Below are 70526 nucleotides of genomic sequence, written 5' to 3'. Positions count from 1 at the left end.
AACCGTCGCAACTGTGCGACGTTCCACGGATTCGCAACGTCTTTTCCCGAAGTTGGGTTTTTGAGCCGATATGCTCCTCCTGGTATCACTCCAGTGATGATGTATGGTCCTTCCCATGGAGATTCGAGTTTCAAGGGTCTCTCTTGCTTCAACCGCAGTACCATATCTCCAACATTAAAGCTTCGACTGCGTATTCGTCGGCTGTGATAATTTCTCAACGCCTGCTGGTATACTGTTGTTCTTGCTAAAGCAATATCTCGAGCTTCGTCAAGGAGGTCCACAGCATCCTGCAGCGCGATGTTGGAAGAAGATTCTGTGTATGCTGTCACCCGAGGAGCTTCGAACCGAACATCGGCTGGCAGAACTGCTTCGGCTCCATGTACCAAGAAGAACGGGGTATATTGGGTCGACCTGTTAGGTGTAGTACGCAAACTCCAAAGTACAGATGGTAACTCCTTGACCCAGGCTCCGGCCGCACCCGTAAGGCGTTTCTTGAGGCCATCCCCTATTAGATCGTTGATCCTTTCCACCTGGCCGTTGGTCTGTGGGTGGGCCACTAATGCAAATTTCAGTTTGATTCCTCCATCGTCACAAAATTTTCGAAACTCTTTGGAGTCAAAGTTAGATCCATTGTCTATGACGATACTGTGAGGCATACCAAATCGACAAGTTATTCCCCTGAAGAACTGAACTGCTGTTTCGCCTTCTGGTTTCGAACAGGTACTGCCTCAATCCACTTGGTGAATTTGTCGACTGCGACCAATAAGTACGTATGCCCTCCAGGCGACGACCTCGGCAGTGGTCCAACTTGGTTGAGTCCCCACTGGGCGAAGGGCCACGCCAGAGGGATTGTCATCAGATCTGTCGCAGGGGCGTGCGGTTTTGGTGAGAAACATTGGCAGGGGTCGCACTTCATGACCAGATCTCGAGCATCCGATGCCGCCGTTGGCCAGTAAAATCCTGCCCTGAAGGCTTTCGCCACAAGGGCCCTTCTCCCCGCATGATGTCCGCAAGTTCCTTCGTGTATCTCGCGCAACAGTGCTTTTCCATCGTCAATGGCGATACACCTTTGAAAGATACCAGAGATGCTACGTTTGTAGAGTTCACCATTCACCACAACAAAGGCTTTCGACCGTCTGATGATTCGTCTTGCTTCCACCGGATCCTCTGGCAATTCTTGCTTCGTCAAGTATGCTAGGAACGGTTTGGTCCATAGTGGCTCGAGGAGGAGAACCTGTTCCGCAAATGTAGGTGGAGATTCTTCGGCAGCTTGTTGCAGGCTTGCCTCTGGTTCGTCAGCCAAGTTTTTGGGAGTGTCGACGCTTTTTCTTTTATCGACCGTTGGGTGATAACTTCGTAGAATACTCCATCTGGAATGGGGGAGCACATGGACCCGATGTTCGCCAGAGTGTCGGCTTCCTCGTTGCTGGCTCTGCCGATGTGTTTAAGCTCGCACCCTTCGAATTTGGCTTCCATATTTTGATACAACTGTCGGTAGGCGATCATGTTGTCACTGATCGCGTTGCATAGATTCTTCGACTGCTGTACCACCAGGTTTGAATCACCGTAAATTTCCAGGCGAGTCGCTCCGCATGCCTTTGCCATCTTCATTCCATGCAGCAGCGCTTCGTATTCTGCTTTATTGTTGGTTGGCAGGGAGAAATTCATACGTAGTATGTACTTCATCTTATCTCCCTGCAGCGACATTAGTATCACCCCTGCTCCTGCGCCTGTGCTCCGTTTCGATCCGTCGAAGTACATTGTCCACGACCCGACATGTCGGGTGCTGCTGGCGTCTGTGACTGGATCCAATCTGCCACGAAATCTGGGAGGATTTGGGATTTTATCGCCGTTCGATTGACATAAGTTATATCGTGCGGTGCTATTTCGATGGCCCATTGAGACACTCGACCCGTGGCCTCTGGGTTAGTCATTATGTTCTTCAATGGTGCTTCACTTACGACAATAATCGGATGCTCCGTGAAATAATGCCGTAGCTTGCGAGCAGACCTCCATACCGCATATGCCAGCTTCTGGTGATGAGGGTACCTCTGCTTCGCAGGCGTGAGTACTTCACTGAGATAGTAAACGGGTCTCTGCACACCGTGGACTCTCCCTGCTTCTTCCCGTTCGACGACTAGTACGCTGCTGAAGACTTGGGCTGTTGCTGCTATGTACATGAGCGAGTGTTTCTTTTCGCGTGGGGTTACGAGGATCGGGAGGTCGATAAGATTTTCTTCAGATTGTCGAATGATTCCTGCGCCTCATTTGTCCACTCGAATTTTTTGATTTTTTCATCAAGTTGTAGAAGGGCAAAGCTTTTTCTCCTAGTTTGGCAATGAATCGCTAAGCGCCGCCAATCGTCTCGCCAGATTGCTTGCACTTGGTGCAGATTCTTTGGCGGCTCCATGTTGAGAATAGCTTTGATCTTCAAAGGATTAGCTTCTATCCCTCTGGCTGATATGAAGTAGCCGAGTACTTGTCCCCCTGGCACCCCGAAGAAGCATTTCTTCGGGTTCAGCTTGATTTTGTATCTATCTAGGTTGTCGAAGGTTTCCCGCAAATCATCGATGAGAGTGGAGGCGTGCTTCGTCTTTACCACGATGTCGTCGATGTATACTTCGATGTTCCTCCCAATCTGTTCCCCAAGGCAGGCTTGCATGCACCGTTGATAAGTTGCTCCCGCATTTTTCAACCCGAAGGTCATGACGTTATAGCAGAAAATGCCGTGTGGGGTGATGAATGCAGTTAACTCCTGGTCTTCTTTCTTGAGCTTGATCTGATTATATCCGGAGTATGCATCGAGAAAGGAGAGACGATCGCATCCAGCTGTGGAATCGACTATCTAGTCAATGCGAGGCAGTGGAAAGTGGTCTTTCGGGCAATGCTTGTTGAGACTGGTGTAATCGATGCACATGCGAAGAGCGGTTGTGTCTTTCTTTGGCACCATGACGGGATTGTCCACCCACTCGGCTTCCTTGAGCTCCCGAATGAATCCCGCTTTACGGAGTCGACTAACTTCTTCGCCAATCGCTCTTCTCTTCGGCTCGGAAAATCGGCGCATTGACTGTTGTACTGGTTTGGCTGTTGGGTCAACATTGAGGGCGTGCTCAGCGAGTTCCCTAGGGATACCTGGCATGTCGGATGGTTCCCATGCAAATATCTCCCAGCGCTCATGGAGGAACTCGATGAGCACGCCTTCCTATGCGTCACTAAGGTCTGCCGACGTATTGACCGTTTTCTTCGGGTCAGTGGGGTGCACCTGCAGCTTCTTTGTTTCCTTCGCAGCGTCAAATTCGTCAGACCTTACGTTTCGATTGTCGGCTGGTGGCTGCGTATGATCCGTGACGGCGTCGACAGCGTTGAGTTCTTCCTTGACTCCGAACCTTGAGGCGATCTTCTGGAAATCTCTGTCGCAGTTGTCCGAGTGGGTGAAGCTTCCATGCACGGTTATTGGTGTCCCATTGTTGCCAGGCATCTTTAGTTTCAGATACGCATAATGAGGTACGGCCATAAACTTGGCAAACGCAGGTCTGCCGAGGATGGCGTGGTACTGAGATTCCGAGTCAACCACTTCAAACTCGATTTTTTTCCTTCCTGAAATTGCCAGGCGTGCCGAACACTACGTCTAGCGATGTTTTACCGAGAGAATAAGCGGGTCGAGTCGGTATAATGCCATGGAATCCTGTGTCGGACTCTCTTAGCATGTCGACTGTTAAACCCATTGCTTTCATCGTGTTGGCAAATAACAGGTTCAAACCACTTCCTCCATCCATGAATACTTTGCTCATATTGTACCCTCCGATCTGCACCTCAAGGACAAGGGTAGCATGACCTGGTCTTGGAACGGCTTTCGGGTGGTCTGCCCTGCTGAAGGAGATGCTCTGATCTGACCAGTCGATGAATTCGGGTGTATCAACCATAGAGACTTCCGCATACTTCACTTCTCGTGAGAATTTCTTGATCTCTCTCTTCGAAAAGTTGGTTTTATGTATCATATTGACCTGCCCACACGGTTCTGGGAACACCTCGGTTGATACATACTTATCTCCTCCTGCTGGCACGTATGGCTCCGGTACGCATGGTTCTGGCGGATAACCGTAAGATCCTGCCCTTCTCTCCATGCTGCGAACTCTTGACATGGCCTCGGCTCTGAGATCGTCGCAGAACTGCCGAATTTCCAGAAAATGTTGGTAGTTCCTTAACAAGTGGCTCGATTTCTCTCGACCGTCCTTCGGGTCGATGTAAGAGTGAAGGTAACACGGTGCCTCGAGCTGTTCCGTAGCCGATAGATACGGTGAGCGAGTGCGGCCCTTGATCGATTGCGTGCCTTGGCATCCTTGTTTGAGGTGATAAGGGTTGGCTGTTGTTCGTTCTTCCTCTTCGCGGCGTGAGTCTCTCCTCCTTTTCCTTCCTCGGCTGCCTTCTTGCATGTTCCTAGATGGGATTTCCAAGGTTGTTGCTGGAGTGACACCTTCCGAAACTGAGGTCCTTAGACCAGATGCGCTTGACCTAGGGAGGCGAAGGAAGCCCCCGGAGTCGATGACGAAGTGGACACCACCGAAAGTAGTATTCATGCCGCCGCGCGACTCTGCAGGGCTCAGGTGCGGCGCTTCGGAGTATGGCGCGAACTCGAAGGATCCGCAGCGGATTGAATCTCTTGGATCTGATGGCGTTGGTGACTCAAGTAAGAAAGCTGCAGATGTGACTAGTACTGCCGATGACCTATCTTGTGCCGACAGGGTTCCCACAGACGGCGCCAATTGTCGAGGGTACTCCTCGGCAATGCCCTCCGATTGGGGCTTAGGGTTGATGGAATCCTGCAAGCTGATACGAGACATCGGTTCACAAACAAGCGGGGAGAGCGATTTACCCAGGTTCGGGGCCCTCGATGAGGTAAAACCCTTACGTCCTGCCTGTCTGATCTTGATTATGATAATAATGGGTTACAATGGGGTGCCGAAAGGTTCGACTGAGATCTCGTCGAGAGGCTAAGTGTTGCGGCGACCTAGCTCTAGACTTCTGGTGGCTATGATTGCTAAGATTGATTGTGTCCCTCGGCAGCCTCTCTCCTGGCCTTTATATAGGTGGCCAGGTCTCAAGAGGTGTAACCGAGTACGACTAGGTTTACAGTAATTCTAACTCTAAGCTTTCCTTGTTCGGCTCCTTCCTTGTCTTGCTCGTCAAGGAATCCTTCTACTGTGCCATCCAAGCGGCCCGCCTTGCCATCGAATACCTTCATGGGCCTCCAGTTAGATCGTATAGGGTAGGGCAATATCGGTTACCCGAAGGGTAATGCCCACGTGAGCCGGTACATCTAGAAGATGGTGGCCATGCCATTCATGCCCCACGCTGTTGACTGGCGCTGCCTCTGTAGTTGCGGGAGAAGGATCCGGCGGGTTCATCCCCGCAACCACCGGATTTGGCGCGTCCGGTGTCGGAGCCACCGGATCAGGCCTCGCCGACGCCGTATCCGACGATTCGTCGCCTGCTTGGACCAAGAGGTCAATCTTTTTTGTGGTGGGTGGCTCGCGCCAAGCTGATGGGAGGTGTAGTAGGGGAGCGACGCGAGGGAAGGTGGCGCGGCGAGGGAGGGAAGGTGGCGCGGTGAGGGAGGGAAGATGGCGGGCGAGGGGAGTGCGGCGGCTACGCGAGGTCGGCGTCGGCGCGAGGAGCGGGTGAGCCCTGGCCAGGGTTTCGTGCAAGTCGAGTACGGGGTGGACATGTGGTTGTCGCTCCTCACACGATAGAGCAGTGCGGGTTGACGAAGGAAAAAAGTTGAGGGTTCTTTCGCAAAGTTGTTTGTCCGACTCTTTTTCCGGACCGGGGAGTAATAGTTTTTATTGATATTTCATTATTTTCTTATTATTTTAAGATCCTGTGTAGACAAGCATAAAAGGACGCGGTAGCGCAGTAAAATACAAAAATTCTATTGCTACTCAAAGATATCTTAGTGAAACAACGGTGTATAAACATGCTAAAGTGCACTCATCAGCGAGCTACCACACATAGTAGAAAACATGGCCTAGAGCTTATTTTTATGTGTGTTGCATACAATAATTAATGCATAGTGCGTATATGCGCTTGACCAAGCGGCTAAGTCAGCGCAACATTCTTAACAGAAACACGTTTATGTTAACAAGCTAGCTTCATCTCAGATTACTCATAGTAGGAGTACTTTGAGTAGTAACACAACTACATGCAATACCAATTAAGCATTTTGATGACATGACATGTTATTAATTGAGGAAAGAGAGCATTGCGGTAACTAGCTATGTTATTATAACACCACATTTCTCAAAACAAAATGAGTCTATGGCTTTGCATGAACTACACATATGTTACTACTCCTACCCACTATAGAGGTGATAATATAGAGTAGTAATGTGTACATTTTACTACTCTATAGCTATGACTAGTCTTCGATGTACCTCCTCTGATCCCGTAAAAAAGAAGGGTTGTGCTACCCGGCGGCGCTGCAAATTTATCAATCCGTGCGGCAGTTTTGGTGGGACCGGCCAACCGCTCATGCAACCCCGCGCGCACTGTATGCATGCAACTGACCAATACGCTGGCCTCGCATATAGCCGCGAAAAGCACTGCTTTCATATGCAAAATGCCAGCAGCTTGCAAAGAATGCGTGCACGTGAGAAAAGGCCCTCCGGTGCGTAGCTACCGGTTAGCTTAGTATTTCTTTTTTGCAGGGGCTAGCGTACTAAATCTATATACCTAATAATAAAGAAAATAAGATTTCCGCGGTTTGGTACGTTTGGTCCGTCCCACTTTTGTTTCGTCCGTCGCGTTAATCCCTCGATCTCTGCTTCAACTTCCAACAACTCTGTCCGTCGTCCCTACTAAGCCTGGCCCAATTACGTTTATGGCTCACAGCAAGGTAAATCATAACCGATTCTTAATCAACGCCGGAACCAGCACGAGCGAGATAAAAGCAGAGCATCGTCTCCCCCAAAACGCAAGCGCTTGCGCGCCTAGCGGTACCAGGCGACATCGCCGTCGATGGGCCTTAGACGGTCTCAAGCCCGGTGTTTGCATGAGGCGAAGCGAGCCATCATTAGCAGTAAGGAGTAAGGACCCTCCGCCCCTCCACTGCGTGCGTCGCCGGCCGCCTCCATGGGCACGAGCCAGGAATAGCCGTCGGGTCTCTTCACGCCGATTCCGGATCCCCCGGATCCGAGAAGAAGAAGTACAAGGATGAATAGAAGAGAGATTACGGGATTTTTTCTTCGTGTGGGAAGAGGCACCGGTGTCGAGGAACCAATCGCGGCCGCCGCTGGAATTGGCGTCGTTCTGCTGCTACAGGCTGAGTTGGTGCATGGCCGCTAGGAAGTTGGGGTCGAAGGTGTGGCCCGATGGTGACGAAGACCTGATGATCACAGGCAGCAGGTCGCATATTATGCATGAGGTGCGCGGTGGGTGCGAGGGTGCGCGGTGGGTCCGAGTAGAGGACGAGGACCATGGATGCAGGCACGAGAGGCGGGAGCAGCAGGAACAGGACGACGATATCCGCCAGATCGGGTGACCTCCATAGAGTGCGGCGGCCGCTTGATGCGGAACAACCTACTCTATTCTGTGCTCCTCAAGCAGCAGCCAACACGTACGAGTGGGCACGGTTGAAAGACTTGCCCATCGATCATCTGAGCAGAGCTATGCTCACGAAAGCAAAAATATGTGTTTCGCTTGCAACTGGCAAGTGCCTCACCTGTACATGTGCAGTCATACGACCTGATAGTTTTGCTGATTTCGTGAAGCCTCTTCTCAAATACTCCAGTTTTATCAGGCGCTGCGGCCACATCTCCACCTGAGGACGCTGACTTACCTTTTTGGACGCCGAATTTATTCGCTCATACGCCGACTGGCCATCTTCCACCTGAGGATGCTGACTTTATTCGTCGGAACGCCGACTCACTAAACGCTGTTCATCAGTGCTCCACCCTAGCTGCTTAGCTGCACATTCTGTTGTTGCCTATTTTTCTGATACTCTGTCAGCTGATTTCTTAAACCATGGTTGCAGTTTATGGTTGTGAATCACACCATTGCTAGGATAAGCATAAGGTGTTGATTGAAAAAACTGAAATTCAACTTACACGCAAGTTAGGAATGATTCCTGCTTGATCAAGGATTAGTTTTTTTTTTTGAATCATATCATTCGTGTGGACCAGTTCTAGAGAGGTAAGCTGCTGGTAACAACCTTTTGAAAAGCACTTTTATTTTCCCGGCAGTGGAATAGTATAAAGCATTATGTATTTCCCGTCTTCTTATGTCCAATAACTGAGAGATTACACCATATGCAGGAATGAAAAAACTGCACCAACCTGAGCAGATTGGACCTTCCAGGGAAGTTCGTGTGGATGTGTGCACCAGCTTGTTGTTTTGTAAGTATTTGTCAAAGATAGGCCTGAAATATGTTGTTCTCACATTGAATTGTTTATTCTGACATCATTAAATTGATGCCATGTGATTTTCACTGTTACATATTTTGATATTTATATTTTTTTGATTTTCGCTATTGCATGGTGTAAAAGATATATGTCAATAAACAATTTCATGTCATTCTGATTTAAAGATATGTAAGGTCATTCATTTTATTTAATGTGACGCCGTAGCAACACACGGGTTTTGTCCTAGTCTATATCTATATCTATACCTAATAATAAAGGAGCTAAGGTTTCTGCCAAAAAGTTTCGTCAACGCTTTTTTTGGACCGTTTTGCCCTCCCACAAAAACGCATAATACACCAAAATGCCATGACACCGGTTCATTTTTTGTTTTATTTTCTTTTTGGCTCCACCTATAACCTCCGAGCAGAGAACTGCTCCGCGCCCCGCTGGCGCCAGCGCCCCTCATGCGCGCCTCCCGCCGCCGGCCAGACCCCCGCCGACGTGCGGGCCGCAAGAGCGAGCACCCCCAATCAACAAATCAACCTCCACCGCCACCAAATCCAACGTCCCGCGACCAAGGCGACCTCCACCGATGTCAGATCAAAGATTCCAGCAACCAGATCGAAGCTCCCAGCGATCAGATTGACCACCTGGCGGACGAGCTCCATAGCAAGACATGCTACGAGCGCCACCTCGAGAAATAAGATCACACCAGGCCAATTCCTTGAGAAGTCAGATCGAATTGAATCTGTGTGTTGTGCCTCGCATGCGGCGGTGGGGTCTGGGCTGCGGCACCGAGCTCGAAACATGGCCGACTGCCAGTGATGGTCGTCGCCGGGTTGCAGCACCACCAGCGGGGTCCTGTTCTGCCATTAGTACATGCAGGGGGAATTGGCGGCTGAATCGAGCTGGCGCGAGGAGGACGGCGCTGGCGTAGAGAGGAGTGGAGGATGTAATGGGGAAGGACACCCATGCTGGCGATTTTCAGAGGACATGAGCGAGGATGAAGGGACGGTTGCTCTTCTTTATTGCTTCGGTGCGTTCGAGTTAAATTCCAAGGCAGATTAAGATATATTGATAGACATGGTTAATTTGAGGTAGAATTAGTGACCCCAGCTCCTTCCCGATGGGCGCTGGCCGCTTCTTGAGAAACGGCATCCCGACTAGATCCCTTAACACCAACCCAAAGGTATGTGCTTTAGCATCATGAATCAATTCAGTCATTCCCAGAAGTTCTATGTGAGGGGTTGATGCGAGTACCATATGAGATGTGCAACCTAGGAGTTGCAGGAACAACAACGAATTGATACTGCACTCGTCCGTAACGCCTTCAAAGGCTTCAAATCCAAAGAATTCAACATATTGTTGCAATTTCTCTGAAAGATTTAATCGGGAGCAATTGGTTTTCTTTTCCAATAAGCAAAGTCTAGCGGTGGAAGACTGGAGCGGTCGAGGACAACAAGACGTCAGACTTTGTTTTGTTCGAGGTAGTGGAAATTAGATTGGTGAAAGATTTATCATTTCAAAAAATGAAGTTTTCTTTTGCTACTCTCAATCATATGGAATACATTTTTATGCAAGGGCTGCAATGATGGAAGTTGTGTCAAGAGCCTCTAATTTGAAAAAGCATTTGGTTTAGTTGGAGGGTTAAGAAACACCGGAGCACCATTAGATCAACTTTGTTTTTCCACTATCATACAAAAAAAAAATGCATACTGCTTCCAAGGATTCTCGCAAGTATCATCGTTTCCGTAGCATATTATATTTCTTTTTAACTATCTTTTGCTTTTCTGTGGCAAAAAATTTATATTTGTTTTTGGTAGCAAGTGCAACATAGAATAGTTTGTTGTAATGTTTGAGTATTATTTTTTCCGATGCAACGCACGGGCAAACAAAAGGATGAACTAGGGCTAGGGTTATGCGGGTCTATTGATTTTGGGGCAAAACTATACTGACGTCATTGTGGCGGCCCTCACGAAAGTGTGGCAGAGGTCATCTGGTACAATTATGCCCGGGAAACAAGGTATATTCATTTTTCTTCCGCTGCAACGCGCGGGCATATTTCCTAGTACCTAATAATAAAGGAGCTAAGGTTTCTGCCAAAATTTTCGTCCAACATTATTTTGGACCGTTTTGCCCTCCCACCAAATCGCATAATACATCACAGTGACATTGTACCGGTTCGGTTCGGTAGTTTTATTTCTCTCCTACCGGAACGAACCCATACGCCACAATTCTTTTCCCCACCCAACCAAACCTTACCCTGGCGGCGGCGCCAGAGCCCAGATGGAGGGCGAAAGCTACAACCGCACACCAAGGATGACGACGGCGCGTCGGCAGGTGATTCCGTGTGTGCAGCCCTGGTCCTCCCCGCGCGCGCACACGCCTCCGAGCGCCGCCACCGCCTGGGCCTCTTCCGCCCGAAATCAGTGGGATTCCTAGCGCCACCGGCTCGGGCGTGCGCTGGGCTTGGCTGGACGGCACGGTCAGTGGTCGACGGGGAACAACCAAACACGGCCATGGATGTGGCGGCTGGCACTCGCAGGCTTGGCCACGGCACAAAGCCGCGCGTGAAGGAGATCGAAGGTGGGTCCGGAGATCTCGAAACAGTGCCAGAGGGCAGCGGCGGTAGAGACGGAGACCGGCGGGAGAGCTTAGGGGCGAAGCACAAGAGCGAGGTGAACGAATAGAGACGCTGCCGCCAAGTAGTCTATAGGGATGCAGAGGTGTGGCCGATTTCGATTCAGTGATGAATGACGGGGATCCGGAGGAGAATACCAGAGAAGTGCGTCGAAGATTTCTTCTGGCTATCGGTTTCCTATTGACATCCAGGATCTACTTTTTTTTTTTCAACGATCCACGATGATTGACCTGGGACAGTGCGGTCTTCATCAGTCAAGAAGACAAGCATCCACATGCCAGAGCTTGGGAGTGGTATACTGGTACGTAACATGCATCTGGTATGGCTAATTGAAATCAAAGACCATGTCAAAGAATCCTGCAATCTTCTTAACCAAACCATTTATCGGCAAGTATTTCTTATGGCTAAGCTGCATTGTATGTCTCTCTGTCCACTGGCTTCGCTTGGCTTGGCGGGGGTCTCTCCAATCATCAAGTGAATTGACATCTTATCAGCAGCAAATACTTGGATCGTGACCTGTAGAAGGCCAGCACCTACATACACTTGGCTTGATTGGTTGAGCAACGACATATACTGACTTTCGCATACAAGGAGGGCATGTTTTTTCAAGGATTTCTTCAGTCAATCATCTCTGTCGACATCTTTCAGACTCTATAACCAAATAGAAAAGTTACAGTAATTGATGCAAACAATTTGTTTATGCTTGAATTTATTTATACTTCTTCCACAAGAATTTTTTAACTGATTTTATTTTTTATTAGGGGGTCTATAGATCGTTCGTATTTTTCTAGCAGTGCCATCACTTTCTATGTTGCCGCCGAAGCGACCACGAGGGGGTAACCATGGCGATCCAAAGGTCATCGGGGAGGCAGCTGATGGCGGCACGAAGAGTAGCTACTCTGAGTACTAGCTCGATGTCATGTTGGCGGACCTCACACAAGTTCTCAGTGCCACGATGCTGGTAAAGATCATTGGTGGAGCAATCTTGTTTGGGCGGAAAATATGCACATTTTACTCACCCGGTGCAACGCACAGTCACTTTTGCTAGTAGCAAAAAAAGGGTACACACAACAGTTGTAGTATTTCTACTACATTGTTACTGTTTTGTATATATTATTTAATAACAACTATCATATTAATTACATTTTGGCTGCCAGTCAAAAAATGAGTTCCTAGTTGCCAGGTTAATTTTACATAATTGCTATGCATGGTATCTAAGTTAATTACATTTGGTTTCCAGCCAAACTAGTGCCTAACTGCTTAATTCCTAGGTTAATTTTATCTAATTGCCAAATTTGCAATGCATGATTATCAAGTTAATTGCATTTATAGTTGCAAGCCAAAATTAGTGACCAACTGCCAGGTTAATTTCACATAGTGGCCAAATTTGCAATGCATGATTATCAAGTTAATTGCATTTCTGGTTTGCAAGCCAGAATTAGTGACTAACTGCCAGGTTAATTTCACACGTTGGCCAAATTTGCAATGCATGATTATCAAGTTAATTGCATTTGTTGCAAGCCAAAATTAGTGACTAACTGCCAGGTTAATTTCACACGGTGGCCAAATTTGTAGTGCATGATTGCCAATTTAATTTCAGAAAAAGAGCAATGCATCACTGGTCCTCCACAAAAATCGAAACTGACACACATATGACCAGAAACTTACTCACATAATTTGGCTCACATGCATCTGTAAAACGAATCGAAACCTATGGAGAAGAGGAAAAACTCGGGCGACTAACACACGGGATGCCGGAAATAGTAACGGACCGTGCGCCTCTGTGTGCTCATCGACAACGGCCACCCTGCCGTATGCTCGTCGGCGGTGCATCCCAGGCGGAGACGATGCTGCGCTAGGAGGTGGTTCGGTGGAGCCTCGCTGCGCTGCACCTCCCACTTCCGCTTCCTTGTCAGCGGCGGCTTGGTGAAGCCCTCGCTGCGCCGTGCATCCTCCAACTCGTCGATGGCGGTGGAACCCTCTTGGTGCCTCGCCTCCTCCATGTTCGTCGTCGCAGCTCGAGGACAGCGACCTGGCAGAGCCACCTCTCCTCCTCTTCCTCCATCGCCGTAGGCGGCCTGGTGGAGCCCTCGCTGCGCCGCGCCTCCTCCTCGTTCGTCGGGTGCGGTGGAGCTCTCCTTGCTCGTCGACGGCGGCTCGAGGACGACAACCAGGTGGAGCCGTCCGTGCGCCGAGCCTCCTCCTGGCACGACGGCGGGGGTGGCTCGAGGACGATGATAGCTCGAGGACGACAACCTCGGCGGAGCCGTCCATGCACCGAGCCTCCGCATGGCTCGACGGCGGCAGCTCGAGGACGACAACCTCGGTGGAGCCGTCCGTGCGCCGGGCCTCCTCCTGGCTCGACAGCGTCGTTTTTCAATCTCCTCGGCGTGGAGCTCCTTGATCTGCCTCATGGCATGGCGCCCGCGGTGAGAGAGAAGGGGGATTGTGTGGTCACAACCTCACGGGATAAGGATAAGATGAAACAGGAGGAGACCTGCAGGTGGGGTTGCGCGACGCGTTCTATACGGACGCGGTGACATTTCTCTAATCGTGATGAACCGCCGCACACGGGACCAAAACGTGTGGCGCTTCTCCGTATATTTTCCCAAAAAAGAATACTCACAATCCGTAATAAGTGTACAATCCATAATAAATATCGAGGTTTAAATTAGAAAGAAAGATTACAAGTCCTAATGAGTAGAAAAACGATTAAGCTTGGCACCCACCGATTCAATCGTAGCCTTTGCTCCACAAACCCATCTGGCATCTGCAGCCTACAAGGCTGGACTGACACTGACCGCCACATGCCCCCTTTCCCTTAACTAGTCGTTAGAGCAGACACGTAGGCTACACCCCACGCCCCTGCGTCCCAACGTTCGGAAAACTGCCAGCAACGGTGGCCCTATGCCATGCTGTATACATCTCACTCTGAGCCTAGCCTTTCTGTCCTGGTTCGAACGTTAAGCCGGACACAAGGAATCAAACCCAACGGCTAGTAGAAAAAATTGCAACGATAAAAACAAATCAACCTCCAGCTGTCTTGCAGCATATTACGAGAAACAAAGATATTGCCCGTGCGCCTATAAATACCTCATCCCCTCAGCCTTCCGCCTCACCACTCTCATCTTGCATCTCACTCACTCACGCCGACAGACATTCTTCTCATAGCACCACTCCACTCTCAGCGCGTCTTTGCCTTATCCAGCTCCACCTCTTAGCCTCATCTCCGCGCGTCTTCCCGAGCACCACCAGCCTAGCACCAATGGCCCGTCTCGCCGCCGTCTCCGTGCTCGTTGCCCTGCTCGCCGCTGCCGTTGTGGTCACGGCGCAGGCACCGGCCGCGTCCCCGAAGATGGTCCCCATGCCCGCGCCGCCAACCAAGAAACCCACTCCAGCTCCGTCGCCATTGGCCTCCCCGCCGGCTCCATTTGCGGGGACACCAGCCTCCTCCCCGAGCTGGCCTGGGCCCCGCAGGCGCGGGCTTCGACGCGTTCTCCCCCGCAGCCGGCGGTCTCTTGACCCCGGCCACCGCCCCCGCTGCCTCGGAGAAGAGCGCCGCTGGTGCCGTCCACGCCGCGGCCAGCTTCGTCGCCGTCTCCGGGGCGCTGGTGGCTGCCGCTGTCCTGTTCTAGATGGCTAGCCTCTAGATGTAGCTTGGTTTTGTTGTCGCTGCTCTGCTCTTGCGCTGCTGGTGTTGATATTTTGTACTACTCTGTTCCATTTGAGATTCGTTAATTTAATTATTAATTCGAGGCTGAGAAGTTTATGTATTGTGAATTTGAGCTCATTCGTTTTTCTATAACCAGATTGCGTTGCTATATATGTCTTCCTTCTGATTATACATCTCTTAATGAAGAATTTACACGCCCAAGGACTCGTAAATAATCTGTTACAACCACGCATTGTTGAATGAATCTGTACTTCCAAGGTACCGCATTTACTTCCGCTCACGCTTGGCATGGTCAACAATCGGTTCTATCATTGCCTTCACTTCCTCTTCGATTTCATCGACCTGCGCCAGCAATTAGTTTGTTAAAAGAAGAATTCATGTAGTACTAACTCGCACAGAAGTTCATGACACTGCTGGCCCGAGCTGATAATGTCGTTCATGCAGTATTCTGCCGTTGCTACGCTCACTACTCTTCCAACAAAGGGGAAAAGCACCGTTGCGTAAATAAGCTTGCAAGAAATGATTGCTCTTGGGGACTACCTTGTGGATGATGTCTTGAGCAAGACGAGCCTCCTCCGCCACTTCATGGGACGCGTGCTCAACAAGCACCGCCGCATGCCTCAGCCTTCCGTCCTCAGGCAGCTGCCTGGACACCTCCGCCGACACTTTCTCCGCTGCGACTGCCACATCCTCGACCACCTCCGCTGCTGTCTCCGCCATGTCCTTCACCATTTCCACCTCACCTGAAAGAAAGCAAGCAACCCATCAATCTATCAATCGTGTATTGGCCATCCATTCACTCCATATTGCTTACTGCTATTTAACTAGTACTTACTTTGGATTCGCAGAAACGAAGCCCATTTCGAGTGCACGAACGGCGCCGTGGCAGCAACAACTGAACCAATCGCCAATCTTGCCCTGATAAAATGAAGAGAAAGAAACAGAGTTAGTATTTCAAGTGCAAAGCCGCAATCTAACACCTACAGGCTACACCAACAGAAGTCACAGGAGTGACTGACTCCACTCCACGTGAGCTGGTCAATTACCAGGCAAAGTACGGCAGTGGAGCTCGATCTCCACCCTCCTGAGGTCGACCCAGAGATGCTGGTCGTGCTGCGTCACCTGTGCTGATAATGCTGCTACTGCTGGAGCCCCTGTTTTCTCTGAACCGTGTCACAAAGTCCTCATTTGCTCCACGCCGCCGGCCGGAGATTGCGAACGATCGCCGCGAGTCCAACACCGGGGCAAGCCGGAGATCGCCTCCGCCGTGGCGGCGGATCATCTGCCTGCCTCGGCAGAGCAACGCCAACGACTTGACGAGAGACGACGACATGTCCGCCGGCGAGGTACGACGCTGAATGTTCGCAGCGCATCGAGCATTGCATATAAGTAGGCTGGGTGCAGTCTTTCTTTTTTCTGATATCGTTAGCTTGCAAGGCATGTCCAACCGAGCAGCGTGCACGGCAGCGGATGAACGCCTTCACATCATATGCATCGCTTGCAAGCGTCGTGTGACCGGTTAAGCTGCCCAAGCTAGCTCATCAATGGCTGCGCCGAAAGCGTCAAGGAATGGGCAAACACGACGGTGCCCATCGCTGCACATGTATAGTGTCCATCATCTTGCCTAAACCTGAGCTAGGATTTCACACCTTTTTTTTTGGTAGATTACAGATTTCGCAACTTTTATTCATAAGTTTTCTTCGTGTCTTTCGAAACATTTATTTTGTGTCCAGTACAGGAGCTTGTTGCAAACTCGGTGATATTAGGTCTCTCTTTTTTTCAAAATGGGGAAAGATATTAGGTCTCTCTAATTCAAGGGCGTGCACATGTCTATGCCGATGGATTATTCCTGATATCCATCATTTTTATAGGAGGATCTTTATGCCGATCTTTTTGGATGTGGGATTGGCAGTTTTCCAATAAGCTATCTAGGCACTCTGATACATTATAGGAGGCTCACTTTGGTGGAATGGAAAATAATCGAGGAAATATTACAGAAACGGCTAAGTAGTTGGAAAGAAAAATTGCTATCTCTAAGTGAAAGATTAGTTCTCATAAACTTGGTACTCAGGAACATGGTAGTGTATATGATTTCTTTCTTCCAACAGTTTTGGATAGATTATTTCCGGTCCAGGTTCCTTTGGCAGGGAGATATCGAGAAGAAAAAATACCCGTTGACTAAATTGAGTATTCTTTGCCGCCCCAAAGATCAAGGAGGATTTGGTGTTCATGATCTTGAAGTTAAGAACAAGGCCATGCTAGAAAAATGGATGGCCAGGTTGTTAAGTGAGGATGGCGTATAGCAAAAATTGTTGCGTAGAAAGTATATCGGCTGAAAAGCGGTCTCTCGGGTTAATTGGAAATCTGGAGATTCTCATTTTTGGGTCATGGCAACTAAAAAATAATTTTTCCCACATGGCTCTTTCTCCATTAGGGATGGATCCGAGATAAAGTTTTGGGACGACAAATGATTGGGAACAACCACACCTCGAGAACAATATCCAACTTTGTATAATATTGTACGTCATAAAGGTGGCACCTTACGCAAGGTGATGGAAACATCCCCACCTTCTATGACGTTTAGGCGGCATCTTATTGGACCACGGTTGACTTCTTGGAATGAACTGCTAAAATGATTAGCTTCTGTCCATTTGGTATATGGGCCCGATGAATTTCGCTGGGAACTTACCAAGAATGGTGACGCGGTGAAACGATATGTACTTAATCAAGAGGAGCCATTTAGTAACGAAGAAAGAGAGGCACTAGAACAATTTTATCTCAACAACCACCACAATTGCAATTGCATATTCCACCTCATAATCTAGGAGTTTTACCACCACCTAAAGAGGATCCTAGCTTTTAATTGAAACTTTTGCCTGAAGATATGAAATATGCATTCTTTGATGATAAAAATATATATCATGCTATTATTAGTGCTAATCTTTCAGGAGGTAAAGAAACAAAATTACTTGAAATATTGCGTGCTCATAGGCCGGCTATTGGCTTAAAGGTATAAGTCCAGCTTTATGCATGCATAAGATTAATTTGAAAGAAGATGCAAATCCCGTTGTTGATTACCAACACCGTCTTCATCCAAAAGTGAAAGAAGTGATAAGAAAAGAGGTAATTAAAATCATTGAAACCGGTATTATTTATCCTATAGCTGACAGTAAATGGGTAAGTCATGTTCATTGTGTGCCTAAGAAAGTTGGAATCACTGTGGTTCCGAATGAAGAAAATAAACTTATAGCTCAGCGTACTATTACTGGTTATAGAATGTGCATTAATTTTAGAAAATTAAATACACTTACTCGTAAATATCATTATCCTTTGCCATTTATTGATCAAACGCTAGAAAGATTATCTAAGCATTCACATTTTTGCTATCTCGATGGTTATTCAGGTTTCTCTCAGATTCATGTGCACAAAGATGATCAAGAAAAGAATACTTTTACTTGTCCCTTTGGTATTTTTGCTTATAGTAGAATGCCATTTGGTTTATGCAATGCTAGCTCCTACTACTTTTTAAAGATGCATGAATGCTATATTGGCTGATTATATTGAAAAAATTATGGAAGTATTTATGGATGATTTTTCTGTGCATGGTACCTCTTTCGATAATTGGGAGAAGTGCCATTTTATGGTGACAGAAGGTGTAGTCCTTGGGCATTGAGTTTCAGGAAGACGCATAGAAGTGGACCGCGTGAAGATAGAAGCTATAGAGAAGCTACCATGCCCACATGATATTAAAGATATAAGAAGTTTCCTTGGGCATGCTGGTTTTATAGAAGATTCATTAAAGGCTTTTCTAAAATATCAAATCCTCTTACTAATCTTTTGCAAAAGGATGCTCTTTTAATGATGGTTGTGTGGAGTCTTTTCAATGTTTTAAAGAATGCTTTGATAAGTGATCCTATAATTCAACCGCCTAATTGGAATTTATCTTTTGAGATTATGCGGTAGGTGTTGTGTTAGGACAAATAGTTGACAAGAAGCTTAATGTTATATATTTGCTAGTAAAAATCTTGATGGCGCCCAAAGAAACTATGCTACTACTGAAAAAGAATTTTTGGTTGTGATATTTACATGTGATAATTTTAGATCTTATATTGTGGATTCTAAAGTTATAGTACACTCTAATCATTCTTCTATTAAATATCTTATGAATAAGAAAGATGCTAATCCTAGACTTATTAGATGGGTTTTGTCACTTCAAGAATTTGATTAGCATATTGTGGATATGAAAGGTGAGGATAATCATGTAGCTAATCATTTTTATCTAGAATGGAAAATATATACCTACAAACCCCACTCCTGTTAATGATAGCTTTGCTAATGAACAACTTGCAAACATTAATGTGTCAAGTGCTAGAATACATTCTCCATGGTTTGCTGATTATGTTAATTTTATTGTTGAAAAATTTATACCACCTCACTTTACTTATCAACAAAGAAAGAAATTCTTTTATGATCTTAGACATTATTTCTAGGATGATCCATTTGTTTATAAGAAGAGTGTAGATAGTATTATTAGGTGTTGTGTACCTGAGTTTGAACAGAAACGTATTATTAAAGATTGCCATGATAGTCCTTATGGAGGCCACCATGCGGGAGACCACACAGCTGTAAAGGTATTACAATCTGGTTTTTATTTGCCTACTTTATTTAAAGATTGTGCTACTTATGTTAAAACTTGTGATAAATACCAACGTGTGGGAAATGATACATTGCAAACTTTTCTATAATTTTTGATGCTCCATGCTTGATTTACACCAATTTCTATATGTTTTGTTTACACTTCGTGGCACTTTTATGCTTTTTCCGGAACTAACCTATTGACAAGATGCCACACTGCTAGTTCCTGTTTTCTGCTATTTTATATTTCAGAAAAGTTGTACAAGAAATATTCTCGGAATTGGACGAAACAAAAGCCGAAGTTCCTATTTTACTGTAACGAAGGCGAAGTTCAGAGGATAGACGGGGCCGAGCTAGGAGGTGGCCACACCACCCCTAGCCGCGGCCCAGCCCCTGGCCGCGCCTAGGCATGGTGTGGGCCCCTCGGGCGCCCACCGACCTCGCCCTTCCGCCCATAAATACATCTGATCGGGAAAACCTAAATACCCGAACCTCCATCCACGAAAAGTTCCGTTGCGGCCGCCATCGTCGATCCTAGCTCGGGATGGTTCTGAAGCTCTTTCCAGCACCCTTCCGGAGAGGGAGATCATCACCGAAGGCCTCTACATCGCCATGCTCGCCTCCGAAGTGATGTGTGAGTAGTTCATCTCTGGACTACGGGTCCATAGCAGTAGCTAGATGGTTGTCTTCTCCACTTTATGCTTCATGTTTAGATCTTGTGAGCTGCCTATCATGATCAAGATCATCTTTTTGTAATGCTACATGTTGTGTTTGCTGGGATCCAATGAATATTGAATACTATGGTTGAGACTGATTATATACTTGTCATATGTTATTTGTGATCTTGCATGCTCTCCGTTGCTAGTAGATGCTCTAGTCAAGTATGTGCTTGTGATTCCAAGAGAGAGTATTTATGCTCGATAGTGGGTCCATGCCTCTAATAATCTGGGAGAGTGACAATAACTTCTAAGGTTGTAGATGTGTTGTTGCTACTAGGGAGAAAACAACAATGCTTTTATCTAAGGATAATTCTATTGTTTATTTTACACACTTTGCTTGATGCAATAATCTATTGCTTGCAACTTAATGCTGAAAGGAGTGCGGACGCTAACCGGAAGGTGGATTGTTAGTCATAGACGCAGTTGGATTACGGTCTATGTGTTATGTTGTAATGCCCAAATGAATATCATAGTAATCATCTTGTCATGTATGGTTTTTCTTTTATCAATTGTCCATCTGTAATTTGTTCACCCAACATTTTATTTATCTTTATGGAGAGACACCTCTAGTGAACTGTCGACCCCGGTCTTTTTCTTTACACTGATAAATCCATCTACTGCAAACACATGTTCTGTTTACTTACTGCAAGCGTTGTTCTCTTTATTTCACTGCAAATAAAAATATCTTTCCACACTATACAGTTAATCCTTTGTTTTCAGCAAAACCGGTGAGATTGACAACCTCAAAGTATTTTGGTTGTGTTATGTGCAGGTTCCATGTTGTTGCCGACACCGGTAGTGCGCCCTGCCAAAAGTCAGCTAGCAACACCTTCAGAAGTGATTTCTTTCTCCTACTGATCGATTAAACCTTGGTTTCATATTGAGGGAAAACTTGCTACTGTGCTCATCATACCTTCCTCTTGGGGTTCCCCAACGGTGTGCTCTGCACTCATTAGGAAACATTGGTAAAAGAAATGAAATGCGTATGAATTATTCACTGCCTCTTGAACCATTTGATGTGTGGATATTTGACTTTATGGGACCATTCCCTGCATCCACATCAAAGCATACTTACATTTTGATTGCAGTGGACTATGTTACTAAATGGGTGGAGGCAATTCCTACAAAAAGTGCTAACCATGGTACTTCAGTGAAGATGCTAAAGTACATAACGACAAGTTTGCGGGGGTATGTGATGAGTTGTTTCATGATTTTTCTCCATGCACTGCCTTCATGTATCCAATAACATGACAAGTATTGCTCCCAAGTGCATATCAGTGTATAGATATTTGGTGGAGGAGTCTCTTTATGGCCAAAGGGGGACCCCCTACTCTAGAATATTTCATGTATGTGTCCCTAAATTAAAGGCATTAACAACTTACATGGCACTCTCAACAGTGTCCATCAAACTCCACCACTGTCCATAGTAAAGAAATTTCCTCTTGTGCAACAATGCTCTTCTTCTTCACACCACTTTCTAGGTTACGCTTCATAGAGAGCTCATAGATGAGAAACAATAAGTGAATCAACCAATGTTTTGAATAGAGAATAATCAGGGTACTATTTCCCGAAAAGTGTTGAATTCTATGCTAATGTAACAAATTCATTTGGCAATCATGTCTTATGCATTGTTTATTTTTTCTATTTATTGTAATCATCTGTTAGAGCGTTTATTTTAGCACTATGTGTGCTTAAAAATGTTCAGAAATAAACCTACAAAAGTATGAAGCACTATAAGAATACAAGTTTATGTGAGTTCATAATGCTAGCAACTAATTTTACAGGATTATTTGTAAATTTCCTAAATTCATATGGCTATTTTTATAGTTATTAAAATCTTTGTGGTTTTACACAATTTTATTGGAACAAATAAGTTAAGAGATTTATATAGCCAATCTTGAGGGTCAAATTAACTTAAAGATATAAGAAAAACGTCAATTTAACCAATTTTAATAGATAAAAGACAATAGATGCTTGCCTCTGTTTCAAATTAATTGAGAAGTACTACGAAAATAATACTCTAAAATGTGAGGAATGGAGGTAGATGTGTTTTATCCAAGACTTGAGGACTTTAGGGGCTAAGGTAAACTCCAGGGCACACCACTAAATGTGTATGATTTGGATAAAATGTGTATGTTTGGAATGTACCCAATTACCCATGCACCTGTACCATGATACCGAAGCCCCTCCCCATCCCCCGCCCACCCTCCCCCACTTTCTTAGCTTTTTTTCCATTTTCATTTTTTTATATTTGGCGTACTTCATCTACTCCCTCTGTTCCATAAAAAGCTTTTCAACTTTTTCTAGATTTGAATGTATCTATAACTAAAATACTAAAATGTGTCTATATGCATCCGAATCTAGAAAAAGATGAGAAGAGTTTCTAGGAAGGAGGGAGTACTAAACATGTTTTAACGCAAAAATTAATGAGACAAAAATTCGAACATGAAAATAACACAATTCACATAGAACTAAAACTAAAATTTGGAGAATCCTAAAAATCGATAAAATTTCCACCAGAACACATGAACATGAGAGTATTTGAACTTAGTTGGTGCATGCTCGGGATCGACCAAAGGTCCCATGAATTCCAAATTATGTACTTGATCATCACACTTATCAGCCACAATAATGTTGTGCATGAAAACACAGCCAACCATGACCTCCCACGTTTGGTTGACATCTCACATTCTAGAAGGGTGGCGAACTATACCCCAACGAGCTTGGAGCACGTCAAATGCTCGTCCACATCCGTCCTGGCACTCTCTTATTGTTGTGAAAAGAGAAGTTTTTCTTAACTTGGGGTTTGGAGATTGTATTCGCAATCGACCACTGAGGATAGATATCATCAACTAGGTAGGATACTACTTGTATTGGTGTCCACTCATCACGAAGTTGCACACCAAAGCGTTGCCTTACGAAGCAATCAAGATGGACTCCCAACTTCTACAAAAAAAAGTCAGGAAGTAAAAGATCATAGTGAGATAACAACATCTCGGCTCTTATCTAGGACAAGTTGTCTCCGTCGAAGAAATCTGCATAAGACATAATATACCAACACACTTCCATATGTAGAAAGTACTAAGAGTATATACCTGATTATTGCAAGTGATTGTACTCTTGTTATAGTCGATTAGCTTTCACTCACTATTTACGTTCGATCTTAGCAAGAAGACTAAACAAATTATATGCAAGCAGGAAATACATGAGTAGATAATAATCTAATAAGAAATATATAAGCTAACTAAGATCTAGGAAGATAGCGAAGATCTACCTGGATGAATTAAATATTAACAAACGAGTGGATAATCCAATTAACAATTGAAAAAATCCCTTGTATTAAAAGCTTTTGTGAGGCTAGGCCGAAAAAATGGCATAATAAAGAGCATGATCAAGAACAAATATCATCTATCTCTTGGGTCCTAGAAAATGATAGAAAATATAGGTAAAGGCTTTGATGACACCATGGAACTTACCACACATGATGTATGTCCAATACATGCATTAAAAACAAACAAATTATGTCAAATGAATAAACTCTGTGGACGGAAGATCTGAACTAGGTTTTAAAAACTATCTACATGGAAACAAAACCAATTAGAGTGGCGTGTTGATACTGCTCCTGCAAGCCGTGAAGGATAAAAAAACTTCTAAGTAGGGTGCTCACCTTGATGTTACATGTAGGCATTTCTTGGGGAAGTAGTAGCTAACTTTGAGGAGGGTGTCGTCGATGTGGTTCTCCAACAAGAAGCTAGCAGCGTTCTTCTCGAGATTCCTGGAGGTCGGAGGAAAAAACCACAGAGCAACTGTAGCACATATCATACTGCCTACCGGGCCAGAGCACGCACCGGCCCAGGAACCCTATCGTAAAAAATGGGGCGAGGATGTCACCCACTGCAACGTCGCCTCCGGATGAGCGATTTTAAGTTCTTTGAAAATGGCTTTGAATTTCCCGGCTAGGATGCTCTTAATGACGGCTCGATAACTCGTATGCCATGAGCGTTTTTAAACGTGTGTGCTGGCCTCTTGCGCATAGGTTTCTCAACCAGATCTGCAAAGTGGTAAGAAAATATTCTACATCCAACTTTGTGATTGTTAGGTAATCTCTTGCCATAATAAAGAAAGTTGTGCTCCTTAATGGGATTCCTGGTAACATTTTCAAATGCAAGAGAGGGGTTAGGCAGGGAGACCCTTTTATCTCCTTCGCCGTTTGTTCTTGTTGTTGATGTGCTACAATCCTTGATCAATGACTCTATGCATGCTGAGGTACTAAATAGACCTTTAAATCTGCTATGTTCCTCTTCATTCCCTATAATTCAGTATGTAGATGATATCCTCATCATCATGCAAGCAGATGTCACTCAACTTCAGCATCTAAATGTGGTTTTGCAAACTTTTGGAGCAGCCACTGGCTTAAGGGTTAATTATGCAAAATCCAACCTTATTCCTATTAACATTCAAGAGTCCAGAGTGCATCTTTTCACTAGTGCTCTTCAATGTCAATTGGGTGCCTTGCCATTTACTTATTTGGGACTGCCTTTAAGCACTACCAAGCCCAGGAAGGAATACGTTTTTGCCTCTGATTCAGTGCATACAAAGAAGATTACCTGCATGTACTATGTATCTTAATTATGGCAGTAAAATCATAATGATTAATTATGTTCTCTTCTCTTTGCCAATGTTCTTTCTTTGCTCCCTGAAGGTTTATTAGTGGGTCCTAGCTGAAGTTGATAAATACATAAGGCATTGTCTATGGAGAGATAAGGATCTGCATAAAAAGAACCCTCCTCTAGCTGCCTAGGATCTTGTCTATAAGCCAAAGGACCAGGGAGGCCTTGGGGTTCTCAACTTGGCTGTGCAAAATGATTATCTTCTGATGAAACATGTCCAAAAGTTTTACAATCATGCTGATCTACCCTAGGTTAAACTCACTTGGGAGATGTATTACGCTTCAGCACTGCCACCAGCTAAACCTAGAGAGGTTTCTTTCTGGTGGAGGGATTGCCTGAAAAATTTGACAACCTACAAGAATCTTGATGTTTGTACTTTGTGTAGGGTAACTCCATTCTCTTATGGAAAGATAAATGGATAGATGTTTCTTTGCAAGAAAAGTTGTCACATTTATATTCTTTTGCCAAAGATGAGTCCATCTCACTCAAGGAGGCAATTGCTGCTCCCCATATTTCAGACTTGTTTTACTTGCATGTATCTGTAGAAGCTATGGTTCAGCTCAACCTATTCCAAGCATTGTTGCAGGATTTGTTGCCAGCCACAAATTCAGACTCTTGAACAGTGTTGGGCAATACATCAGTTAAAGTGTCAAAAGTTTATAAAGCCCTGATGGGGAATGATGGTGCCATGCCTGCTCTGTAATGGATGTGGGAGGGATGTTGTCAGCAAAGACACAAGATCCACTTTTGGCTTCTTGTTCAAAATTGCCTTAACACCAGAGCTTTTCTTTAAACGAAGAATTTCGTGATGAATGACTATTCTTGTGTCATGTGTAACCAGCGGCATCTAGAGATAAGGGATCATTTGTTCTTTCAATGCCCCTTTGCTGTGTTGTGTTGGCAATATCTCTGCTCTCTTTAGGTTCCTCTTGTTTAGTTCCTCCTGTTTCTAGACAGTTTGATCTTCAAGAGACCTTGTCTAGTCTTAAGCTTGCTATCTCCAAGCTTTTCTTTATGGAGCTGATAATATTGGTTACCTGGTCTATGTAGATTACCCGCAATGATTTGATCTTCAAGGCTGCTCCTCCCAGATGTCGGAAGAGGTTTGAAGATGAGCTTGCCCTTCTAATTCACAAATCAAAGAAGAAATTTTATCGTGGCATAGTTTCTTGGGTGGAAGATTTTAGATAGCTTTCTCTTTTTCTTTGGGCCTAGGGCCTTTTTTCTGTTGTTGTGCTGTTTTTTTAGATCTTTTTTTAACTATATATAAATAAAAAATATATACAGTAAGGAAATCCACTGTTGAGCTTTAAAAAAATAAAGAAAGTTGTGTGCATCATTTTGATGCAGAGACTAAGGCTTTGCTCCCATTTCGGGAAAAAAGTTAATCTCTTGCAGATTGAAAAAAATCACAGATTTCAGACATGCACTTTCCTGCACCCAGTGATTCAGCGAGGCGCATATATCTGATGCCATCTCTCTCTATCTCTCTCTCGAACAACGGCTCACAAGCCAAGTACGGAGACGGAGTACATGATGATTGATGATTCCCTCACCAATTTGAGGAATTTCGGTCGAACTAATCCTTCTTCACTTCCTCGTCGGCAAGCCCGAGGCGTGGTGCTGCCTTCCCTTTGACCTGCTCCTTGATGTGGACGACGATCCCGGGCTCTGGCTCAGTCGCCGCGACGCCCGCCTGCGTCCCCCCGCGCCGGCGCCAAGCGCCGCTCGTGCGACGCTGTCCGTAGCCACCTCCCGCACGCGCTGCGGCTTCACCGGCTGCTTGTTGAGGTAAGCTAGGTGCGGGAGGAGGCCCGTGACGGCCTTGCGCAGCGCGTCGTCGCCGACGTTGGTCTGCACCGGGTTGCCCACCAGGTTGAGAGCCAGGAGGGAGTGGTAGTTGGCCACCAGCTGCCCCAGCGCCTTGGCCGTGGTGAGCTTGTTGAAGCCCAGGTCCAGCACCGCCAGCTTCAGCAGCCGGTGCAGGCCCTCCACGTCGCTGATCTTGTTCCCCGCCAGGTACAGCTCCCTGATCGCCGTGCAGTTCGACAGCCCTGATTCATCGTGCATCGAAGAAATTCAATACTTATCAGAATTCACAGTTGTATTGTGCTTGTCGCTGGTTGCGAAAAAAGGGGGAGAATTTTCGACAAGAGTCTTTGCTCTGCAGCGATGGCAACATCACGTTGCTGGAGTTTTGCAGTTATGCAGAGACAGACTAATTAGGATGATATTATTAGGGAGCAGTGTGTGAATTATGCAATGGGCCACCTCACAGATCACAGACGCGTCCTGATTGATCGGTCAAGGAACCAATGTCAGGGTCTTTGATTAGTAGGATAAGGCCCTCTCACCTGTAATGGTTGGTCCGAGGTCCCAACAGATGTGGCCATTGTTATTCAAGATATGATTCATGCTAGAATGTGATATGTTTTTTTGGTTGAGATAACATGCCCAATCATTCTGAACCTAAAGAGAGATTTCTCAACTATATACTACTGTGCAACAGATAATAAAGGTATGCAATGCAGTTCAGGAACCTGAAGTACGAATAACTCACCATGGCCGATGCGGGAAATTCGGTTGTAGCTGAGGTTGAGCACTCGCAGCTTGGTCAGCTCCCGGAGCCCCTCCACATTGGCTATCTTGTTCCGCGACAGATCCAGCGAGTGCAGTCCCTTTGGCAGCGATCCCGGGGAGATATGAACTGCATGAACAGCACCAATTCAGCACTTGTCTGACAAGAGAAGCTGTACTATCTGGACACTGAAAGTACTGCTGCTCGATTTTATTGGCTGGCGGTGCTTACCGATGAAGTTGCTGGAGAGGTTGACCGCGCGCAAGCTCGAGAAGGGCGCGATCATGGGCATGACCTTGAGTCCCATCCCGGAGATGTGCGCTACGGATGAGAAGGCGGTGAGGGACTGGACGATGCTGTTGGCCTGGGCGACCTCATTGGCCGCCGCGCACCGTTTGGACTTGCCGTTCTCCTTCCCAGACGGCTCCCCGGCCACGATGGCACGCGGGCTCGCCACGAAGTCACCTTGCTCCATGTTCTGGTCTTTGTCGTTGTCGTCGTCGTCGTCCTCGGAGATGCGGAGGCACTCGTTGTCGATGCTGCTCACCCACGCGCTCACGCGGTCGCTCAGGGAGTTCTCCGCGCAGAATGCGACCCACTGGTTGGGGACCGGCGGCGGCGGCGACTCGTCGACCATCGCCTTCTTGTTCTTTCGGTCCGGCTCCTCGTGCGTGTCCGAGGTGTACCCGCCGCCGTGACGGCCGGGAGCGCCGGCGTCGTCGCTCGGGCGCGCCGACCACGGCCGGTGCAGGTTGCGGTGGCTCCAGAGGAAGAGGCGCCACCACAGCTTCCGGCTCCGCGATGGCAGAACCTGGCTCGACGACCGCCTCTTGAGCATGACGCGGTCGGCGGTACGCGACGTCTTCACCGACGCGGGGCTCGCATCCGGCACGCCGCGCGACATGGTGTCCGTGGAGACGCCGCCCGGTAGGTCCTTGAGGTCGCCGTAGGAGCGCGATCGCGCTGGCATGTCCGTGGCGTGCCTCGGCACAGGCCGCTTGGTCTCGATGTTTGAACACGACCGCTTCAGCTTCGCCGACGGGTCCACCTCCGCTGCCGCTGCCGCAGCCTCCTCCTCCTCGCCGCTCACAATCACCGCATCCGGTACGGCGCCACCGTTCGCGATCTCCGCGTCGTCCGGTACGGTGACGGTGGCATGCTTCTCGGCGCTGTGATTGTCGGAGCCGTCGGGCCTCTGGTGTGGGTGGAAGTCGAAGTCATCAGACCGGGTGTCCGTCTTCGCTGGAGACATGACGTCAGTGTCGCCGCCCTTATGCGCCACCACGGCAGCCACATCGGAGACAATCTTGACGTCGCGCGGTTCCATCTTATCGCCGCATTTGTCCACATGAGGAGCAGCAGTCGGCGTAGCGTGAATGGAATCCTCCACCGGCTTCACCCTGGGGCGCTCGCCGCCACCCCGCTTCTCTGTACCAGCAACCTGCAGGTGAACAGAAACAACTCCACCATTAACAAACAGACCAAATCAAGCAACTATAGCTTCATAAAAAGATTCATTCGGACACGCACCACTCGTTTCTGCCTCCTGCCGGCGAGCAGGGTGGAGAAGCAGCTTATCTTGGCCATCTCTGTTCTGAATTCCGGCACGATTCTTTGGATGACCTACCAAATTATCACTTGTCACAGTGGAATTTGCAGCAGGAACTGACGGTGTTTTAGCCTTAGCCGTTGTCTATGGGAGAGACTCTTCGCAGCAGCAACGTGGAGACGGCGTACTCCTGCGCGCTCCACACCTCATTCAGTGTACGAAGCGGCGGCGCGACGGAGAAGGCCAGAGTGACAGATGAAACGCCGGAGCCGCCTCCACGAGAAGCTGGGGCGGAGCCGTCTTGAAAGCTAGCACTGCACCAATCAATCAAAGACAGCTATGCTGCTTCAGAGGAGGGATTATTGGATTTTAAACTATTACAGCAGGAGAAACAAGAAGAGGGAAGAACAATGTAAAAACTGTACCCCGACGAGAGGACAACGAGTTCGATGACTCTTCTCTCTTATTGGATATATCTGGCTTAGCTAAACTCAAACGAAAAAAGAAAGAAATGACAATATGACATACGTATTACTATTGGCTGCCAACTCACACTAAGACCAGGGGATATTTATATTACATATACAAGAAACGAATCTTGGTTTCCCATCCAGTAAGTAACTTCCAATTTAGGATCACAGCAAGAGACTGACACATATAAACAGTAACAAGAGGTGGAAAAAAGGAAACCCCACAACCGAAATTTGAACAATTGAGCCCTCATCTTCCCCAAGAACTACTAGCCGATTCAGAGTTCAGAGCGATAAGAAAGCGGGTCATTACAATAAGAAACTTAATTAGGACAAAAGATTTCAATATATCTTAAAATGAAAGAAAATTGGCAAGAACTGCAGTAGATGCCCAAGAACATATATGCAGAACACAAAAGGACCAAACAAGGAACAGATATGTAGATGCGAAGGACAAACAAGAAAGCAAAGAATAAGTTGCGAACGACAAGTTCTACCTTCCTTTCGCAGGCAATTTTACAACCAATCGGCAGCTGGAAGATAGGATTAGGATCCTCTATCTCTGGTCCGGTTTCTGTTGCGCCGCTAGCAGGGTAGAAGTAGCTTCGGACGGTTGAGTAGGTTGTGGCAGGTATATGCAAATAGCTAAGATGGGCTTGGGAGGAGTGAGATGGCGAAGAATGGTGCGGGGACGAATGGAGAAGTTGCAGAAATATATCAAGCTGGAAGAGGAGACGAGAGGAGAAGAGAACAGAACCGAGGAGAATGGCCAGACGGATGCTGCCGCTCGCCACCCTGGTGGAGTGAAGGATAGCACGCGGTGGACACGCGGTTTGATTGTGACGTCACTCCCGCTGGCCACTGGTGAGCGTATTATTGGTGTGGTATATATGAATGAATGATACAGTATCATCTTTGCCTGTCTTTCCTTTTCTAGCTGTTTTTTGCTCAAGATTTGTGTTTTTAAGGTTGGCTGGTTAAACTAAATATGCTAGAGTTTTGGCAGCCATTTATTTGCTCTTATCAATGTTTTAAATAGCTAGCTACAGGCTATAGCCGTAGCCTCCCAAAACCGGCTATTTAAGGATTTAAATATCTTTTAGCGGACTAATGCAGTTAGCCGCATCATTCCAGAAAGTGATATAGCCTAGCTATAGCCGGCTATTTAAAACTGTGCTCTTATTATAAGATTTAAAGAGATCCCCAACTGTCTTTTTAATGAATCTTTCAAAGATAGATTTTGGCTACTCATACCAAGGTGTGTGAATTTGTCATGATCAGTGTATTTAGCAGTAGCCAGTAGGCTGCTGTCTTTGTTGGCCTCCATCAATGTACAACATCCGGACATAAAGTTAGTGACAACTCATACAGAGGTTGTGTGTACAAATTTGTTATGGTCTGTGTGTTTAGCAGTAGCCAGCAGGCCGCTGTCTTTAAAATTTCCGGTGATCCGACAGTTTGAACCATTTACAACCCGTGTTGTGATTTATAACTAGCACGAATCACGAAATGATCTAACAACCCTAGCATTTTTTTCTCAGTTGAAACCAGTGGCAGAGCAAGCAACAATTGTAAGACTGGACCACTCAGCAAAATAGGACTAAACAACACATATATTAGTCAATTATATACTAGTGGGCTAAAATTATACAAGTGAAAAACTCAACTGTAAGGATGAGCCACGGTCCAGGTTGGTCCACCTGTAGCGCCGCGCCTGGTTGGAACCCATGTATACTTAGAAATATCTCAGTTGCAACCTATCTCAGTTGCAACCTGTGTTGCAACTCATGCTAACATAAATCACGGGGGAATCCTATGGTTTAGGCTTCAACTAGAATTAGCAAAACTACTAAATTATCGACAAAGTCAAAACCCATTGGACCAGGATCAAATGGCCTCCATCAAAGTAAAAGCATTCAGTGGCCCATATTTTCATCGCTCTTTTTGTTTGAAATGGGACATTGATATTCCATTAAGACATGGTAGAATAACTGGTCACCAGATGGGTTACAATAGTAGGTAGCTCGATGTCCACAATATATGATATACCCGCCAGGAGGGGCCGGACCTAGCTGTCCGCCAGCAAGGGCTGGTGCAGGCCACCCGCCAGGAGGGGCAGGGGCATGCGGGCCGTAGGGAGGGGCCGGTGGTCCCGCCCACGCCATCTCGGTGGAGTACACGCCATGGTGTCGGCCCCAACGGTGTGGCAGCCACGGACGAAGACTCCATGGCGAAGGCTATGCGGCACAAGGCGGCGGTGAACCTCGACTTTGCAGGTACGACTAAAAGTTCTAAGTCTTTTTTAGCTTTCCCAACACCACTTATTGAAACTAATTTGAATAATGTGGGTATTTCTTTGGGTAATTCAGCTAGTACTATTTCTGTTCGGCTTCTTCTCTGAGATGGATGGAGTTCGACAGATTAAAAGTCGCTCTTGTGTCTCCGAGCAAGTCGGATATCTCTTTGTCTGACAATGATGATGAGGATGTGTACGCCGTCTCAGACGGTCAGCTTCTCTTGCATCTAGTTGGAGAGGTATCGAAGGTTGGTTTGGATGACGATGCGTTGGGTTCATATTTTGAACTGCAAGCAACGTAACGTAAATCTAGAACTTCCTCCATTAAGTGTAATGCTTGGCCAAATAAAAAGACTAAAGTGAATAAATCTCCGATTGTTTCTAAATGAATGGCATATTTAAGAATAGCAGAGGTCTAAAAGACTTGGCTAAACACTTACACATTCCAGAAACCATTACGGAGCATGTCTTAGATTTTGTCGTTACTTCTGGAACGGGCAAGAGGAATTACTCAACAAGTTTTCTAAATTGCCTTTCAGGCGGGGAAGACTTCGTTTGGGTATCCCGCCACCTCGGGGGCGTTCGGGAGGCCTACTAGTTGGATTCTGAGGCTTCATCTATGGAGATATTAGATAATTCTGGGGTGATTTTCATAGAAAACTTCACATCCGGAATAAATCCGATAATTTCATTTGGAGCTTGGTATCCGTCTATGGGGCTGCTCAGGATGCTGCCAAGCTTGCTTTTCTTCGTGAGATGGTTAATATACCAAAATATAACCCGTATCCTATTATTATAGGAGGGGATTTCAATTTGCTTAGATACCTTGAGGAGAAGAGCAAGGGAAGGTTTGACAACCATTGACCTTTCCTGTTCAATGTTTTCATCGACAGCTTAGACTTGAGAGAGATTTCAATGGTTTGGAGACAATTTACCTGGGAAATAGTCTCCCAGAGCCTACATATGAGAAATTGGACCGTTTACTCATGGACTCAGATTGGGAATCGAAATTCCCTCTAGTCTCGGTACGGGCTCTTCCTCGGATAGAAGCTTTGTCGGATCATGCTCCTATTTTACTAACCACTAGGAACCCAACTCCGCCGCGTAGACGCCCATTCAAATTTGAGTTGGGATGGCTATGTAGGGATGGGTTCTCGGATATGATTAAATTTATATGGAACAAACCAGTCGCTGGGAACACCCCAATTCTAAGGTGGAATAACAAATTACGCTATGTGCGTAGATACCTTGGGGTGGTCTAGAAATCTTACTGGGAAGCTCAAAAAAGATAAGCTCAGCCTATCATCTAATATTGATGGTCTGGAGGCTGCTGCTGAGGTAAGGCCGTTGATAATGCATGGGATTGAACTTAAAAGTCAATACAATGCTAAGTTTGTCGGCCTACTTCGCGAGGAGGAACTCAAATGATATCAGAGATCTAAGGCTCAATTCTTGTTGGAAGGAGATTCGAACACGAGATACTTTCATAGTGTTGCCAATGGTAGGCACATAAAGAAACTCATTCATTCTCTAGTACAAGAGGAGGGCGTGATCGAAGGTCATGAGCAGCTAAAGTCCTATATTACATCGTACTATAAAGGTTTGTTTGGCGCACCGGACGAATCAGAGTAAAACGTGTTTCTGTCAGCCCCTTGTTCTGAGGAGGAGATAAGAAAAATGGTCTTTCAAATGGAGCACAATAAGGCGTTAGGTCCTGATGGTTTTCCCGCTGAATTTTATCAGTCTTTCTAGGATATTATCAAGCATGATTTATTGGAGCTCTTCGGGGAGCTCCATGTGGGTCAACTGGATTTGTTCCGCATCAATTTTGATGAAATTATTCTTCTACCAAAAATAACTTATGCGAAACGTATTCAACAGTATCGACCTATATACCTGCATAATTTTTGTTTTCAAAATTTTACCAAAGTCGCTACTATTAGACTTAATTCAGTGGCAGAACATGTGGTCCGCTCGTCCCAAACTCCGTTTACACAAGATAGACATATCCTATATGTGGTTATCACTTTGCATGAAACACTACATGAGATGCATCGGAAAAAGCTGAATGAGGTTATCCTAAAGATTGCCTTTGAAAAAGTTTATGATAAAGCTAAATGGTCTTTTCTTCAACAAACACTCAGGATGAAAGGATTTTCAAATGAGTGGCGCGCACTTATAAATAAATTTATTTTCGGTGGACGTGTTGCCATTAAGGCCAATGACGATATTGGTCGATACTTCCAGAAGAAAAAAGGTTTGAGGCAAGGGGATCCCCTTTCTCCAATGTTATTTAACATTGTGGTGGATATGCTTGCTATTATAATTAAGTGTGCGAAAGTTGATGGTAAGATTGAAGGGGTAGTGCCTCATCTTGTGGATGGGGGATTATCTATTCTTCAGTATGTCGGTGATACAATTATTTTTATGGATCAAGACTTGGAAAAAGCACGAAGTATTCGAGCAATTGTCAGGTCTTAACATTAATTTCCATAAAAGTGAATTATTCTGTTTCGGTGTAGCCAATGACGATACCAACCTATATACTGAGTTGTTCGGATGTGGTCTTTGTTCATTTCCAATCAGCTATCTAGGTATTCCGATTCATTACCGGAGACTGACACTGGCGGAATGGAAACTCGTCGAGGAAAGACTTCAGAAGCGTCTAAGTACTTGGAAAGGCAAATTACTGTCCCTTGGGGGGCTTGGTTCGCATAAATGCAGTACTTACTAATATGATATTGTATATGATTTCTTTCTTCCACCTGCCCAAAGGTATCTTACATAGATTGTATTATCTGCGATCAAGATTCTTCTGGCAAGAGGATTGTGAGAAGAAAAAATATCGGTTAACAAAATAGAGTGTTGTCTGCCGCCCAAAAGATCAAGGTGAACTTGGAGTTCATGATCTTGATGTTAAGAACAGGATCTTGCTAGGAAAATGGCTGGCCAGGTTATTAACTGAGGCTGATATATGGCAATAACTATTAAGGAAAAAGTGTGTGGGTTCAAAAGCGATATCCTAGGTCTGCTGGAAACTGGGAGATTCTCACTTTTGGGCTGATATTATGGCAACTAAGAAGCATTTTTTCCCATATGGTTCGTTCTCCATAAGGAATGGGGCAGAGAATATGTTTTGGGAAGATAGATTGTTGGGAACAACTACTCTTCGATAACAATATCCAGCCTTGTATAATATTATTCGTTATAAGGGAGACACCTTGCAGAAGGTTATGGAAACTTCTCCTCCCACCATGACGTTCAGGCGTGATCTAATTGGCCCCCATCTAACTAGCTGGAATGAATTGCTACAAAGGTTAGCTTTAATACAACTAGTTCAGAGGACTGATGAACTCCGATGAAACCTAACCAAGAACAGTGTTTTCTCGGTCAATTCAATGTATAAGGCGCTTACCATTTCCAGTCAACCGAAATTACAACATAACAAATTACACATAAAAACTTCGAAAAATATGAACTAATTTTTAAACTACTTCTTCTTTGATGGCCCCGCCTCGTCATCCTCACTTTCGAAGAACCGGTGTCGTTCGACGCATCGGAGGAACTTGTGCCCCCCTCCGACGAGTAGTCCTATTTGTATTCGTCATCGTCGGTGCTCACCGGCTACGCCTTCGCCTTTGCCCGGGCCCTTGCCTCCTTCTTTACCGCCGCCACCTCCTCAGCCTCTTCTTCCTCCTCCTTCTCATGGCCATCGTCGGCGAAGGCCTTCCCCTCCTCCTCATGGCCGTCGTCGGCCTCCCAATCCTCCTCCTGGTTGTCCGTCTGCGGGGAACTAGAGCTGCTAGGCGTTGCAACTCTGTCACACCAATGGCGCCATCCCGGCAGCTTTCCTGTCAACACCCGGATTTTTAAGTCCAGATGCCTATTATGCCATACATCGCAATCCCAGGAATATTGTTTTTGCGAGACATAATAGATTGATATCACAGAACATCATTCATTACAACTCATAATTGTCTTACATCAAAGGATCACATGATCCAGTCTTAATACAACATAGTGGATCTAACGATCCAATACAAAACACACAGCGGAAGTAGCGTAGTAGCGATCCATCTGTTTCACAGACAACTGTTGGCGTCAGGAGTAGTCCTAGTTATCGTAGACGTCCTGCTGTCCATCTTCCTGGTAGTGGTGCTCCTTTTCATAGTCTGGCCATTTGAATAGCCAGGGACACAGCCGTGAGTACTTTAAAGTACTCGCAAACTAATACTAGTGTAAGCACTATCAACTATATCAATGGAGTTCTAAGCTCTAGGTTCATTTGCATAAATTCAGTTTTATTTCATAAGCATTTAGTAAACAAAGACTCTTCATTTGCCTAACTTAACTCAAGTGGGAACATTAGTGTCATTCCCACCACTCTGTTGTGGTTTAAGTCAAAGTCTCCTTTCACGTTCAATTCACAAGTCACCCTTCACATGTCACCTTTTGGAAAAGTTCTGATGACGTAACAGTATGGCCTTTCCAACTGTCCATGACCGCGGACGCGGCTATTCGAATAAGTTTACACTCTGCAGAGGTTGCACACTTGTGCCACAATATTTGATTACATCCGTCAGGGATAGCCCTGAATAATCATAACTCAGTATGCAGATCATCAACCATTAACCTTTCACTTACACACCCTAGTATAGGCACCTCTCCCCATGAGCTTGGCCTCCCAGTGATAGCAAACCGCCAACCTAGGAACTGCACAGGGCTTGGGTAGGACATTAACCTCATTTCACGTCATTTCACTTTCAGTGGAGGCAGCCTCGGCATAACCTCTATGACGCTTTTTCAGAGGGAACCCATACTAAGACACATAAATTTCCAGCTAAAGCCTTACCCATAATCAGGTATTGTGGGGGTACTCAAAAATTGGAATGGTATCGCATCCGAACCCAATCATCAGTTTTTATCAAAATCACCATGTCATTCAAGTCACCTTCACCTTCAAAATCTTTCAATAGAATGACTCATCATTCCAAGGTTTTCAAAGTCAAGAATTTCACAAGTTCCCATCTAGAGTAGTCAATTTTAGTTTTAGCACTAGCAACTAGTCATGAGGGGTGCTAACTAGCTTATAGCTCTTTAGGCTAACTTTGATGTTCTTGTACTACTCCTTATCTAGACTCAAGTTAACTATAAAAGTAAACCTTGATAATCAAAGTAAAAGCTTTGTAAGATAAAAATTGGGACTTGGAAAGTAAAACACAAACTAGTATGGTAGTGGTGCCTTGCTCAAGTAGAGCTTGCACTTGGGTAACTTGCAAGAGTATAGCTTGCCTTGATTGGTACAGTGATCAAAGCTTTCTTCTTCTTCCTGGTAGAATACCTCCTCCTCCTGGTAGTCCTCGGTACTAGCGTCTATAAACGGATACGAGGCATCCAATCACTACACAAAGATTAAGTGGTAGACTTAACCCATAAATGGTTCACACAAGCTATCCTAGCATCTCACACCATGAAACACAAGGTGGCTGACTTTGTTTTTCTTTTAAGAACACTTGTAAGAAGAAATAATTTCCTCTCATTGAATCTTATTAAGATTTAATCTCCTCAATTAGTAAGTGTGATATCATGTTTACCAAGGTCAATACTTCACATTTATCATTTGAGAAAAATGATTTAAATGAGGTACTACACCTCATGCAATTTAAAAACTATTATTGCAACAATTTAATATCTCAAAGTAATCAAGTATGAGGTTCTATAGATAAGATAATTTCCTCATATTGAATCACTTGAGACAAATATTTAAATAAGAGGAAACCTCTCATACCATTTAACAATTAATTTTGGGTAATTTAAATGGACTAGAAATGGCCACATAACCATTATTTTGCTCTAGCCCATGATCATGCAAACAACTATGTTATGTTTTTACATAAAAAATTAGTGTATTTGAAAAGTGAATTATGAGAGTTGGAATCAACTCAAAATCACTTATGGTTGAATTTTAATAAAAGTTTGAATTTGAAAAAGGCACTGCCTTGTTATTTTTACTACATGAGTTCTACAATGAATCTAGGTTTGAGACCAGTGTAGTTGGATAGAGGATTTTATAAGCTTTCCAGAAATATAAAGTTCATAAATTTTGGCTCAGTGGATTTTGTTTTATTCAAATTTGAATTGGGCACCCGTATAGAATTTCAGCTAAAACAATTAATTCGAATTCAAATTTCTGGACTTAAGCGGGAAACGAATTGGGCCAAGGAGAGGGGAAATGGGCCGGCCCAGAGAGGCTGACACGCGGGCGTGCATGGCCTGACAGCGGGACCCGCCCGTCAGTGGTTGTTTCACGTTACCGAAACGGTACGCAATATCAGTCGTAGGATTAAAAGATGATCGAGCGGCCGTGGGTCGTCACCTTCCTCGACGGTAAGCAGCGTGGGAACCCTAGCTACTGGCGGCATGGGGGTCGCGATGGATGGCTTACCTGCGTCCAGCGAGGTTGGCGAGGCGGGCAAACGGCGGCGGAGACGACGACGAGCCGATGGAGGGTCGTAGGTGGTGCTGAGGTGGACGAAATCGCCGTCTCCCTCCAGCTACTGCCGCGGCAACTCCGACGAAATTCCGGCGACTGAGGGCTCAATGTGGGGAAGTAAATGCTCGAGGAGACTCAGGGAGGAGAGGAGAGGTGATGGGTGTGAAGAATTCGTCCAGGGGGTGCCTCCTTTTATAGGGTCCAGGGGTGGCCGAGGTGCGCGGGGCAGGTGAGTGGTGACGACGGTGTTTGAGGTCACGAGAGGGCAAGGGAGTGGGCGCAGTGTCTTGGAGATGTCATCGCGGACCTAACGCGCGTCATGGCGCTGAAAACGGAGGACTGGGGCGTCGTCATCGTCCTCACATACCCGTGTACTGTGGCGGATGATCATCGTTGATGGCGTCGGCTACAGGGCGTGCGCGTGCAGGAGAGCCTGTCTATGAGGTCGCTGGTGTCGCGGAGAGTCTGTTGGAGAAAGGAGGGATCGAGAGAGTGTGTGAGGCGACGGGGCGAGCTCATGTACTGGCGTGTCCAGAGCGTGGTCGTGCACGCTCTGGCGCGTCCGGTCGTCGTGGGCGCGTCACGTTCCGAGCGTTGGCATGCTCTCCTTGGCCAGGGCTCGCGCCAGTGGGGTCAGGGGAGTGAGGTCAACTCATTTGACAAGGTTAGAGAGAGAGAGAGGAGGACCAGAGTGAGGGTTGGCATGGTGGTCGGCATGATCATGTCCTGGGATCTTGTGTGCAATTTTCTTGGGCAAAAAGGGTGATGCAAGCTTATGTGGGGTGAAACCAGTGTATGTGACAAGGTGAGCAATGTTGGGGAGGGGTAGATCAAGCACAATGGATCTTGTCCAATATATGTGACATATGCAATGACATTGGCATGGCTTGTGTCATGATGATCATGGCAAGGCTAGGTCATCTCATTGGGAGTCTTTAGGGTACATTGGGTACTATAGAGGAGTACAAGAGAGGTGGGGTGAGGTGGTGAATAGTGGGTGGAATAGTGGTTGTACTTCTAATTTACTCTATGTGATCAACCTATGTGAGATGCAATGGTTACATTGGTGTTTGAAATTGGCCAAATTTCTTCATAGGTGTGATCTAACTAATGTTTGGCATCCATTTGTGGCATTGGTTTGAATTTTGGAATTGGTTTGTGAAAATTCTAAAAGTTGGGGTAATCTAGAATCTGTTTCAAAGTTGCCACTTTGCATCCTTATACTAAGCAATAGAAAAGGAACTAGTCAAAGTGGTCAACATCAAAAGTGTTCAGCTTCATGAGTTCTTGGATGAGGTGCAAAAATTTGGGAGAGTATGGTTTAAGAATATCTTAACACAGGGGCTCAAAGTGGGTAAGATGTTAAAATTGTCACATGTGACCATTATCACATGTAACTTAAATTTGATTTTTCTTTTGATTTGATTTGTGTTTCTTTGATTCCAAAGTGATTCTTATTAGTTTAGTAACACTTCCAAACCATTGACACCATTCAAAATGGCCAAGGTTAAAGATTTGCAAAAGTGGCCATAGCCTCATATGTGATGTTGTTTTCATTTTTCTTTTCTTTTCTTTTTATTTATTTCTCTTTGATCCAAAAGATCATTGTTTTGGGTTCATTTGATTATGGTTGGGTTGATGGAGGGTTTCACCATTTGGGTAAAGTAAATAGGGCATAGGCCATTATTGGAGAAATGGCCATAAGCCCACATATGCCTCACCCTTTTATTTTATTTTCTTTTTATTTGTTCTTCTTTGGTTTTGAGAAGGGTAGGGTTTAGGGTTTAGAGAGAGGTTCAACACTTCAAACAAACTAACATGGCAAAGATCACATCATGCACTCTTGAGTACTATGCATATCAAGTGATTCAAATAAAGTTTTTTGTTGGCTCCAAAATTTGAAATAAGTGAAACTCATTTTCTTCTTTGTTTTAAAATTTGGGATTTTACATTCCCCTGGCTATCGTTGTCCGATGGCAATGAGAGGTTGCTCATGGTAAGAGAGGAAAGGAGAGATGAATGGTGCCGGCCGGTTGAAGATCGAAATGCGCATTAGTACGAGTCTTATTGAGCAGAGATGAATGGCGGCGCGGATAGCAAAGAGGGATGCGATTGCTCTTCCGCGGAGTTCGCTCTCCATTCTGGTGGTCGATCGACGCGGACGGTTCCCCTTCGCAGTAACTGCACCGTCGCTAGGTAGGCGACGGTTGAGCGTCGTTCGGGTATCGCTGATGCGTTGGGCCCGCCACTCCCCGCCTCGCTTCTCGTTGTATCCGGCGTGTCCGGAGCGTCCCATGTGGACCGGAGACGGGCTCGGTGCGCTTGACACCGTATTAGGCCGCGCCGGACGAAAAGAGATTTGGGGCACGCAGCTGGAAACGAAAAAATGTCTGGCGCGTCCCAAAACCTTTAGGTGACGCCTTGGGAGACGCGGCTGAAGATGCTAAGTACCTCCTAAGCTTAGCTGCAAGGGATCAGTTTTAGGCCTACATCTTCCAGTTCAAGAGCACGCCATCTCTGCTTTACATTCTTGCATTTGAGAAAAAGATGTCCACCATCCTCGAACTATCTATGGCACACTGCACACCTCGTGTCCAACTCAACTCCCTTACTTGCTATATTCATGTACAAAGGATGACTATTATGAGCCATTCTCCACATGTAGTGCTGCACTACGATTCTTCTGCACATATTCGTCGTCGGGCGGCGGATGGCGGCGTGGGGGCTGTTTCGTCCGCGTCGAAGAATAAAGGTGGTGGTTCTACGATTCTTCTCGCACCAAGTTTGAAGATCTGTTGGATGCTTGTTCCCACCAGTTTGGGTGGATTGTCGGGTTCTGGAAGGCCCTGCCGACGAAATTCATTGAGCGATAAATGCCTGAAGATTGCTGGATTGGGTGGTTTCGGTCGTTCGCACCCATGTTTTTTATCTGACCGTTTGGTTTCAGAGGGAGCGCTTCGAAGCTCTGCTGGCTGTTAATATCATGGAGTTCGTTTTCTTTCCATGGTGCTAGCGAGAAGGTCATCAAGCCAAGATCGGTGGAATAGCTATGATGGTCGGATCTTGGTGGCGAGGTGGAATTGGCTTGGTGCTTCGTGACTTGAAACAACAACTCGGTATGTGGGGGCGACGCACAGGAGAAGTTCGTAGTCTTATCTTTCGTGGTGAAAGCCCAAGGTCTGGCCTTAATTGGTTGTGCCTGGCAATGTTCTTGTTGAAGGCATTGTTTTGAGAGAGATGACTTTCTTCAGGGTGAAAACCTAAGATCTACGATCGGGCGACGACAGCGTTTGTGCACTGTTTCCTTATTGGAGGCGTCGCTTATGGCGAAGCTGATCTTCTGGTGTTGTCTTGGTAGTGTTAGTGTTGCTGTTTTCAAGTTATGGATCTCTCGTAAGCGGGACCTTTCTTTTTGTAATTCTTTTCTCTTTTTTGGCTGTGTGCATCCTTTATGCCATTAGGGTATGATGTTGTTGCAGAGGCTGGGTGTAATTGGTATCTCCGCGATATTAATATATGCTCTTTATCGAAAAAAAATGTAGTGCTGCACTTTTGAGGACAGTTTATTTTCCAATGTTTGTTGAAGACCTCACGTTTCAAAGGAATAGTGCATGAGCTCTGCCTTGCTGCCTAGTACACGCCTTCCTCTCCATATCCACATGAACCTTATAAGCAGATTTCGCCGTCAAAATACCCTTGTTGTCATAATGCCAAGCGGTAAAATCTTCGGTATCAGCACATTGTGGAATACTCAGGATTTCTTGGTAATTAAACTAAAATACTTCTTTTTGAAATGGACATAAAACTAGTGTGGTCACCGGTATTTAGCTCACAATTAAACTAAATACCGGTGGGCCAAAGTAATTATAAACTCATTCTAAGAGGGGCCTGGACTTTCTATTATCCCCAATCCATTTGTGTTAGAAAGGTCCCAAAATGGAGTCGTTTTTATTTGAAAGTGGTTCGCACGAACGATTCCACACAGTGCAGAAAAAACTCAGCGATTTGACAAAATGGTCTTAGCGACATGCACCACATCCTTACCATGTGCCGATTGGCCTCACAAACTCGTGTGAGGGCGTGCACCATAGGAATGGTGTAGACAAGGACTTGGGAAAGAAGCGTCATTGTCAACACTAACATCCGTCATTTTCCATACTAAAGCCGTGTACTCCACCGAAACGCCTATACCTGATGACCGTACGCATCGTTGGCTGAGAGCCGTACAGCGCCCTGCGCGTCCCAAACACGCCAACTAACCTGATTTCTTTCGAACTCATGGAACACTACACTGAATTGGCTATAGTAAGTTTCTGAATTCTGATAGCGAAGTGCTATGAAGCATTGAGTAATTTTGCTCCGGCCTCATCACCAGTTCTCTTCCATACTAACAACTTCACAATACCAAGATCTCAAAAACAAAACAAAAAAGACCCACAATACCAAAATTATATTCTGTCAACTATAGTTATGACCAGTTCATTTCTTTCTCTTGATCTCATACAAACCTCCGGTTGTCGTAGGCTCAGCGTGCACCACGCCCGACGCCTCCAGAGCCTAATGATATATTCACATATCTTATCATTATCATTCGGCAGCCTAATGATATCATTGGTATCATCAATCGGACCTCGATGGAGACGCGAGACGGAGAATTTGGCAATCAGACGACCCATCAATCTTCTGCGGAACAATGTCTGAACCTGATCAAAAAGTGTAACTGTTATAAGACCCACAACAGAACCAATCAACAAAACTAGCACGGCTGTCGACTATTGGTACGTGTGCGGCCAGCTAGGTTAGCTGTGATAGCCACTGCCAATACCTGAAGAATATTGGCTGCCTGATTTTGCCTCCAGCTGCTCCAGTGCTAATAGTGATATCTCCTGGTCATATAATATTACTGATAGTCCCAATGGCGGCATCAGTTCTGAGAGACTCAATTTGGTCCTGCTCAAGTGCTCCTCCTGCTGGGGCAAATATTTGGTGCTTCAACTGTCAAACGGTATCTACTGTCCTTCACATCTCCCGCCCATATATTATTAGTACTAAGTTTATCTTGTCTCTATCCATACTCTCGCCAAAAAGTTCCTAGCTAGTCGTTGCTTGTGTCCCGGATAAGTACCACAATTTAGTTAATCTCCTTTAGTTGGGGCACACAAGGAGAAGTTCTCTATCTCATTGCTGATGCCTGATAGGGACAAGATCTCTTTCTTTGACGTGTTGACAGGCAAATTATTGGTGAGCTTTGAGTATATGGTGCTGGAGATAATGCTGAGGAAGTAATTCTTCCGACCTGATATCTGGTGGCGCAAATTAAGAGACTTGGAATAACACATCTCATGGAAAAGACGCAATATCGGAATATTCCTGCAACAAAGAATGGACAGCCATTTTCGTGGATTGTAACACATATGCGTAACGATCTGATGAATCGAAGTGTAGTTGTGGTTGTGGAGGTCCCTAGCTTGCGGATGGGCATAGAACAACCTAACTGCATTACGCACAGGGACCCACGTGGATATGTAGAATTATTGCTAGCTTGGCCGTCGATCCCATATGGCTCTGCTAAGCTGACAAGGTTCAAAATTTCGACGCCTCTTGGATCATTACGGCTTCTGGACGCTTCAGCAGCCGTTCGCGCATGAATTGTTTTCAGTACTCCCACGTTGTCAAAATTATATTCCTTCCTAAAACCGTTTAAATTTGTGCAGTCTTGGACTTGATTGTTCCGTGCATACGTCGTTATAGCACCAGATTTTTTGCGTCTTAATATATCTTCAGTAGGCAGGCACTGTTGGACTGCTACGAACAAAGACAGCTCTCTTGTACTCTCTATCTTTGCTGACCACATGATAAGATCAAATTTTCTGGACCCATTGCCGAATTGTCTCTTTTGAAAGCATATGAAAAACTGTGTCTTGCGATAGCTCGTCCATGCTTCGAACACAACTAACAGGATGTTCATAGTCCTTTTGTTTGGAACTAACCACTAAACTCCCATGATTAAGAACTACCAAATAGTGCGATATCTAAACTACCACTTGTAGCATCTGATTTCATACAATAGAATGTCGAAGAGCCAACACACACTATCCAAAAGAAACTTCAGATGTTGAAAATATTTCATAGTCGACATTCACCAGCGCATCAAAGTATCCATTCCACCTGAGCAGAGGGTAAGAATCAAGAGGTGACTTCTCCAATTGCATCACCAGTTACGTCCACCGCTACTCTGTTGAAGGACAACGGCTGCCAGCCCGAAGAATGAGGAACAAGCCACTTCTTTCCATCAATTACAATTTGCAAAATCTGGAGAACGTTAAGTTATGGGTAGGATGCGTGTACAACTTTCTACCCATGGGTGGGGGTAACCGTTAGGTATAGGTGTGGGTAAATTGTATACTCGTGGGTATGGATATGGGTGGATTTCTGTACCCACTGACTATACGGGTATGAGTATGGTATCGGTCTACCCTACTCATACACTACCCATTGCCATCCTTACTAGTTACCAGGATATGAAACATATTTTATTTTCATAAGTTTAACATAACTACTATGTTTTGTCTTATGTGTTGCGTAGATGTCTGTTTTGGCCTGCCACATGAGCACATTATGCATGGGCCGTATTCACATGGGCACATTATGCTTTGCAGATGTCTGCATGAGCACACAACCAAATCAGTTTTTGTTTCTTGCAGATTACTCCACTATAAGAATTGATGGATCAATCTCCAAATATGTTCAAATATCTCTGCAAATCATCTGTGATATTGATTACTCGAAATAAAACGTTATCAATGGCATTCTTAACTTTGAAAGTCGCTTGTTTCTAGTCTCTCGGTTGAGTTGTTAAGTCCTTGGTGTCGAGGGTTTGAAGGAGTCGGGTTGTCGGTCCGTTTTGTTGTTGTGGGGTGTGGGAGTAGTTTCACTTGGTTGGTTGAGTTGTGTTGCTTAGTGTCATTTCTTGGCCATGTTTTAACAGTTTTGCCATGTTTTTTCGCTAATTAACTGAAACTCTCTTCTTCATAATTAATGGACAAGGCAATCATTTTGCCTCCGTTTCAAATTGTGTTGTGGCATGGACCATGGAGATGGCATAAAATTACATTTGAAGAGCAACATATCACATATGAGATATCGTACAGCAAAGCAAAGACTGCAGTTCTTAGCCAGTACTGTTAAAATTCTGAAGCGATGGTAATAATCATGTTTTGAAGATATCTGACTTGAATCACACAAAGAACATGGTACATCCCGATATGTGCAGGTATCACCCATGATAACCAATCGGGCATCTTTCTCCTGTGTTATCAAGGAGATCTGTACGGATGCCTTTCACATGGTCTTCCTCAGACCAATGTGATTCAGATTTGTCTTCTGGTCCAGCCACATCACCACATGCATGAGTGGTCCGAGTCGATATTCATGAAACGCATGGATGATACTGCACGTAAGTTCGCAGCTTCGTCTGACTTTTCGTTTGGATTGCTCTCGATAGGTGTGGTTTGGATAATGCCGTAATGGGTGAGACTGATGCTAGCTACACAGATCAAGCTTGTCAGGTTCGAACTAGCCACGATCCTAGGTAGCTATAAGGATATCTTCGTTTAATGTGGTAGATGGATCCAGCAAGATCATTGGATTGGGTTGTAGCTAAGCTAGGATCATATATGCTCCTCCAGAAACCAGGTGCGAGTGTTAGTTATCCTCAACTCTTCGACATTTCTTTGGCCCAGGAAGTCATGTTATATCAGGTGGTCAGTTCCAATTTCAATATCCCTTTCAGAAGAATATGTCGCCTGAGTTGGTACTCCCTCCGTCCCACGAAGCATCACTTCTACTCCGGTGCTCCCCCCTTGGCAAATGTCAGCCCGCGTAAAAATACGGACGGTTGAGATCTTCTCATACCCCTTTGTAAGCAGTGTTATGATCGTAAAATTTTAAAATCTAATATGTATGTACGATCCTCTATATGCCCGTATGGCCCGCGTTGTCTTGTACGTATAGTGTACTACTACGATAACGTGCGTGTACAGAATAGGCAGGACATATAAAATGATCGTGGACGTCTTCACATACGTCGCCCCACCAGTTTGTCTCCAAATCAGAACGGAAATACCTTACCTATACATATAGACATACATTGGATGGACATTGGTCAGCGGGCCTAAGTTTGGAAAACAAAAAAAAGGCTCTCAACTTGTGTTAGGGGGGAGCACCGGAGCAGGACTCACGAAACATATCGAAGATTTGTAAAACCTGAATGTATCTAGAAAGATTTTGACAAATCTTCGACATACTTCGTGGACGGAGGGAGTACATCAGTGGCATACTATCAAGGCTAACATTGTTCAGCATCCTGTCAGTCATGATTCTGATGTTGGAAAAGAATTTAGCTGGAGCATACAATAAAGGGAATTGGAAATCCAAAGTGCCTTTAAAGATTAAAATGTTCCTCTGGCAATTGCATCAGGATGCGATATTAACTAGAGAAAACATGAGAAAAAAGAAAGTGGACAGGATCACCAAAATGTTATTTTTGTGATAATATTGAAACTGCGAATAATTTGTTCTTCTTTGGGATCTTGCTTGGGTTCTAATTCTTGCCCTAGAAATCTTTGGCAAAGTCAGTCATGGTTATATGCTTTCCTACCGGGGAATAAGAAGTATCATACTCATAATAAAATAGTAGTTAACTCATAATTTGCACTAAGCAAGGATGAAATGAATTGCTGTTTGTTATGCCATTGTTCGTACGTTGGTCATGACCGCCTGTGCTCAATTTCTGCGCAACTGAGTAACTTCAGAATTTTGCAATTTACTATTCTGCTATAGATTAAGAGCCTCTTCGATTCAAAGAAATCCCACTGGAAATGCAGATGATCACAACTCTTAGGACCTTTTCTTATGTTGGCTATTCGATTGGCATGATTTTCTCTGTATGCACCCTTGTCCCTTTGTACTCTATTTCCTGGGAAAGTTTTTGCTTAGAAACTAATAATCCGCAATCACACAGAATTTAAGTAGACATTTTACTTTACTTATTGCAGGTTTTTCCTCAACCCTACATTTTATTCGCGTGCATTGGAAATCCTAGAATCACGAGGCTCTTCATGTAAAGTTAGTACACTTTCTCAATTAAATTAATATGTGGTGCTGTCACAAGATTCCAAAGAATACTGGTGAATGAGCACCGAACTAGACGCAATATAGTATCGTATCCACAGACCACATGCACCTGAGAATCTTTAGCACCCATAAGCAATTGACCATGGCCTCATTTGATTCCAAGCAACAATTTGCAACCACTTTGGTCGCAATCACAAACTTTTTGTTTAAATCAAAGTTAGTATTCCAACACGTTAGACGTTATAACCTTCTTTGTAGGTGCTAAGAGAATCACAACGTGGCAAGGTGGACCAGGAGGAATGTGTATGGATTTGTCTAGAAGCTAGAGTATATAACACCGTTTGCATTGATAAATTATGATGTCAAACACATTACAATCTCTCTTGATTGCCTCCTAGAGAGTAGCCCGTTGGAGTCAGGGTCAGCATGAATTTCTTGCCGAGTTGGGTCAGCAATCCTCTCCAAAAAGAAAAAAAAATATCAAATCCAGGTATCTGCCATAAAGCCAGGTAACAAATATTTAGACTAGTTGAATTCAAATTATGTGTGAAGGAACCTAGCTGGCCTTGGTGCTTAGTTTTTTTCTTTCCGCCGTTACTATTTTTCCCTATATTAGGTTCAATGTGACTAGCATTCCTACACAATTTCGCACGGTGAACTCTATGTTGGTAAGACTTAACAGTAATCAATGACGAGATAGATGTGTATCAGAGGGTCGACATTTCTTACATTATATACTAATTAGTGTACATATGCATCATATCAATGGTCGGCTCGAGTCCATCTTCCTCAGGCTGGCCCCAGCAAATCTTCTTAATGCAAACTTCCAACATCCCTGTGAACCAACAGAAAAAGTTCCTCAGAAAATACAAAAGAGCAGTAAGAGCGGAAAATTCTTCCTTCAGCATGACAGCCATCAGGTTTATGATTTTCTATTAGGATTCTGGTTAGTTATCGTAGTGAATTGGTACCTTGCGACTACCCCTGTATTTAACCGAGGGATCCATGATGTAGTTTGTTATAAGTCTGCAAAGCTCTGCTGGCTTTTCACGGTTTATGGCATGGCCAGCATTCTTGACGATCATTAATTCCGATGTATCTCCCAAATGTCTGAATACACCAAAAGTTATTGCATCGTAATAGAGGCTTTGCATATGATGAGGTTTGTATGTTGTAACTAGACAAACCTTTGCAGCCGTAGGCCAAGTTCTAATGGAAACACTCTATCTTGCTCTCCCCAAATTATCAAGGTTTGCTGCCAAATTAACAAAGAGATATACATTACTATCAAAGCATAATTTTGATAATAATTTGAGGATAAGGGTTATGATGACAGGCATCATGTTGTGTACTGCCATTGAAGGAGATGATTGTGTATACCACAAATCGATACCTGGTTAATTTTAGGAAGGTCTGAAAGCTTCCTGCCACTAATCAAGGCATATAACAACTCGGTCTTTTCTTTTACATTTTCAGTGCACATAACCTGCAAGCATAGAAAGTGTATAAAGCTACTACAGTACACTTTGCAGAATCAATTAAGTGTAAAAGCACGCAAAAATTGTGTATAGCTAGTACAAAAGTAGAGGAGTACCGTAAAGATGTGCAGGTCATATTTAAATCTTAACTCGAGGTGCACAAGTTGATTGGTACATGTACATTTGAGCATTATCATAATTAACAACAGTGAGCGGAAGCAATGATTCTAGAAGGACAAGGATGCTCTAGTATGCCATATTAGACTGTTATGTAAGACGCTCACTGGATGAAACAAATTAGCCTTTTAGCATAATTAAGATGAGCTGTGCTTCCGTGAATCTCTGATCGAGAGATTAATCATGAAACATGAGCCTGAACCAGCACTGAATCGCCTGCCTAATTTCCGTCCTGACTGAATTCAGACAACCAAAATAATGCCATGGCGTGGCTTCTTCACAAGGTTTATATGAAGGTACAATCAGCAGCTTTTGTTGTAGCCATACAGCAGTACAACACGAGCAGCAAGTGAGCAATTCAGTTTGCTCGAGCGAGGAATCTGACTGTACCGACGATTCAATGAGCCACCACCATGATACTGGCAGTCATTAAGACCGGCTCTGGCTCTTCTTGTGTGCGCCGAACAGCAAGGTGGCGCAGAGTAAGATTGTACCTGCATGCTGGGGTGGGGACACAACTAGATCTATCACCGTATATGAATATGTTGGTAATACGGGCTTGGGGTTAGATCTCAGCGAGCCAATCTAATTAAAACAAGATTAAGGAGTAATTAATGGCAAAAGACTAAATTGCCCTTTTAAGTTTTGCCCGGGGGGAGGGTCTATGGAAGCACAGCTCAATTAATATAAGGATATAGTCAATACAAACACAGTAAAATAAATTATATTTCTTACAGTATGGAAGGTAATTTAATGTGTTACGACGAGTGGACCATTCGTATGCTGTGCTCTGCACCAGCTCAGCAACCCAGTTTCTTCTAAAGTCTAAACCTATATTTGCATTCGCATTCCAAAGCATAGTTTTGATCATCCACTTGCGGAAGGAAGTTCAATGAAGTTTCCGAAGAATCCAGCTTCCTTGGGAAGAAGCTTGAATTCTGCTCTTCACTCAAGACTGCAGTTACAGTTGAGCAATTTGTTTTCAGTTTTTTGATATTTCTGTTTGCTTTTCAAATATTGAAGAAGTTTATCCAAAGTCAAACAAACCATTGGTTGGTAACATCTCGGGTGCGTTTGGTAGGCTGCATGCCCCTTGGCTCGCATCGGCCCAGCTTTTTTAGGCCCGTTTGGTTTCCTGGTCGACGCCGCGTTGTTGCAGGAACCGGTTCTCAAAGCACCCTCGGGCTAGGCCCTGGAGGAACGTCCGGTTCGGCCGTTTCTAGCGAGCCACCCCCGTTTCCGCAGAAGTGGAGAACGCGGCGTCCTCGCAGAGCCACCGCGGGAGATGGCGGGAGCTCGCGCGGGACAGCGAAATCTCGGCGCCATGAATTCGGTCACCGCGTTTGAATTTTCGCCACCGTATATAGGGGCAGCTCTCACAGGCAAATCCAAATCCCCCATTTCCCCCATTTCGAGCTCATCCAGCATCCCCGATCTAGCGACATGGCCGACTCTACCTCACCCGCATGGTCGGCGAGGCTTGCGGCGGCGACGGCGGCTGTGGCAGCAGCTAGTGGCCGCGGACGATGGTCGTCTTCTTCGTGTGCGTCGATGACTTCGGTTGTGGTAAGCTTCTGCAAACCCTAGCCTTAGATCTAGATCTTATGGGTACACAACCGGGGTCTGAACGAATCCATTGTAGGACATTCCTTCGTCGCCGGTGGAGGTTGTGGAGGTTCTCCAGGTTCCATCTAACTCTACGACGGGGACGGTGGTGCTGCCTGCATCTTCCACTGGGACGGTGGTGTTGGCTGCATCTCCGCCAGGTCCCTGCTTCCCCTACCTCGGTGCTGTGTGTGGCTCCTTTGACTGGAAGGCCGATCTTAACTACCTCGTTGTTCTTTGATGTGGTACTGGTAGTTCATAGATCTGCTAATGCTTAAGGATTTCCATTTGGTAGTTCATTGATCTGGTAGTGTTTGTCATGTAGGAGATCATACCTTTGGGCTCCCCTGATCTGTCTGCGGCAAGTGTGAATGCTCAGCCATCTCTAATAGCAAGCAAACCAGCCATGGTTTAGAAACCTGAGCTATCAGAGTTTGTGCTGAACCGGTTGGTTCAGCTCGTCCATAACGGCGTCTGCTTCAACATGGGATTCAAGGAGGAGCAGATGAAGAAGGTAGCCGTGGATGTTCTTGCATTCGCTGGCGTACATGTCACCACTCTTCAGCTGTACAACCACATCAGAAACTGGAGGACAAAGTGGAGCGTCATCACGAAGATGAAATCCAATCGCATTCTAGACTGGAGCGAAGTTGGTTGCTGCTTCTACGGCGGTGATGAAGGGGCGGCGGACAAGTACATCCAGGTACGAAGCCTCATTGAGCTCCTGCATAGATCTGAAAGTATATACATGTCAATGTCGTCCACACTAACAAGTGTTCCTTGTCGATTGCAGCGGTACCCGAAGCACCGTCAGTACGTCGGCACCCCGATCACCAACTACGCTCAGATGAAGACGATCTTCACTCCCCGGTTCGTCTGCAAGGCGTAGCTCTTCCAGCATAACTTGCTGGTCAGGGCTATCGACTTCATTGCAGACAATAAAGCCGAGTATGCCGCCTACCGTAAGCTGCGACCACCGGAGAGGAGGAGCCGGCTTAGGACCTAGCTCCGCAACCCGGTTTCTCGCTTAGTGCTTCTGCTTCCTTATCATGATCCACTGATTTTGGGAGGTGATCTTGTGTCCCTCCATTAGCTAGGACTTGCTACAACCTGATCCCCGGTTTGTAATGATGAACTTGTTCGAGGTGGTATATACTAAGCCCTCGTGACGAACCTGTGATGCATCACGAACGAAGTAGTTGCTTCGTTCGTGATGCGTCGCCCACTAAGTACTAGTTGCTGTGTATTACCGGCATCTTTTCTAAAAAAACTGAATCTCATGTGTGCTGTTATTCAGTACTGGGTAACCTCACCACTCAAAGTGAAGGGGTTATCACAGCACTGAGCTATCTGCAACCAAACAGGCTGTGGGCTGCACGACATGGGAAGAATGGGCTGGAAACGGACAACCAAACGATAGGGCCTGGGTTCCTTCTCCGGCGCGCAAAAGGACGCACAGGCTACCAAACGACCCGCCAAAAGTGGCTTATGGCCCGTTCACAACGCGCAATTCCCCCCATCTTGCTAGCGCAGGCATGCATGTTTTCGGCCTAGGCAACCAAACGCGCCCCTCTTGTTTTACATGTTGCGGTCTATCTGCTTCTCTATTATACCTGTATTTTTTGGTCGAATATCAGCCCAATTTCCCATGTTGTGTACCCGTGAGTAGTGAACTTTTTGCCAAAATTTGACTTGTGGGTTGGAGTCATCACTGACGACACAAATTTATGCCGCCTCGGCGGTGTGGTTACCACTGACAGGTCATCACCGATGTACGATCACGACTTACAAATATGCTAGGATAAATTATTGCAGACATCTTCTATGGACCAGAATCTTTAATTAACCGGTGTCTACCTGCTTCTCTATTATACCTGTGTTTTTTGGTCGAACATATCAGCCCAATTTAACACATCAACAATTTCCCATGTTGTGTACCCGTCAGTAGTGATCTTTTCACCAAATTTGACTGTGGGTTGGAGTCACCACTGACAACACAAATTTACGCCCCCCGGCGGTGTGGTTACTAGAATCCTTAATCAACTTACACCTAAAGAGGACCATGGCATGCTAGGCCTTATGAGTTTGCTCTGAACACTTTACTTATCTTTTCTCTCTACTTTCTGGAAGGTATCAGGTGGTAGTTTGTATCTAAGTACCAAGCTAAAGCTATTGCTCTGCAGTTCCACCCCTACACATACATAAAGGTGGTAGGAGCTCGGGTCCTGCCATGTCTAGGGCGTAGATTGTAGGGGAAGGAGGGAGGCTGTCGCGGCCGAGGAAGAGGGCGGCGGCGGCAGGGAGCCGTGGCGGCGGCCAAGGGCGGCGCGGCGGCTAGGGTTTGGAGAGACCGACTCCTTTGGGAGTCAGCAATAATATTCTGATTATTGCTTGTTCCTTCTCGTACGATTACAACTAGTATTTATGAGCTGAAAACTAGGTAAACTAAATGGGCTAAGCCCCTAATTGGGCCCAGAGTTGGGACCCCTCCTGGAATATGTCAGGCCGGTCATAACATCTCTCTCCGCCTGCGCAAACAGCTCGTCCTCGAGCTGGTAGTCTGGATAGTGGAGGGCGAAGTCATCGCGCTGCTCCCACGTGGCCTCCTCCACTGGTAGTCCCTCCCACTGAACCAGCAAGTACCAAACACCTCGACGTAGCTGAGCCCGCAACACCTTTGCAGGACTCGGAAGAAGCCGGCCATCCGCAATAGGAGGAAGTGCTGGTGTCGCGGCAGGAGGATCACCGCACTAAGGCTTCAACAGCCCCACATGGAAGACGTCGTGGATGCGGGACTCGGCCGGAAGCTGAAGACGATACGCGAGCGTCCCCACGCGCTCCAATACGACGAAGGGCCCAGCGTAGCGGGGACCCAGCTTGCGCTTCGCGCGCGGGTCCAAGGACTGAGTGGAGCGATGCAGGAGACGCAGCCACACCCAATCACCAACCGCATACTCCACCTCGCGATGATGTCCATCGTAATAGTGCTTGGCCAACAGCTGGGCCTGCACGAGGCGTTGCCGCACCTCGGCCAAAACCTCGTCGCGGGTGCGAATGAGCTCACCCGTTATCTCCGTCCGGGCTGTCGCCGAATCCACCGGTATAATGGGCGGCGCTGGACGGCCATAGACCACCTCGAAGGGCATGGCGCGTAGGGCGGAGTGAAAAGAGGTGTTGTAGCAGTACTCCGCCCAAGACAGCCAGTCCACCCACGCGCGCGGACGGTCCCCGGTGACACAGCGAAGGTACATGGCGATGACCTTGTTGACCACCTCTGACTGGCCGTCCGTCTGAGGGTGGAAGGCGGTGCTAAACCGAAGCTTCACCCCTGCCATCCGAAAGAGGTCGCGCCACACATGTCCTGTGAATACCGGGTCGCGATCACTGACAATCGACGCTGGAAATCCGTGGAGGCGGACGATGCCGTCGAAGAAGGCACGAGCCACGGACGCTGCAGTGTATGGGTGCCCAAGCGCAATGAAGTGGGCATACTTGGAAAAGCGGTCAACCACCGTGAGAATCACCGACTTGCCGCCCACCTTGGGGAGACCCTCAATGAAGTCCATGGAGATATCGGACCACACCTATGAAGGCACCTCCAGCGGCTGTAACATCCCAGCCGGCCGCAGGGTCTCAGTCTTGTTGCGCTGACACGTGACACAAGCACGCACCCAATCCCGGACCAAGGTACGATCACCGGGGATATAGAAGTCGGCGCGGAGACGATGGAGGGTCTTCTGAATGCCCTCGTGGCCTGCAGAATGGGCCATCAACGGCACTCGATGGCGGAGGTCATCGTGGTCGGGCACGAATATGCGGCGCCCATGCACAAGCGAGCCGTCGGCCACGCGCCATGGTGCGGCCAACTCGCCCGTCTCCAAGCGCTACCGCGGAGGCCGGGCGTCGGCCGCCACCTCGGTCGCCCGACGAATGGCGTCGAAGAGGGCGAAGGAGGGTCCCGAGCGGAGGCACATCACCGCCCCTCGGAGACGCCGTCCGCCTCATCCCGGTCCGTGTCGCGCCGGGACAGGGGCATCCGCCACCGTATTGAGGCGGCCAGGCCGGTACTCGACGGTAAAGTCGAAGCCGAAGAGCTTGGCGATCCACCGATGTTGCGGCACCGTCGAGAGTCGGCCGGTCCAATAGGAACTTGAGGTTGTAGTGATCCGTGCGAATCCGAACGACCGCCCCCAAAGATATGGACGCCGCGTGGCGCACGCCTGCACCAAACCGATGAGCTCCCGCTCGTAAGCGGCGAGCTTGAGATGGCGCGCGGCGAAGGGCGGGCCGAAGTAGGCGAGAGGCCCATCGCCCGGTGTAGCACGGCGCCGAATCCCACCCGGAGGCGTCGCGATCCCAGGATGAAGGGGCGGGCGAAGTCCGGCATCTGCAGAACGGGGCCCGTCGTGAGGGCCCCCTTCAGGGCCTCGAACGCCGCAGTAGCCTCGTCGTCCCAAGCGAAACCGTCGCGACGCAGCAGGCGCGTGAGCGGTGCCGCGATGAGGCCGTAGTCCCGGATAAACTTCCGGTAGTAGCCGGCGAGGCCCAGAAAGCCGCGCAAGGCGCGCGGCGAGTGCTGCACCGGCCAGGCCGCGACGGCGGCCACCTTGTCCGCATCCATGGCCACCCCCTCGGCGGAGATGACGTGGCCGAGGTAGGCGACCGATGACGTCCCGAACGAGCACTTCGAGCGCTTAAGGTGAAGATGGTGCGCTCGAAGCTCGTTGAAGACGATGGCGATGTGCTGCAGGTGCTCCGCCCCGCCCAAGTGGTGCTGTAGATGAGGATGTCATCAAAAAAAACAAGCACAAACCGGCGTAAGTAGGGGCGAAGGACATCGTTCATGAGAGCCTGGGATGTCGCGGCGGCGTCGGTGAGGCCGAAAGGCATCACCAAGAACTCGAAGTGGCCGTGGTGAGTCCGGAACACCGTCTTGGCGATATCCTCCGGGTGCATGCGCACCTGATGGTAGCCCGACCGCAAGTCGAGCTTGGTGAAGAAGCGCGCCCCGTGGAGCTCGTCCACCACCGGGATGGGGAACTTATCCTTCAGCGTCAGCGCGTTGAGGGCGCGGTAGTCGATGCAGAAGCGCCACGTACCGTCCGACTTGCGGACGAGAAGGATCGGCGCCGAAAACGGTGACGTGGAGATCCGAATGATACCGGCGGCTAGCATGAGTGCGCACTGCCGCTCCAACTCGTCCTTCTGCAGCTGGGGATAGCGATAGGGCCGCACCGCGACCGGTGCCGTGTCCGGGAGGAAGTGGATACGATGATCGTACACCCGAACCGGTGGGAGCCCCTGCGGCTCGTCGAAGAGGGCGCCATGCTCTGCCGGCGGAGGTGTGTCAAGAGGGGATGCTCGGCCTCGGCGTCGGTCGTGGCGAGCCGAAGCTGCGGGGCCGGAGCGGAGCCCCCAATACCCTCCCACCGGACGCGGCGGCCACTGGCGCCAGAAGGTCATCGTGAGGGTGTCGAAGTCCCATAGGATGGGGCCGAGGGTCCGGAGGAAGTCGACGCCGAGGATGAAGTCGAAGCAGCCCAAGTCGATGCCGGCGCATGTGATGGTGAAGTGCTCGTCGCCGATGGTGAGAGGCACGTGCTGCGCCAGGCCGTGGCACTGTAGGCGGTCACCGTTAGCCACTGTGACGCGTAGGTGAGCACCGCCCGATGGCTAGAGGGCTAAGCGGCGCATGGTAGTCGATGGCAGGAAGTTATGCGTGGAGCCCGTGTCCAAGAGAGCCACCAGGTGCTCGCCGCGGATCGTCACCGGCAGGAGCATAGTGCGCTCGTGACGGATACCCGCCAGGGCGTGGAGAGAGACCACGAAGGCGGTGGCCGGCGCGGTCGTGGTGGCTGGCTCGGGCGGCGCCGATGGCTCGGCGAGTGTGTCTGCCTCGAAGTCGTCGACCGTCTCCAAATAGAAGAGGCGGGGCGCGATGTGGCCGGGCGCATAGGGCTCGTCGCAGTTGAAGCACAGGCCGAGGCGGCGGCGCTCAAGCTGCTCAGCCGGGGTGAGCCGCCTGAACGTCCGTGTCGCAGCCGGGGCGGGGGTCGGTGGCGCGGTCGGATTCGGCCGGTCTGGCCGTGCGGCCGGCGGCGGTGGTCGAGCGGTCGGGCGGCCGCCGCGGCTCGGTGGTCCGGGCGGCATTGCCTGGGCGCGATGCTCGTAGGCGCGGGCGTAATGCATCGCCGTCTGGAGGTCCCGGGAGCCCGAAGCTCCACGTCCACGCGAATATGGTCCGGAAGGCCACCGATGAAGAGCTCCGCGCGTTGCCGGCCCGTCACGCCCGGGCGTGGCAAGCGAGAGCTCGGAAGCGCTCCGCGAAGTCCCGGACCGTGGTCGTGAAGGGCGGTCGCCCAAGCTCCGCCAATCGACTCCCGCGAATTGGCGGCCCAAAGCGGAGGAGACGAGCTCCCCGAAGCGGTCCCATGGGGGCATGCCGCCCTCGTCTCGCTCGAGGGAGTAGTACCACGTACGTGCGGCGCCCGGAGGTGGTAAGAGGCCGCCCAAGTGCGGTCGAACGCGAGGTGCGCTCGTCCCCGAAGAACCGCTCGCACCTGGTTGAGCCGGCTGAGGGGTCCTCCGAGCCGTCGAAGGTGGCGAAGTCGAGCTTGGCGAAGCGGGGCGGTGTCGGTGCGGCGTCGCCGGGACGTATGGCGCTACACGGCCGGCGGAGGGTTCCGCGTACCCTGCGGGCCGCGGCGTCCGAAGTGTGGGCATAGGCGGGTCCCCGGCCACGGAGTAGACCGGCGAGGGTGACGATGACGCGGTGATCCACGCCGGCAGCGGTGATGGCGACGGGGGAAAGCGAACCTGCTGGATAGGGATGCCGCTCGCGAAGGTGGGGGCCGGCCCGGTGGGTTGGGCGGCGGCCACACCGGCCAGGGCAGGGCCGGGGGCGGGGGTGGCAGCATCGTCACGCCGGGGAGCGCGGGCAGCCAGGGTGCGGGCGCCGCGGTGGTGACGGTGGGCGGCTGCATCGGCGCGGCCGGCCCCTGGGAGCCGATCAGGTACAGCCGGATCCCCTGGACGGCGGTGACGAGGTCGTTGATGACCCCGCTCATCGGCTCGGGAGTGTAGGCGACGGGAGTCGGTGGCGGGGCGGATGGCGACATGACGGCGGCGACGGAGGTGGTGGCGGTCGTGGAAGCGGCCAGCTGGCCGGCCGGCGAAGTAGACGCGGGCGGTGGCGACGACATGATCGAACAAGAGCTATCTGATACCAAGTTGGTAGGAGCTCGGGTCCTGCCGTGTCTAGGGCGTAGATTGTAGGGGAAGGAGGGAGGCTGTCGCGGCCGAGGAAGAGGGCGGCGGCGGCAGGGAGCCGTGGCGGCGGCCAAGGGCGGCGCGGCGGCTAGGGTTTGGAGAGACCGACTCCTTTGGGAGTCGGCAATAATATTCTGATTATTGCTTGTTCCTTCTAGTACGATTACAACTAGTATTTATGAGCTGAAAACTAGGTAAACTAAATGGGCTAAGCCCCTAATTGGGCCCAGGGTTGGGCCCCCTCCTGGAATATGTCAGGCCGGTCATAACAAAAGGTAAATGATGAGTATATATTGTATAATTTTCTATTTACTCATTCTATAACAAACACAATATACACTCTAAAAGGCTCTCTTTATTACCTGGTGTAGAATCTGCTAATTTGTTTGGTGGTATTCTACGAGGCAATCTATTAGTTGGTCGTTTAATAAATTGCCGCGTTATCAAAGTATGTATTGCCTGCCTTTCTTAATCAAATTTTCTGTATGTGTAATGTTGCTAATGAGGTTACAATTCAGTGAACGGACCATTACTAGTAGGTAGAACCTTAGAATAACAAAAAAACCTTCTAAAGAACAATGACAAAAAAACGTGTGGGAGTGATATTTACAATGCACCATCAATGGGGCTGATATTTACAATGCACCATCAATGGGACTGATATTTACAATGCACCGTCAATGTTTACCTATTCACTTTTAACTTTACATCCTAGACCTTGTTCCGTCAAACTGTCAGACCCTGACGACCAGTAGATTTAAAACTTGTCAAGATTGGATATATAAAATTATATCATTAGATTTCTTATTAAAAATATATTCATGAAACTGTAATTCTACAGGTACATCTTACTGTCAAGTTGTCGAAATTAATGGTCAAAGTAGCATGTTGAAGACTTTGAGAAGTCAAAGAACAGACTGAGTATTAGAGAATACATAACTATTAATTCTGTTCGTGAAAGAACGGCTGTTTCATCAAAACTTAGACATTTCTTATTGCCTAAAAGTTTTGTCTCTGAACTGCAACATTTAGCAGCGGAGACTGCTTCTTGTATTCATGATACTGCAATATTTCTTTCTGTTTCCGTTTTACATGGGGCTTGAAATGGTGGGAGAACATCATTTGATGTCATATGGATGTATATATATACTAATTGCTGATTTTTTTTTGGAACTGTCAGATGTTCAAACTAACTGAGGTCACCTCACAGTCCACAAATCGAGTACAAAAGTGTAATTATTTCTATGTATTTTGATTTGATGAGCCACAGGTGCAATTAAGAATCAAATTACGAGTTCTAACACGACTCATCCAACCATCTAATCCGATGAACAATCTTAATCACGCAACATTACAGCACAAAGAATGCAGCTAATTTAGTTGGTAGGTCACTGAGTAACCTACCCTGACGCAATCCCTCATGAAATAGGATGGGATGAACTTTGGTGGTTCGAAAGCGAGTCTCATCCACCTCCTCAGATCCTCTGGCTGCTTCGAGCCTGCGACATTAGCAGAGGCTGCTTTCTATATCCATGCTAAAACAATGTCCGTTTCTGTTTTCGTTTTCCATGAGGCTGGGATAAGGAGTGGGCATGAATCATTTGATCTCCAATCGATTAGAAAAAACTAAGCATCGTATCCTAAGGAGCTTGCACCAACCAATTGCTGAATTCATGTAGCTGTCAAATGTTTCAACTAATTTAGTTCACCTCGCAATCAAAATTCAACATTTTGAGCGATACAATGTCATTTTTTTCTATGTAATTTGATTTATACTAGAGTAACAGGTAGTAGTAATTATGAATCAACTCACAAGTCCTAAGTTCCAACACCCAGCTACCCACATAACCAGTGCTCGGTGAACAATCTCAATCGTGCAACATTGCAACTCAAGAAACTGCAGCTAATTTAGTTGGCAGATCACTTTGTTACCTACCGTGATGTAATCCCTGATGAAGCAGGACGGCATGAACTTTGGCGGTTTGCAGAAGGTGAGCCCCACCAGCCTCCTGAGATCCTCCGGCCGCTGCGGCAGCAGCAGGCTGGCCGCCTCCTTGATATCCTCCACGGCGAACAGCCCCGCCGCGAGGTCGGTTTCCTCAAGGCACACACCTGCCGCGACGAGCACGAGCCGCTCTACCACGGCCGGGAATGCGTGGGCGAGGTGGTAGGCCACGAAGCCACCGTAGCTGACGCCAACGACGGTGTACCTTTGGGGCGCGCCGGGGAGGGCAGCCATGGCAGCGGCGACGGAGGAGGCCTGGTAGGCCGGAGATCTGTCGGCCGCAGGGGAGGCGGAGTCGCCGAAGAAGACGAGGTCTGGCACGAAAGGGGCGAGGCCGGCGGCGAGAAGCGGGCGGAGGAAGGGGGCCCACTGCCAGGTGGCGTTGGCGCCGAAGCCATGGAGGAGGAGGACGGGGCGCAGGGCCGGGTCGGGGCGCGGGACCCAGAAATGGACGACGGCGCCGTCCGGAAGCGGCACGGCCGCCTGGCGGAGCCCGGCCGAGCGGAAGGAACGGGCGTAGCAGCGGTCCCGTGCGAGCGTGGGGCTCAGCCGGTGCTTCCACCACCGCCTTCCGCCGGTCGGCGGTGGTGGCGCAGGCATGCCGCTCGCCGGAGGCGGGAGATCTTGTGGTAATGAGCTGGTGGACTGGGTCTATTATGCTAATCAAAGTACTACTCCAGTTGGGATTAAGTATGAGCCAGTTCAGGTTCAGAGATGTGCAGCTTCAACTTAGTCTCAAAATACAACTTGTGCTTTGACGGCTTGATTGCTTAATATATTATATTTTATCTTAAAAAAGCTTAGACTAGTCACAATGGGAAGGATTATACACTAGTATATGCATGATACTAGTTTATGATACTACTCCCACAATGCATAGTATCATAAGATAGTATCATTGTATTTAATGTTTTGTAGAATCTCAATACAAATATGTGTATAAGATGTGTTTGTTATTAAGTTTTCTAGTTTTACGTGTTATGATACGGTATCATGTTATGATACCACTCTCATCTCTCACCTCATTAAATGGTGTGCCACATCAGATTTTTCCAACATGGCATGCATGATACTACCTATGATACTCCCATTGTGGCTAGTCTTAGTCTCAAAATACTGACTTACGCTTTTTTGAGCGGAGACCATTGTGCACCAGACTACACCTGGGGTCTCGTTAGTTGTCCGCTGGATTTTAAACATAGGACACAAGTGTCCAACTTTAAATTAATAAAAATGTTACAAGGTGCAACCTACTTACAATACAACAAACACCAACTACACAATATAAATGAAAACAATTAATCCGTGTTGAAGCGTCATCACGAAGTCACCAGGGAAGACATATCACAAAGGAGGTTTGCAAATGGCAATAAACACAACCCCACAACTGCGTTGTCAGGCGCAGCCACATTCGCACCCAAACCATAGTTTAGAAATAGCCTATACCATAAGATGCTAAAATGGCAAATATTTGAGAGTTCTAAGTAACTAAGAGCAAAGTAAATAACGAATGTAAACTAAAATAAGAGAGTAATGAGAATGTCTTGTGATATGGTTGAGGGGTTCTCAAGGAGTGTAGGTTCCACCACTAGTATTAACTAAAGACACAAATTACATAATACATATATGTGTTCTCGTCGTATGTGGGAAAATTTCGAAGGTGGAATATGTATCTCATAACATATCCCTGAATAACCACTGCAATAACCTTCGGTAAGACACATATCGATCCATCACAATTAAGGGGTTACCCCCATGGTTATTTGTTAAGCGTTGTGAGTCCCTTCTTATCCCCTTCTTCCATACAATAGTGCACCACCACGAGATGTCACTTCCATCCGTATGCACTACCGAACTTTCGAAGGTAGTTCCCTCATGTGACCCTTACATGGTCGACATCACGCAACATCACAAGAGAAAACTAACATACAATCATAGTGTAAAGGTATAAATCATCTTAATTCATATAACAATATTACTAGGGTTTCTCCATATCTCCTCAAGAATAAAGGAACTACTCGTACATGAAGGGGATCAACATCATAGCAGTATGAATGTGAAGGTACAATTGCATACAAGTATAAATCCTAATAGGATTCGGATTACAACCAAGTAGACAAAGGGGATCGAAGATGTAGACGTTGATGATGATGATGATGATGATGATGATGATGATGATGATGATGATGATGATGATGATGATGATGATGATGATGATGATGATGATGATGATGATGATGATGATGATGATGTGTTGCCCTTCAAGATCCTAGCATCCTCCTCTTCTGTGTTGGTGTAGATGGTGATGGAGGCGGCGGCTTGTGGAGATGGCGGTTGCGGTGGCGGAGCAGTAGGGCTCCGCCCCTATGGCGTGGATGATGAAGAGGTTTCTCTCCTTGCCTCCCCCCTCCTTACATAGGCACTGGAGGTCGGTTTCACGAACTAACGAAGCCTGGAGCCGAATATGCCCATTGGGCCTTCACAAATGTTGTTTCGTTTGACAAAACGGACCCAACGGAGCCCGGTATGGCCGTACGATACAGGCAAACCCGCCCGTACCAATGGTCGTTAAGCTTGCAGATGGTTTTGTATTCTGGACGACATTTCTTCATATAACTCTGATTTGGGTGTTCTTCGGCTCGTTGAACTCGTATGGACGAGGGCTACAACAACATTGCCTTAGATCTTAAATATAAGATGTTGGAAAAATATCACTTTTCCCACACCTCATATGGCTAAGTCTGGTGCCTGTAACTCTTCCACACTGTGGCCTCTTGGTCTCTTTTGCTCCCTTTTTCCATGATCTCCAATAACACCTAAACACATATCAAAGACAAGGGAAACATAATAAAATCCTACTAAGACTACTAAATATGCGAAGCTCATATGAAAATGAACAAGAACTCATAAGTATGCAAAATAGGCATAGGTGTATCTAGTTGGAACAAGAAATGAGTAACAATATGATCAGTAAGAGTATACTTAAAACCTGTAGAATAGTGCTAAATTTCGAGCTATCACCTACCATGTGTGTGATGCATGTAAAATGCATACACGTACTTTGTCCTTTATTAGAATGAAATCCCCACATATTTGCAACATATATGATGATAATACCATGTTTTACATTGATTTGTGGGGATTTACCAATGATCCCCTTTATTTGGTTTATAACTCAGCAGAACAGAAATTCTCTATTTTGTGTATTTTTCACTTTCATAGACCTATACGGAGTCAAATTGAGCTCGAATTTCTAGAGGGTCATTTTTCCATCGGGAGAAGCAAATTGGGCCCTGGAAGCACACATGGAGAGGCTTGAGGCCCAAAAGAGGGCAGGTGGCGCACCCAGGCAAGGAGGACGCGCCACTCGTGCTCTTTTGGCCGTCGATCGTCCAAATCGCTTGATTCTTTCGTGAACCGACGTATTTTGACCTAAAACCCACTATATATATGACCCCCGAGGGTTCTCTGGAGGAGAGCGCCGCAGAAACACCAAAACACGAAAACAGAGGTTGCAGCAACGAAGATTGGAGAGGGAAACTCCGTCGGAGCCGCCGCCGGAGGGATCTCCACCTTCTCCAACATCTTCATCATCATCACCATGATCAAGGGGGAGTAGTCCACCTCTGGACTACGGGTTTGTGGTAGTAGCTTTATCTATTTCTCTCATGTTCTTCATAGATCTTAGTACCATATGAGTTGCCAACATGATTATGGTCATATTTGTAATACCTATATGGTGGATCTTTATTCTATGATATGATGCTATGAGATTTTGTTATACTTTGTGTAAGATGTATTGATAGATGCATATTATGTACCTGTTGCGGTCAGAAACCCACCGGCGAGCAGCGACGGGCAACACTGTAGAGCCGGGAGGCTCCCAGGACTGCGGCTGGCCCTGGTCCCTCCGAGCGACGGCCCGCAAAGACTCGGCACGCACGTCCGATGCTGATGCAAGGGCGTGCCACCTGACCTATACCCGGTCGGGGAAGGTGTTGGATGTGCCTCGCTTAGTTTCTGCATGGCATACACGTAAACATTAAATACGAGCCTCGATCGGCTCTCGGGTTGTCCTGTGAATCGGCTCAAGGAGCCGATCCACCCATGATCCGTACGAGGTGTACGATCGGATGGTGGTCCTGCTTGATCAAAATAAAGCTAAAACGACCTACTACGATTTAGGGTTTTCACCGCATAATCGGAACATCCTACTCGTGATTGAGCACGGCGGCCACGCACGGTGATCGTAAACCGACCCTAGACAAGGCCTAAAAACCAACACGAAGTTGATCCTCGGAACATCTTGTCTAGGGCTAGCAAACTACACCCTACGCGCCACTGGATCCTTCAACCCGTTTGTAAGGCCTAACTATGCAGATATTAAACTAATCCTCGAAGAACAAGGAGCAATCATGATGGATCGGATCTACTAAATAATGATCAAGCGGGGTGTCGCCCTTACACCCAAGATAGGTGTAAGGGCGGCTAGATGTCTAAGGGTTGCATGGACGAAAGCATATGATACGATGAAACAATGCTAACCCTAAAACATCTATGATAACTACGTTGCTCGCCATCAACAAGGCTTCGATACGAGCAACGCATGAACAGCGAATAAACGTGTCTTGCCTAGATCGCAAGATGCGATCTAGGCAGACATGATACTACCGGAAGAAACCCTCGAGACAAGGGAGTTGGCGATGCGCCTAGATTGGTTTGTGGTGAACGTGATTGTTGTTTATTCCATAAACCCTAGATACATATTTATAGTCCGTAGACTCTCTAACGTGGGAATAATCCCAACCGGGCACGAGCCAAAACTCTGTCTAATCGACACGTATCCTACTATATTACAGATACACGGGCAAACTAGCCCAAACTTTGCATATAAGGCCGATTCATGTATTTCTTCCATGTATATTCTTCAAGCCCATCTTCAATCGCGGCCCACCTCCGATCCGGTCAAATTCCGGTGATAACACATGCCCCCTGGTTTTGGAAATGACAATTCCAAAATCACTGCGGTTTTCCTTCGTCGGGTCATGTCGTGGCGGAGCGGAACCGCTTGCAGTATCCTTCATCATGATGCCTTGCCTTCTCGACTTCTATGCGCGATTTGATAGCTTTAACATCACTTCCTCGGAAACCAGTAATGGCATTAAATCTCCACTATATCCCCTTTATTTAACCGTGCCGAACGGTTTGCCACTTCATCCTCTTGCTCGTCCCGGCCATCGGCACCTAAAAACCCTCTTTCCCTGTAGCAATGTCTTCCTCTTCCTCCATCTCCTCGGGCCTCTCTTTCCAATCTTCCTCCTCGAGCGAGCGGGAGTGGAACTTTGACCACGTTCCGGATGGCCCACCGGAAGCACTCATCGGGTCAGATGGTGACTTACCTCCGACCGATGGGGAGGACGACCTCGAGTTCCTCATCGAAGGGGAGCCGAAGAGCGAGAGCGAAGACGACCTCCACTCACTGGGCGAACCCCACCTCCTCCGACGAGGAGGAGGAAGAAGAAGAAGTAGAGGAAGAAGAAGAAGAGGAGGAGGATGATTCCTCCTCCTCCGCTGGGTATCCGTCGGCGAAGCGCTTCCGCGCTTGGGCGGAGAGCGAGGACGATGATGATGACGAGGAAGAAGAGGCCCCGGCCGAGGGCTGGGGCGGCAGCGACGAGGAACTCTCCGGAAGCAGCGCCGACGGCAGCTACGATGCCGACGACGAGGCCGGCGAGGATTAGTAATGTAGGACTAGTAGCTCTCGAGCAATCGGCTCTTCTTTTGTTCTTCCTTTCTTGAGCAATCGGCTCTTCACTTCGTAAAAAACCCCTTTATTAATGAAGAAGAAGTTTCTCAACTGATTTTGCCCTTTTACCAATTTTGCCGATTGCTAGAATAAGTTAACAAATCAAGAGCCGATGGCAGCGCATCGGACCTTGTCATGAAACGCGAGCAAGGTCAACTCGGTTGTCCATCCAAATGGCAATCTGCGACTTGTCCGAAAAAACAAGACTCAAACCCCCTGTCGCCGCTTGAACAGATCCGACCTACGGCCATATGAACCTCAGATATCAATCGCGCAGGTTGGCAAGCGTAATGGATCCATGGGCAACATCGCCCAATACTCATGCTATGGTCTCCGGCTTGAAGGGGATCCTTAACCGCTCCTTGCTTGTCCGCACATAGCGCCTCGCTCCATTTTTCCGCAGCAACGAAACGGCTCGACCACCGTAGATGGTGACGGCTTCCCTTTCGAGGCTCCTTTCGGCGGCTATGGTGGTCTTCTTTTGCAACAACTCATCGCCTTCGAAGAAGGTTATGATGCAGGGTCAGCCGATGACACCCCAATCGGCTTCTAAAAGCAGATCATCTGCCAGGTCAGCTGCCCCCCGAGCCTCAATCAAGGCGAAAACGGTGGTGAGGACACACGATTCAGACCAATGGACCCGAGCTTGACCACCATGCAGAGCCAGCCAAAGCCGAACCCCTTTCTTCCGTTGAAAGCCGATGTTGCAGATGACCACCGACGGCTTGATGAGCAGAAGGCTACCTTGTACATCAAAACACTCCTGACGACAGCTGCGCTGAAGCGGCAATGTGCACGAGTTAGAGGCCCTCGAAGAAATAATTTGTACTAGAGTCGATGGTCGTGCATCGGCTTTGCTCCTTAGCTCTAAAGTCGATGTCCGTGCATCGGCTGTACATCGTGAGAATTTTTTTTTACTGGCCGATTTTTCTATCGGCCCCCAATATTTCACTGCACATGCATCGCACATGTTCATCTGATTAGGTGCCCCCCGAGCCGAATCTACCAGGTAACTGTGGATATCGGCTCTGTAGCTAGCCAAGGTACTGTATTTGAACGTCGGCTCCGTTAGGACCAATGTTGACTTCTTCCAGCTCATCAGCCGACGTAAAACCGCTGCCCATTAGATCGACGTTGAACACAGGCAAAACGTATGGTGAGGATAATTTTGGCCGATTGCTGGAATCGGCCTCCATGTTGATTGAATCGCTCAATGAAGGTTTATAATGTTCCTCCATAGATCTTCGGGGCCGATCACACGGATCGGCATCGCCACGTTTGTTTATAGATGTTGCTCTTGTTACACGGTTAGGCCGGTGGATAAGACCAGCCTCACCCCGTCCTTTGTCACGTCGATGTGCTCGCAGTCGTCCAAATTGATGCCTGAGAGTGGCTCTTGGCCTGTTGTCTCCCAAACGTTCATGCCGGCCGTTGATATCTCGGTTGAATCATCCGCGTGGACGACCTCTACTTCATCTCCATCCCACTGTATTAAGCATTGGTGCATTGTGGATGGAATGCAACAGTTGGCGTGGATCCAATCTCTTCCTAGCAGGACAGCATAGGTGCTTTTGCTGTCGACAATAAAGAACGTCGTAGGGATGGTTTTCCTTCCTACGGTCAGATCCACGTTCAGAACACCTTGGGCGTCAGATGCTTGGCCGTTGAAATCGCTCAGTGTCACATTGGTCTTGATCAGATCCGAGCTAGAGCGTCCCGAACGACGTAGCATGGTGTATGGCATAATGTTGACTGCCGCTCCGGTGTCCACCAGCATCTTGTTGACAGGCTGCCCATTGATATAGCCTCGCAAGTACAAGGCCTTCAGGTGTCTGTAGCTTCTTTCTCGTGGCTTCTCAAAGATAACCGGCCATGCGCCGCAGTCAAGTTGTGCCACAGGTGCTTCGTCTAATCCTGGAGCACTAAACTCCGTCGGCAGGATGAACACCATGTTTGTGCTAGCCGATGTCTCATCATCGGCTTTCTTTTGTCTGGGGCGCCACTCTTTCCTTTGTGGCCGACCTTCTTCGTCCGGGGTTCGCTGAATTTTCGCGGCCGGATCAGGCCGCGCCTTCCTTGACGTGTGCGGGTATAACCTTTCGGCTTCCTCCAAACCACGTAGTCGGCTGAACCCTACGCTTTTGGGAACGGCTGAGTCCATCAGGGCACCACCTTGGCCGGTGGTACTTATCTTCTTCTTCATCATCGTCTTCTAGTTCCTCGAGATCTTCTACCCGGGAGGACTCAGCGTGCTTGTTCCGAGGCGGGAGAGGCCCTAGACGTTTGAACACGGACACGTTAGCTGCCTCCTTCTTCTTCTGTCTACATTCTGGGCAGTTGCCGATTGTAGGCAATCGGCTCATTCCTGAATCCCAGCAGTGTCTGAAGAAGGGGCAGTCCCAGTGCCTATCCACGTCGTCTTGCTCTCTCGACTTTTCCTTGGCGTGGCGCTCATCTCTCTCCTCGTCGCGATCATGCCGACGGTGTCTCCTAGCGTCCCTGGCCAGACGATCTCTTTCATCATCGTCGTTGTATCGTCGGCGTTGGTCGTATTGACTCACATACTTGTTGAGGAGGTGATCAGAGAGAGGTCGCTGGTATCTTACGTTCCTCACTTCTCCCTCTATGATGTAGCGCTTGCCATCGTGACGGAGCCGATCGCGTGGAACGGCTTCCTCTATGTCCTTGCTATGAGAGCAGCTGCCCTCGTCTCCGTCCTTACCAGAGTGGTTCCCAGGTCCTACCATGTTGATGCTGAACGAGAATCCTGGCTGGCACCCTCCAGGGTAAGTGTACTCCACCATGTTAACGGCGGGGAAGGGGTGTGTGTCGACCTTCATGGCGTACTGGCTGAAAATTAGACGCCCTTGTTCTATCGCCATTTGGACCTGCCGACGCCACACCCTGCGGTCGTTGGTGGCATGGGTGAACGTGTTATGCCACTTGCGGTATGGCTTTCCGTTCGGCTCTGCACCGTGGGGATCTTGTGGCCTTCGGGTAACCTTAGGCTGCTTCTCCTTAAGTAAGAGGTCGAAAATTTGCTCAGCCTTGGTGACATCGAAGTCAAACCCTCTTGGAGGACCTTGTGGCTTAACCCACTTACGGGACACGGGGCTTGCCCCCGAGTCCATTCGACCCATTGCTACCTCTTGATCTCCCGCTGAGCCTTCATCTTCATCTGCCTCAACCGGGACCACCGCACGCTTGAATTTATCCTGGTATACATCCGGGTGGCGTTGTTCATATGCTGGCGGCCTCGCACCATGTGCGCCGGTGAAGGGTAGTCCGCTTGGGAGGCCACGTCCTTGATCGGTGATGCGAGACCCACCACCGCCAACTCGATCGCTTCTTTTCGGTCACATGAGCCGAATAGCATCGGTTCCTAACGGTCCTGAAGCGCTGGACATATTCGACACTTGTTTCTCCGCGCTTCGTCGTACTTGTGCTAGATCGGCAATGCCGGCCTCGGAAGCCTCCGAGTGATACCGCATGTGGAACTGCTCTTCCAACTGCTTCCAAGTCCGGATTGAATCTGGTGGCAGCGATGTGTACCACCCGAAAGCCGATCATGTGAGGGACTGTGCGAAGAACCTCACACGCAGCTCATATGATGCTGAGATCGTGCCCAGCTGTGCCAAATATCGGCTCACATGCTCGATGGAGCTGGAACCATCTGATCCATTAAACTTGGAGAAATCGGGGAGCCGATATTTGGGTGGTAGCGGGATCAACTCGTACTCGTTGGGGTACGGCTTGGTATAGCCGATTGTCCTCCTTTTCGGCACCATGCCGAACTGGTCTTTCGAGATTGTGCCGATCTGATCCGCGGTGATGGCTGCAGGCGTCGAACTCTGAAGATTCGCCGGGGTGGCATACTTAGTCAGCCATGCTTGCTTTTCCAGTTCTGAGCCAACTGCAGGAGCTGAGCTCTGGAGGTTCGTCGGAGTGGCATACTTAGCTAGCCACGTCTGCTTCTCAAGATCTGTTCCCGAAGTTCCTCATGTTGTTCCAGAAGTCCCTGCTGTTGCAGCCTGGTTCGTGAGTGCCCAGCTACTGCAGTCTGGCACGCATGTGCACGTGTATCCGTGAGGGATCTTCTTAGGCGCCTCATGCAAGAACTGGTAGTCACTAGGGTCACCACCGATCTTGTAGACGATGTATGCCGGTGAATTCGGCACTTCTGGTGCTGCCAACGCGAATGGCAGCGGTGGACGGACCGGAGTGGCATCTCTCCTTGGTGAGTCCCCAGAGCTGGTCCTGACGGAGATTACTGATGCCTCATGATTTCCTGAATCACGCGAAGAGCGACACGCTCCAAAGTGTTCACCAGGCTCTCAGAATGGCGGTGCAGCGAATGAGCTACCATGAAGTTAATCTCCTGACGCAGAGACCTGGTGCGTTCTTCTGACGGGGCGGACAGGTCCACTCCGTCGAGCGCGCCTTCAGGTGAGAACCCTTTCCACCTGATGCCATGTGAGCGGGTTCTGTGAAAAGAGCCGATGAGGTCGGCTTCGAGGATCGCTTTGACCTCGTCATGCTTATTCTTGAGCTCCTCGGTCGGATCCTCGTACGTGAGCGGGTGCCTTCCGCCATCTCGGATGTAGATGGCGATGCGGTTGATGTCGAAGATTGTCCCACCGGGCGTGCGAGAATGTGTTGCGGTCGGAAACCCACCGGCGAGCAGCGACGGGCAACACCGTAGAGCCGGGAGGCTCCCGGGATCTGCGGCCGGCCCTGGTCCCTCCGAGCGACGGCCCGCAAAGACTCGGCACGCACGTCCGATGCTGATGCAAGGGCGTGCCACCTGACCTATACCCGGTCGGGGAAGGTGTTGGATGTGCCTCGCTTAGTTTCCTGCATGGCATACACGTAAACATTAAATACGAGCCTCGATCGGCTCTCGGGTTGTCCTCGCGAATCGGCTCAAGGAG

The 70526-nt window shown here is 47.6% G+C and overlaps 4 protein-coding genes and 1 long non-coding RNA gene across 8 annotated transcripts; 2 read left to right on the top strand and 3 right to left on the bottom strand.

Moving 5' to 3' along the window:
• Positions 1 to 14917: 14917 nt before the first annotated feature.
• On the bottom strand, positions 14918 to 16009 carry LOC124706079. The gene is made up of 4 exons (XM_047237736.1): positions 15757 to 16009; positions 15546 to 15628; positions 15251 to 15453; positions 14918 to 15052 (listed from the first exon to the last, which is right to left on the bottom strand). The coding sequence occupies exons 1-4, from the start codon at positions 15990 to 15992 to the stop codon at positions 14978 to 14980; spliced, it is 597 nt and encodes a 198-aa protein (XP_047093692.1). The 5' UTR covers positions 15993 to 16009; the 3' UTR covers positions 14918 to 14977.
• Positions 16010 to 26104: 10095 nt separating this feature from the next.
• LOC124650116 lies at positions 26105 to 30195 on the bottom strand. 2 transcript variants are annotated; one of them, XM_047189676.1, is made up of 5 exons: positions 29829 to 30195; positions 28843 to 29175; positions 27544 to 28753; positions 27295 to 27441; positions 26105 to 26788 (listed from the first exon to the last, which is right to left on the bottom strand). In XM_047189676.1, exons 2-5 carry the CDS (start codon positions 28897 to 28899, stop codon positions 26325 to 26327), a joined length of 1878 nt encoding a protein of 625 aa, XP_047045632.1. In that variant the 5' UTR covers positions 28900 to 29175; positions 29829 to 30195; the 3' UTR covers positions 26105 to 26324. The 2 variants fall into 2 exon arrangements, with proteins under 2 accessions (XP_047045632.1, XP_047045633.1); XM_047189677.1 differs by lacking the exon at positions 29829 to 30195 and adding an exon at positions 29287 to 29822.
• A 17388-nt stretch (positions 30196 to 47583) lies between these two features.
• Positions 47584 to 60389, bottom strand: LOC124650117 (2-hydroxy-6-oxononadienedioate/2-hydroxy-6-oxononatrienedioate hydrolase-like). 2 transcript variants are annotated; one of them, XM_047189679.1, is made up of 6 exons: positions 59721 to 60389; positions 48649 to 48741; positions 48443 to 48510; positions 48227 to 48365; positions 47985 to 48090; positions 47584 to 47749 (listed from the first exon to the last, which is right to left on the bottom strand). In XM_047189679.1, exons 1-5 carry the CDS (start codon positions 60387 to 60389, stop codon positions 48013 to 48015), a joined length of 1047 nt encoding a protein of 348 aa, XP_047045635.1. In that variant the 3' UTR covers positions 47584 to 47749; positions 47985 to 48012. The 2 variants fall into 2 exon arrangements, with proteins under 2 accessions (XP_047045635.1, XP_047045634.1); XM_047189678.1 differs by having other exon boundaries at positions 47584 to 48090.
• LOC124650120 lies at positions 47639 to 58929 on the top strand. Of its 2 annotated transcripts, XR_006986885.1 has the most exons (4): positions 47639 to 47764; positions 52653 to 52722; positions 58156 to 58232; positions 58626 to 58929. It is a non-coding gene; the product is annotated as an uncharacterized LOC124650120 (long non-coding RNA). The 2 variants fall into 2 exon arrangements; XR_006986884.1 differs by lacking the exon at positions 58156 to 58232 and having other exon boundaries at positions 52646 to 52722.
• LOC124650118 lies at positions 50588 to 51480 on the top strand. Its single transcript, XM_047189680.1, has 3 exons — positions 50588 to 50760; positions 50841 to 51218; positions 51309 to 51480. The coding sequence occupies exons 2-3, from the start codon at positions 51000 to 51002 to the stop codon at positions 51402 to 51404; spliced, it is 315 nt and encodes a 104-aa protein (XP_047045636.1). The 5' UTR covers positions 50588 to 50760; positions 50841 to 50999; the 3' UTR covers positions 51405 to 51480.
• Positions 60390 to 70526: the final 10137 nt, after the last annotated feature.

The sequence above is a fragment of the Lolium rigidum genome, chromosome 4 (assembly GCF_022539505.1).
Source record: "Lolium rigidum isolate FL_2022 chromosome 4, APGP_CSIRO_Lrig_0.1, whole genome shotgun sequence".
Taxonomy (NCBI): domain Eukaryota; kingdom Viridiplantae; phylum Streptophyta; class Magnoliopsida; order Poales; family Poaceae; genus Lolium; species Lolium rigidum.
Note: the sequence above shows the minus strand (reverse complement) of the source record. Positions and strands in the feature narration are given on the sequence as shown.

Coding starts and splice junctions, on each gene's coding strand:
- LOC124706079 (XM_047237736.1), bottom strand. CDS start 15,992: ATGATCCGCCGCCACGGCGGAGGCGATCTCCGGCTTGCCCCGGTGTTG. Junction 15,629..15,756: donor CCACTGCCGTACTTTGCCTG/GTAATTGACCAG, acceptor TCATTTTATCAG/GGCAAGATTGGCGATTGGTT. Junction 15,053..15,250: donor CTCAAGACATCATCCACAAG/GTAGTCCCCAAG, acceptor TTGCTGGCGCAG/GTCGATGAAATCGAAGAGGA.
- LOC124650116 (XM_047189676.1), bottom strand. CDS start 28,899: ATGGCCAAGATAAGCTGCTTCTCCACCCTGCTCGCCGGCAGGAGGCAG. Junction 28,754..28,842: donor GCAGGAGGCAGAAACGAGTG/GTGCGTGTCCGA, acceptor GTTCACCTGCAG/GTTGCTGGTACAGAGAAGCG. Junction 26,789..27,294: donor AATTTCCCGCATCGGCCATG/GTGAGTTATTCG, acceptor ACGATGAATCAG/GGCTGTCGAACTGCACGGCG.
- LOC124650118 (XM_047189680.1), top strand. CDS start 51,000: ATGGGATTCAAGGAGGAGCAGATGAAGAAGGTAGCCGTGGATGTTCTT. Junction 51,219..51,308: donor CGGCGGACAAGTACATCCAG/GTACGAAGCCTC, acceptor TGTCGATTGCAG/CGGTACCCGAAGCACCGTCA.
- LOC124650117 (XM_047189678.1), bottom strand. CDS start 60,389: ATGCCTGCGCCACCACCGCCGACCGGCGGAAGGCGGTGGTGGAAGCAC. Junction 48,742..59,720: donor TCATCAGGGATTACATCACG/GTAGGTAACAAA, acceptor CTATGCTTGCAG/GTTATGTGCACTGAAAATGT. Junction 48,511..48,648: donor ACCTTCCTAAAATTAACCAG/GTATCGATTTGT, acceptor TTAATTTGGCAG/CAAACCTTGATAATTTGGGG.